This window comes from Eulemur rufifrons, chromosome 15 (genome assembly GCF_041146395.1).
Source record: "Eulemur rufifrons isolate Redbay chromosome 15, OSU_ERuf_1, whole genome shotgun sequence".
NCBI lineage: Eukaryota > Metazoa > Chordata > Mammalia > Primates > Lemuridae > Eulemur > Eulemur rufifrons.
The window spans coordinates 108373719-108443693 of NC_090997.1; the positions used below are offsets into that span (position 1 = coordinate 108373719).

Here is a 69975-nt window from a genome sequence, read left to right on the forward strand (position 1 = left end):
ACCCCACACCCCACACCCCAGCTCCCCCCAGCTCCCCCTCCCCTTGAGCTCCTTCCCGGGAAAGGCCTGGACGGTTGGTCCCCGTCTGAGGGGACTGGGGGGAAATCGCCTTTTGCTGCCCGCGGAAGGTGCCAGTGTGCGGCGTATGCTGCCCAGTGTCTCCTTTGATTTCATTTTTATTTTTTTAAGAAGAAAATCAAAATCTCACGCATGAAGTTCTCATACTGTAATTCCTGGAAATCGCCCTCAGTCAAATACTTTTGTCTGTTTTTTAAGAAAAAAAAAGTAGCGATTTCCTGCCGCTCCGGGAGCGTGTCCAGCAGACGGGGCTTCAGCCTCCTCCTGCCAGGACGGCTGGGGACGTGGCAGCTGGGGAGCCGTGCGGTGCAGAGAGAGGCGCCAGGCGGGCGCGGTGCCGGTGCACCCTGGGCCCCCGCGCGGTGCAGCCCGGGCAGGCCGAGCGTGGGAGGGGGGAGGGTTCAGCCATGACCCGCGGGACACACGTGTGTTTGCAGCGTCCCAAGCCCAGCAGCTCTCCGGCCGACAGCCGGGGTTTCCTTTGTGGCAGGTCCTGGGGGTGACAGATGGCTCAGCAAGGTCACGGTTTTGGGCGTGTGTAGGAAGTTCAGCCACCAGCGCAGATGGGGCTGGGACTCCTGGGTCTCCCCGGAGCTGGCGGCTGCACCTGGAAGGGCCACGGAGCCGCTGCACGTCCAGCTCACCTGGGCCAGCGGCGCCTCGAAACTGTCAACAGCCTCAGTCGCGCCCCTGAGGGGTCGGTCACGTCCCCAAGCTCCGGGACGGGAGCTGCCTCCCCCAGGAACGGGCCCCCCACCTGCCGCGGTGAGACAGGCCCCGTGGGCTGCGGGGGGCCGCCTACCGCGTGCTCCCAGCGCTCCTGGGCACGAGAGCTGGATCAGGCTGCGGAAGTCCGGGAGTTGTTTAGAAATTAACCTTAATTATTTTCACAAATAGTAATTCCAGCAATGCTGATTGGTTTCACAGACGTCCACAAAACTCCTCGATCGTAACGTCACTAAAACGTGAGGCACTGGACATGAGCAGCCACCTCCTTCCGCATTTCCCGTCTCTGTGCCTGGCGAGGACAGCGTCTTTCTTCTTTGCAAGGCGACTTGTCAGATGGCAGCAGGAGCGGACCCCTGTCCAGATCACCGTCCCGCAGGACAGCGAGTCTGAGCCTCGCTCCGGGACCAGCGTCCCACAAGAACTGCTCTGTGTGCTCGGTGAGCCGCCCCGTGAAGCCAGGGTGGGGAACGGCGGGAGTGTGACCAGGCAGGCACCACCCTGCCTTGGAAACGGCCGTCACAGGACACAGCGATGACCAGTTAGTGACCGACCCCCCAGGCAGGACAGCGGGGTGTCAGGGACACCGCCTGAGAGCTGCCACGGCAACTGTGCGCGTGGACCCTCCCGTCTCCTCGTAGAGACACGTGTGCCCTGGCACTGTCACCAGCCCGCGCCCCCCGATGGCGGAACCGGAGCGTGGGGTGGAGTCACTCGCCCAAGGCCACACCTGACCCAGGGCAGAGCCGACGCCAGCCCTGTCCACCGACACCCCAGACACCCCCATGGCCGCAGGGCGAGTCCCTGGGACCCTCCCGCTGTGCCTGGCACCTGGTCCCAACCGGGACGTGGCCCCGGCCTGCAGCAGCCGAGGGACCCCAGCACCTGCCGTGACCGGGGTGACCGTGGCCCTGGCGTTAGGAGGGCGCCGGCCCAGTGGCTCCTGCTGTGCGTTCCTCTTTCCTTCCGACGGCGGGAAGATGGATCCGTTTTCATCACTTTCCAGCCCCAGGGCCAGCGTCTCCTCATCTGACCCCCACGCTGGGAAGAGGCTCCTGGCAGAGCCCACGGACGCCCCAGGAAGGTCCCCACCTTCCCCGGCAGCAGTGTCTGCAGACCCAGCCTCAGTGGCCGCGCTGTCCCCTCCCCGGGCAGCCCCGGTCCCCGCAGCCCGGCCACAGCCTCAGAACACTCTCGTCACCTCCACAAGCGTTTGAACAGGCTGGAACTCCTAGGTGGTAACTAATGACACGTTGCCACAGGCAAATAGGAAACTGAAAGTTTCAGCAGAAAGTGAGTCCAAAGCGGCAGCCCAGACCGAGGCCGGGCGCCCACCACGAAACTGCCGCGCGGCAGCCACGGCGGCCGGAAGGCGCCACGGAGGCGCCGCGAGCCCACGGCCCTGCTGACCCTTGGCAGGAGGAACGTCTGCTCATCAGGAGAATATTTGAAAAGCCATGTATCAAAAGGAATGTTTAAATGAGTTATAAGAGTCTGAGAAAGGAAATGGAATTGGGATGTCTACTTGGTTTCAGCACTGTGATTAGCCAGGCACGTTGGCTTTCCCGGCCACCGAGGGTGTAAGAGACACTGCCAGAGTGTGGCTGGAACATGCCAGGACGTTGCCATAATCCGGCCTGCAGGAGCTGAAGGGTAAGACAGGAGGCTAAAGAAACAGGCAGAGAGGAGGTGGCCCGTCCTCACAGGATGTCCCAGCCGAGCCGAGTGGCCGTGCAGACCCGAATCCGCGACATGCGGGCGGTTTCCCCCGGTGACCCCAGAGCTCTCGCAACACGCTGGCGCCTCTCGGGCCAGACAGCGCCTCCCGGCCCCTGGGCCCTGCAGATCCAGGACGGGGACGCTGGCTGCAGACCTCACCCAACCCCAACCCCACCCCCACCCCCAGGGCACGGCAGGGGGCCCCCCAAACGCCAGGTAATGTAGCTTTTTCTTTCCCTTGAGAAAAATAAAATGTTTGATAATTTTATTTTTAAATTGAAAAGCTGCCTTTTCAAACTTTGTTGAAAACTGCAGCATATTCCAACATTCCTCATCCGCGTCCAGGGCGGGCAACGAGGGAGCAGAGGGAAGGGCGGGACGTGTGAAGTGGGAGGGGCAGGAGGACAGCGGGCAGCAAGGCGGGGGAGGGGCAGAGGGGGACGTGGGGAGGGAGGACCCCGACAGGGGACGGGGAGGGCGGGGCGTCTGTCACCCAGGGGGACCCCACAGCCCTGGGCGGCGTCCTCCCCACCGCGCCCCTGCAGACGCTCTCACGCCCTCCCCGTGGCACCCGGCCCAACGCGCCGGGGCAGTGTGGTCTCCAGGCAGTGACACTCCGAGGGCCAGAAGAAAAGTGTGCCCCGAGTGCTCTGCTGCTGGTGACGGGGACAGCGCTGAGCGGCGGGTCCCCCTCGCTCGCTCAGGGAGCAGGACGTGGGCTCCACAGGGCTTTAAAGGCGGCCTGAATGCAGACGGCATCTCAGTGCCGCAGGCTGCAGGGGCTGGTGTGACGTGGACAGGAGCCAAGCGCTGGGGACGGACACGCGGAGGGGCGGGGCCCGTGGGAGGACGTGCCCATGGCACACGTATGTGGGCACCGGTGTCTGCGGCGCGGCCCCTCCCCGTGCCCCCCGCACACGCTCGGAGCCGCGGCCGTGCCCAGCACAGGAAGGCCCTGGACAGACGCGGCCGGGGCCAGAGCCGGGGCTGTGGCCCGCAGACCCCGCGGTGAGGCCTGGGCGCGCGTGACGTCCGAGGACGGACCCTGCCGTCTCCAGCCCGGTGCAGCGGCACTAAGAGCTGCTCTGCGAGGCCACGTGTGAGCCCAGCCGCCAGGGCCGCAGGGTCACCCAGAAGCACCTGGGCTGGGGACCGCAGCGGGACGGGAAAGGTGCCCCTGCGTGAGGTTAATGCCGCCGAGCACTTTGCGTCCGACAAGGTTTCCAGTGACGTGTTCTTGCTCTGAGAGCACAGTGAGGCCGAAATCTCCATTTCCGTGTTCACGTAGCAGCTGCTGCCCCTGAGACAGACGCACAGAGCCGCGGCCGCGGCAGAACCGTGAGCTGGCGAAACCTCCCGGGCACCGTCCTCGCACGGGGACGGAGGGGGCACGTCCCGCCCAGCGAGCGCCTGAGTCCAGCACAGGGAGGGGCTGGCCTGAGACGCGGGCACACGGAGAGGGAGGGGACATTCCCCCCGAGCGGTGCCGAGCGTGAGGGGCCGACACCTGCCGGATCCAGGCGTCTCGCGGCAGCCCGAGACGAGCTACAGAGAGGGACGGAGGTCTGTCCGGGAGGTGACGTCCGTGGACAGCGGCTGACGCCTTCTGTGCGGATGTTGCTGTCAGTGACCGAGAACGAGCGTTCAGGGGCAGGAGGTCAACACTCAACAGCGGCGCGTGGGCACCGTCTGCGGCACGGCAGCCACAGAGGACAGGAACCAGGACAGCTGCCACGTGCCAGGAGGGGACAGTGCAGGGAAGCCGGAGTCACCGCAGTGCCACCTCGGCAGGTGACTCAGGACGAGGCGGCTTGAGAAACGTCAGTGCGTTTGATCTCTGAGAGGTCACTGGTGTTCTTGGACAATTCTTTTCAGATTTTAGTGTACATTTGTTAATGAACAAAATAAACTTTGTGAAATAATTTGAAGAGGTTTATTCCGCGCTCAGCGTGTGGCTGACAGTGGGCACGAGCCCCCAAGATGCCCTGAGAGGTGCCATGGCAACCGGGTCACAGCTCAGCTTCACACATTCGCGGAGACAGAACTGCAGGTGAAGCCACAAGTCGGGACATGGAAGGGGACAGCGGCTTGGCCCCAGGGACAGGACCCCTGGGAGCAGGGTACTGCGGGCCCTCGGTGAGCTAACGGCCCTTTGGTTTGCGGGTGGTTGGGGGTTGAAGGCTTGTCGAACGGCGCGGACGGGCCTGCGCTGAGACAAGGACATCTGTCGGTCTGAGACAAGCCAGGGACGGCACCGGCTGGCGTGATCTGTGGAGTGACTGGTGGCCTGCAGGCGTGGCCTAACCTGTGTCCTGTGTGGCCTCAGGCCTGTGGATGACCCTGCATCTAGTTAGACAGAGTGACCCCAAAAGCGAGGCGGATGACGAGGCCTGTCTGGCCTCCCTCCTCCTCAAGGCAGCTTAAGGCGTTTCTGGGGTCCCCTTGGCCAAGAGGGGTCCGTTCACTCAGCTGGGGGGCAGGATTCTGCTTTTGTTCCCGTATCGTGTACAAGTCACGGGAAGATCCTGACTGCGGATTCGGGCCTTGGATGCACCTGGTTTCTCCCCTCTCGCAGCCGCCACGTGGAGCCCCGAGGAGCGAAGTTGCAGAGACCAGATTTCGTAGGAACACGGGTGGACGTGGGTCACATGCAGAGGTCAGGCGTCGCAGGTGGTGGGGACGCAGGGACACGACACGCAGCCCAGCTGCCAGGCGTTGGAGAGCGAGGGTCAGGAGAACGAAAGGTCGAGGCACTGTGAGGTTGAAGGTCGTATTTCCAAGCCAAGGTCTTGCTTTGTGGGGATCTGGGTGGAAGAGTCCAGGAGCAAGAGCTGTTCGGAACGGGAGCACCTGACGTCGGCCGTGTGGCCAGACACCGGACTAGGGTGTCCTGAGCTGCCCGCAGGGCTGGCGCTGCGAGTCCCGGCCCCCATGGGAGCTCCCAGGCCCACGGGAAGCCCCAGGGGCGCGACCTCCCGCGGGGTCAGCCCGGGCAAGCCGCCGTGGCCGCCTCACCACCCTCCCGCCTTAAGGGAGGGCAGGGAAAGTGGAAAGAGAAGCTGGTTTTATGTTGCAAAATGAGTTCAGAATAGGCAAAACCCCCAGCAATTTTGTCTGGCCAAATTATACTCTTAGGCTCACGCCTGTACTTTTTATTTTAAAAGCTCAAATTATTTTATAATCTCCTGAAAATACATCATCTTGCCATTTGTTTTCCAGACCACATCTGTGACCTTTCCTGATACTTAAAAAACATTTCTCCCTTTGGATAAAAAAATAAGTATTCAGTGAAGACTAATGACTGCATTATTTTTATGCACCTTCTTTAAAAGCAGTTGTGATTAGTGCGCGGATTTAGCTGTCGCTCGGCCACGTGAGGTCAGCAAACACTTCCGTGCGGCGGCCTCACTGGGCGCTGCCACCTCTGCGGGAGGACAACTCGCGCCACGCGGTGGACGAGGGGACCCGGGTGCCGGGGAGGTCGCAAGTCTCTGAGGACGGTTTACACGTGGGCGGCTGCGTCCACCCCAGACTCAAATCTCCTCACCCTGAGCACCACGGCTGCCTCCCTGAAGACAGACAGGCTCTTCCCAAGTATCTACCTCGGCAGTTTCTGAAAATAAAGGCGCGGACCACGGAAAGTGCAGCCCCAAGCCGGGGGCCCTGGTTCCCCGTCTGCAGTCCCTGCCCGTGGCCACGCGGCAGGTCCGTGGGAGCCCAGGGCGCAGGCGCCGGAGGGTCTCCCCTTCTGGCTCCAGTTCTCCTCAGCGCTCTGTGTCTCTCGAAACTTCACATTTTATTCATGATGGACAATAAACATAGATTATTTACTTTTCTTTTATGAGAATCACCTGTATGTTTGGTCTTTGGAGCTGGCCTAGCACAGCGGGAGGGTCACCGGCCCTGGAGAGCTCCTGAGGTCGAGTCCAGGCCCCGCGAGTCACCAGCAGGGGGACCCTCACACACTCATCACCCACTTGGCGCCTCGGTTTACCCATCTGTGAACCTGACGTGGCGGTCACGCCGGGAGCCACACGAGCGCAGTGCTCCGAATTCTGGCCCACGCTGCGTCTGTCGCGTCAGACGTGCTCCGAGAAGGGATTTGATGATGCGGGACCCAAATTCTCTCGCTCTGTCCGTCAGCTGACTCTGCACAGTGAATTTCCCAAGCTCCCTGCCCTGTCCCTGCCCCTCTTTTCGGTGACAAACATGCCTGTCCCTACCCCTGCGCACCGCCCACCCCACACCCATCCTCCCTGCCCTCCACCACTCCGGTTCCTGCTCTGCCGCCCGGGGGGTCCCAGGGCCTCGCTGCCCAAACCCCCCCTGCATGTCAGACCCCCCGAAGCCCCAGAGAAGAGGAGCCAGCAGCAACACAGAGGGGAACACTCAGCAACACGGTGTGCAGGGTGACCTCCTGCTGGCAGATGCGCCCGAAATGCAGACACTCCGTGGAAACAGCGGGGTCGAGTGAAATGCAGCCCCCAAAGCCGTTCTGGAGAAATTGCACAGGTGGTTTTCAAGCCCTCACCATTAATGCTCTGGGATGTCGTTCAGGAGAAACAGCTTCGGATGCAGGACGGGGCGCGCAGCCCACGCCCGCAGCTGGAGCCTTCGGACGGGTCCTCCAAGGACTTCCGGCCACGCGATGGGGAAAGCAGCCAGTGGATGCTTCCGGCCAAGGCCTGACCAGGCAGGAGACGGCATTTTTCCTTCCTTCCCTTCTCCGGGTATCAGGGTTCCCGATCCACCGGGAGTGCCACCGCGCCTCTGTGGGGCCATGCCCACATGTTTGCTCCTGCCACAGGCAGTTCCCACCAATTCTCTGTCGCCAAAGCAAACGGTGCCGAGATGCTGGCCCAGCCGAGCGTGCCGTGGCCGGGCCCCAGACCACCGTCCCTCACTCCCGAAGCTCCACCAAGGAGGCTGCACCAGTCGCTGTGCCTGCTGGGCGGCGGGGGGACCCCTGGACTTCACGGGGGGGCTGCTGGTGGCCCAGGATCAACCTCTGGTCGTCCATCAGGGCCGGCTCCCCGCGCGGCATCTGCCAGCGACTGTGGCCACGGCCCGGAAGGCGGGAGGGCCGGCCACTCGGGCAGGCGGAGACTCAGCCCCAGCAGGGCCAGCGGCGCCCACACTGGCTCCCGGGCGCAGCACAGCTGGCGGTGACAGTGGCCCGGCCCAGGTCCCTCTTTCACCAAGGCCGGTGCTCAGCCACGACGTCAGGGCTGGGCCTGTGCAAACCACATCTGCTTTGCCAGAAAACTTCACTCAAAATTAGGCTTTTTAGGCTAAAACTTCTTTTATTTCTTAGTATAATTACTAAAAAAGCCCCCAATACTAACGTGGCACTTACAACGTAGCTATTTTTCCTCAAGAGGAAACTCTCCAAGTGCAACTTGACGTAGTTTAATTTGCAAAGCAAGACGCTGCAAAGGCCAGGAAGAGTCCGTGCGACCCCAGCTTGTCATTAGCTCTCGTCAGAGTCCCCACAAGAGAGTCCCCTTCCCGTCAGTCTCACAGGTCAACGGAAGACCCGCAGGCCGGGCGTCCAGCGCACCGATCAGCCCTCGCGGCGCCCTGCTCAGCCCTGTGCCGGGGAGACAGCGGTGACACGGGGTCGGCAGTGAGTGGAGTCTCCCTGAGCTCTGGGTTTTCCGTGGCCTCAGTAACCGCAGTCATGCGTTTAACACGGATCAATAAAACCCAGCGCAGAGTGGGCTTAAGATTATGTACAAATACAGTTAAACCTTAACTGAGCCATAAACTGCTACAGCGAAAATAAAAACAAACCACGACAGTGGCTGTAACATGTTCTCAGCACACACAGCCCTGGGGTGACACGCTCCTCTCGGCCCCGCCGCAGACGTTCATCAGTAAATGGACAGCTGCCTGCCAGAGTGTCGCCAACAAGAGCGTAAAACCCGCAGGACGTGGTGGGCCTGGCACCTTCTAGAGCAGCCTCTCCTGTGCCGAGGACCCGGCCTGACCCGTGACCCACCGGGCGCCGCCGTCCCCAGCCAGCCCGGGCAGGGCCAGACCTGAGCCACACAGCAGGCCGAGAGCAGCGTGAGATGGAAAGAAACCGGCTGCAGTTTCTAACTAAAGACCATTCTGCCCAAATACCCCTGCGAGATTGAGGAGGATTAGTAGTAAATGAAGAACAGAGAGCTCAGTTGAACACGACCACGGAGCGCACACCAGGGCCCCCTCCTCAGGCGTCTCAACAGACCCAGATCTATAACTCACGGGACTTTACCCGTGAGCGCGGACCAGCCGTGACAAGGCGTGTGCACTATAAACTGTGCCGGGGAAACCGGCACAGCCTGACCCAAAGCGCCCGGGTCACACCGGAAGATTTCATGCTGATTTGACCTCTCTGAGACAAAAATAGCCCCAAATCTGCAAAACTTAACCATTTTCCTTCTTTAGACCCAAACATTTATTCACAACAAGAAGTAGGAGACTGAGACTTATCCGGGCATTACAGCAAAGGCACCGGAGGGAAAGACGAAAGAATGATTTAAAGTACAAAAAAGCAAAGCTGACCCCCATCCCTTTTGCATAAAGAATTTACTGGAACAATTCCACAAAGACAACTTTAGCTGAAAACCCTGAGACCAGACGAGCTGCTCAAGGACAGTTGCGAGAACAAACCCATCCGTGTGCGGAATACAGGACCCAGCGGTGCAGGCGGAAGGCCGGCCGGGCGTGGTGGCCGCTGGCTGTCCAGAGTGGACTTCCGGTCCACCTGCAGAAGTGCCAGTCTTGACACGAATGCCATGCTAATCCCAAGAGGGTTTGCTCTTCAGACACAGGAAACAGCCTTTTATCGAGAGGCTCTTGGCAATTTATTAATGTTTGCAGTTGCCTTAAAAGCCGCCCCAAACTACAAGTGCGCAAGCTCCACAACCGAAACGCCTTAATCCCCGCTGTTCCGAAACGCCTGGCGTCTCACTGGATTGATCTACGTATAAATAGGAGCAAATTCTCCTTGCACAGGCTTGCGCCAGATCAGGCATCCACGGATAGTTGGCAACCAGATAAAACCAAACTAATTAATTGCCTGTTTGCTCAAACGAGCATTAACCATCACAGTCAGGCTCTTAAGGGAAGATTGAAGGAAGTAAAAGGAGCCTACAAACGCGAACCCCGCGAATGACCACCCTGCGCGGGCTGCTGTCCCCCTGCCGCGTCCTGGGAGGAACGTCCAGCAGCCTTGGCCAGCCCGAGGCCAGTCGCTCCCGCGGCTTCGTGACACGGATGCGGAGAGGAAGGCCTGGGGGACGGGGACCCCCGAGCACCAGCGCAGACAGCACAGGAGGGAGCAGAGCAGACGTCTCTGGACCCCCAGAGCCGAGAGGAGACCATCTGCTCAGGCCGCCTCCGGCACCCACGGAGGGCAAGCTGGCCAGGGGTCAGAGGTCAGAGGCTGCTCTCAGGGCTCTGAGGGCCAGGGAGGTTTGCAGGGTTTTCGGGAAGTGAGACGCGTAACCGGTAGCTTGTGTTGGGGACGTGGCCCCAGCTCCCAGGTGCGCGCACTTGGAGTAGGGGGTCCGCAGGCTCTTCCTACCCCGGTGCTGCTCGGGGCCGGGGGGAAGGAAACCGCCGGCTCTGACCAGACTTGGCAACCGGCTGGCGTGGGGGCCGTGGGTGGGGGATGGGCTGGGGAGGCCGACAGTTTTCCCCTTGGGGTTTTGGGGGCGTCGGGCCCCTTGGGCTGGGAAACAGTGGAGGGTGGGTTTGTAGGAGGTCACCTCACTGTCCCAAATGACAACAAGCATGGCACCAAGGAAGATCACCTTTGAGACATTTACTCAAAAAGTTCAATGTCACATGGAGTTGGCAATGGCAGAATTCACGATAAACCTTGACTTTTAAACAAGAGGCTCCCACGGTTAAATGCAGGTCGCTCCCATGTGGCAGCTATGCAGGACACGGCGCAAACTCACTTTTATGAGGCTCCTACCCGCAAGTCCTTTCCCAGAGGTTCCCTCTCACAACAGGACGCAATCCCTGCCCGTGGCCAGACCGATGGAAGTTCCACGTTTCCCAGAGTTCTCCGGCCGTCGGAAAGGTCGCTCTACACACACACACGGCACGAGTAAGGTGACAGAACAAACTCTGCAGCCTCTGGGACAATGAGCCTCCCTCCGTCCAGGTGACCAGAAATGGACGTGTGGGGGCCTGTGCACCTACCTGTGTGCGTCGGCTCAGCCTGCGCAGGTGCGGACAGGAGTGGCTGAGACGTGCCGCCAGCCAGGTGGGCTGTGGGGGGCAGCAGAGGCCTCAGCCCTGGGCCCCCGAGCCGCAGCAGCCTGGTCCCGGCCCTGAGTCCCGCGAGGGGCTCCGGCTCGTGAGCGCGAGGTGCCGCTCTGGCTCGGCAGCTCCTGGCTCTGCTTTACGGCTGTGGCTGCCGTGGTCCTCCCACGTGACTGCCGCGGTGGGGCCGCGCCCACCCTGCCAGGGGCTCAAGTTCACGTCACGGCGTGAGCCACGCCACACTATCAGGTGTCCTGGCTTCCCTGCACCGCCGGCCTCGTGTCCTCCAGGTGTGGGATGAGAGCAGGTGAGGCTCTGCAGCCCCCCAGCACCTGCAGCGCCTCCGACATCTGAGCCCCGGGTACGAGGCGGTGGAGTTGGGTGTGTTCATTGCCAGGCACTTCGCCTCATCCAGCACGTGTCTGCGTCGCGACATTGCCGGGGACACGTCGGCACAGGGACACAGGACACGTCCCTGCACACGCCTGCAAGGGCCGGGGCCTTCTTCCCGCCCACTGCAGCTTCTCCGAGCAGCTTCCCGACGGGAGGCAGCAGGACAGGCCTGCGCACCCCTCTGTCCCCGCGGCCAAGGCTCGCTGCGCCAGGCAAGGGGCATCGGCGCTGGAGGGCGAACCGCAGGCTCCCACCTCCCTCCCCCTCCAGCAGCTCATGTCTGGGAAACGTGGGAGCCGCCAGCGTGTGGCGCAGCAGTTCCCAGCCTGCTCCCGGCACCAGCTCAGAGACCACTGGTGACGCTGGTCTTTGCGTTTGCTTTATGGAGACGATGGGATGCTTGGCACAGTGACACCCTTCTAGCGCCTCCTTCAGGACAGATGTCCCAGCTTTGGGACTCTGAAGTCAAGTAGGTCACAGCATCCTGTTTGTGGTGGGCGGGGGGGGGGCCCCAAAGGCCAGGACCCCCCAAGGACCCCCCAGGACCTCTGCTGTGGCTCAGGCCCTGGCACCCAGGGACACGGGTGTCCTCACAGCCGCAGTGGCTTCCTTAGGGCGAGGGGAGCGGTTGTCACTCCTGCCACTGTGCATACGCATGCGTGTGAGATGGGGTCCCTGTCCTTGGTGAAGTTCTGTCTAGGGAGGGACAGACCCACACACAGGCCTTCAGTGCCGTGGACGAGTATCTGAGCATCTGAGTGCGTTTGTCAAAGCAAAATAGCCTTGAAATTACAAGATGAATTTTGCTTGTAGAAAACTAAGCTGAAAAATGCAAGTCTTCTCCCTGGTCCCCAGTAATGAGACGGTTCGTGTTAGTGACGGCCTTTTTGCTCCGTTCTGGAGATGAAATGGTCAGTGACATGTATGTATGAATTATACACATGATTTGCCTATCAATGATATCTGTTCCTGCTTCATTGTTATAAAAACAGGAAAAGACGACACATAAATGCAGGTGCATAGCGTGTGCTTATCGCCTTTCCTGAGGATTGTTTTTGCACAATCAACTCTTCCCCCGTTCTTTGCTCTGTGTCTTGTACTTTGTGCAATTTACCTATACGAGAAATTGCAGAGGAAATGGGGAAGCAATTTTTCAATTTATCAAAATCTGAACATCATTGTACAAGAGCAAGTCCATACCTGAATATGTGCAGATCAGGAACTCCTCTCTGCAACGCGTCCTAGGTCCTTGCTCAAGTCTGGAAAACCTCCGAGGACCAAAGAAGCTATTAAGTTTATTGCCGCTTGCTTCCAACAGCTGGGACTTATAACCCCTTTCCACATATTAGTTAGCATTTCTGTACTCTTGGAAATGCAAGCCTCATTTTCCCTTCCCACCTACTCATGTGATTTGGGTCTTTCAAAATGTAAAGATATTTTAGTGTATTCACAGATAGGCATCTAGTTTCTAAACTTGTGTAGGGGATTTCATAAATTCCGTGCTGATGCTGTGTTCTGCTAGTGTGTGTGTGAATGTGTGTGTGTTTGCACGTGTTTACAGTGGGTGAGGAAACAGCGTATATCAGCAAATGCCGCTCCCTTATCCAGAAAATACGTTAGCCTGCAAATATTTTATAGGCACTCTTTTATTCCAAAGCGTAACATATTTGAAATAAAAACAACACTTAATTAAATCTCAGATGACTTGTAAAACATTTATATACGGCATTTAATCTACTGCTATCTGGAAGAAAGTACAGCATATGCGAGATCAAAAGCAGACAAAAGTATTTTGCTGCCTTAGTTCGTTTTCAGGAAAGTAGAAATGAAGACAGTATAATGTCATAGAGAATTTGCACCTATTTAGACAATGTAATGTATATAAAAAAACCAAAAATTCATTTTATTTTATTTTTGAGCCAGGGCCTCGCTCTGTTGCCCCAGTAGAGTGCAGTGGTGTGATCACAGCTCACTGCAGCCTCCAACTCCTGGGCTCGGGGGATCCTCTCACCTCAGCCTCCTGAGCAGCTGGGACCACAGGTGCCACCACGCCCGGCTGATTTTTCTATTTTTTGTAGAGACGGGTCTCGCTCTTGTTCAGGCTGGTCTCAAACTCCTGAGCTCAAGTGATCCTCCTGCGTCGGCCTCCCCGAGTGCTGGGACTGCAGGCGTGAGCCACCACACCCAGCCAGAAACAGTAATTTAGAGAAAGACTGGGTAGTTAAAACATGAAGAAATAAGGATTCAAGCATTTTAGACTTTTGTCTGATACCTGTTTTACGTTGTGCACTTACGTTTGTCTGTTTTAGCGGAAGGATTTCCGTCTCACACTTTTGTTGTGGCAGAAAGAGCACTAGGAGCCGGAAGATGTGGTTTCCAGTCCCAGCTCTGCACCCAGGACCTCTGGTCCCGCAGAGAGGCCCCCACGCCCTCTGACCTTCAGCCCCTGCAACTGGAGATGCAGGGAAGAGACCTGGCCTTCCTGTGACTCTGGCACCAGCACTCGGCAACATCCGGGTGGTGACTGCATCGCGGTCTTAATGGGGCAGCCTAGGGTCTGGGACTCGGGAGGGACACCACCGTGTGACAGGCAGAGGGCCGGGCTCCAGGCTGCAGCTGACACGTGGGACAGGGCCACCCTTTCCACCGGAAAACTGGGAGGGAAGCAGGCCACCGGCCTGTTGGCTGTCAGGGGTCTCCCTAGGTGCTGCGTTGCGGGGAGCCTGTGCCTCCCGGCCAGGGACACCTGCCGCCCCCAGAGTGGGGCCCCTGGGGCGCCAGCTCTGGGGAGGCTGGGCCGGGCGGTGGGGACGGCGGTTGGGCCAGAGCCGGCAGCTCCGCTGGCCCCGGTGGAGGAGGGTGGGCCCAGGGGCAGACGGGGGGCCACACGGCTTCACGGACTCGCTTTGTAAACCGGAAAGTTGTAATGTTTTGCGAGGTGGAATCAATTTACCTTTTACATGCTGTGTGTTCGCATCCCAAGTATTGTTTAAAAGGATCTAATATGTTAACAAGTTTCACTCCCAGCACGTCGGACCACGCTCTGCTTTCCACGGACAACACGGACGCACGCACGCGTCCCCGGGCAGCAGCAGTGGCTCCGTGGGACACGCTGCGCCCGGCAAGGCCCTCAGATGCCACCGCACGGCTCTTCCCGGTGCGCCGTGAGCCGGTCCCCAGAGAAGTGCGGGTCCCGGGATCCCGACGCCGCCTCTGCCCCTTCCGGCCTCTTCTCCCCGCAGGACCCCGCGGGCGGCGGCCGGGCCTGCGTCCCCACGGCCACACGCCGGGCGCCCGGACAGGGCCCGGAACGCGCAGGCGGACGGTCGGGCTGCTGCGTGGTCCCGCGTCGCTGTTTCGGTCCCTTATCTGCGGCGAGGAGGTTTCCGCAGCCGCGCGGGGCCGTTCCCTGCTGCGGGGTCATTTGCCTTCGTGCGACCTGCGCCCGCCCGCTCGCGCACGAAGGCGGGTCCCTCGGGGCGTGGAGCACACGCTGGGGTCGCCCACGCTGGGGTCGCCCGTCTCCAGCCTGCCCGGCCCTGGAGCCCAGCCGGTCTGTCGCCTCCGCCCGAAGCCCCTGGGCCCCCGGTGTGCGCGGGTCCCGGCCACAGCCCCGCGTCGGCCGCCCCGCGGTGACGTCCCCCCAGGCCGGGCGCAGACGCGGGGTGTCCGGGGTTTGAGCGTAGCCACAGGCTCGGCCCCGGAATCCGAGTTTTTCCCATCCTGGATCAGCACTGAGCTTTTCTGGGAAACTTGGAATCTTGGTGTCTGACAACATTCACGTTACTTATTTAAAGTAAATGTTGAAACTTTCCATTTCATAATCAAGTAAAAGCTAGATATAGTCTTACTAGCCATTAAGAGAACCACAAATGATTTGCTAATTTTTTTCAAAGAAATATTTTTATGTCATGTTTTGGCAAGAAATGTAATAGCTATTTCTGGGTTTGGAGCTTTTCTTGAGTAAGAATTCTGTATTTAAAATGTTGAAGATTGCTTCAATTTAAAAACCTAAGAAAGTATAGAAAACATTATGGGAAAAAAAAACCCTTCATAACTTAGCATCATTAAAATGTGTAAAACTTGTAGCTTATTAAACTGTAAGGGAAATCAAAATTCAAAATGAGCTACACAAAAGTGGCCACAACTGAAATGGATCTAAAAACAAACAAAAAATATTTTCCATTTTGGCCGTAGAAAAAGCAGGTAGGCTCTCTAAACCCGGTATGGCGCCGATAATAGTTGGTGGGAAGTTCTGAGTGTGGCACGAGGAGTCCAGTGCGGGGCTGGAGAGGGAAGTATCAGGAATCGCGGCCACCGTGGCCCGTGGGCAGCCCCCGAGGTCGCCCCCACGCAGGAGAGAAAACTGAGCCTCCCGAGAGCGGGGTCAGCCAGGGTCGCTCGGCCAGGGGAGGACAGCCCCGGAGTCTGTGTCCCAGTGCTGAGCTTCTCAGGCAAAACTCAGCTTTCCTCTTACAAAAGGTAACCTTTGTTCATGCATGGAAGTTGTTTTTAAGGAAAAAAGTTGTAAAACAGCAGCCTGAGAGGAAGGAGGTGGGAACAAGGCCACCCCCAGCCCAGCGCCTTTGTCCCTGAATTAAATGCGAAAATGGGCGCTGAGGTAGTTTTTCTTCTCTTAACTGAATCGTGTGTCAAACGCAATCGCATTTCACCCGGAAGGTGTCAGAGAGCATGTTCCTCGTCATGTCACTGTCAGACGCAGCGAGCAGGGGACCAGAGCGTGAAGGAGAGAGAAGGTTCCAGCCCCGTCACCCCGACGCCTCCAATGGCCGTTTCTGTTCCCTCCGAGCGTCACCCTCCGCTCATGCCAGCCCGTTTCAGCCAAATATGCTGGTTCTGTCTCCAATTTCTCTCTCTCTCACTGTCTCTCTTTGTCTCTGTCTCTCACGTGACTCTCCTGTGTTCGACTCCACCATAACACTCAGACATCCCACAAAAGCGGGGAACCTGCTGCAGAAGTCCAGAAGCTTCCGTCCTGCCGCCCTCCCCTCCTGTGACAAGCGGTGCGTGTTTCGGGCGAGGCCGAGGCTGTGGGTCACACGCGCCCTTCCTCGGCTCCGACGCGGCCTGCGGGTGGCGGGGAGAGCGCCCGGCTCCGACCAGCAGCTGAGTCACTTCAGGCGTGTTTGCCAAATCCCTGGAAAGTCTGTCCCCGTCCGCCAGCGGGAAGGGCAGAGGGGTGTGCAGGGCCGTGTCACACACGGCACCGGCGCTGGGTGGGACAGCGACTCTCTCCACGAGGGCACGAGCCACCTCTGCCCGCGGCTGCAGGGGGACGCGGCCAGCGACAGGCACCGGCACAGCCCGGGCAAACGCACCGGCTCTCCCGACTGGGTTTCTCTCCCGTCCCCCCACAGAAACCCCGCTAACTCTTTTTTAAAAAAGGGAGAGAGATTCATTTATAGAAAAGCTCTTTACAATTTATTTCCTGTTATTAACCTTTAAAGTATAAAAATGAGGCTGTAGCTAAATGCAGGGTTTCAGTGGTGAAATTTTGACCATGTGAACAAATAAATAAATATTTACAGTTTTTGGCAAAACAAATGAAGTTTCATTAACCTATACGAGAAATTTGTTTTAAAAACATAAATAATTTACAAGAAATATCTTACATTCTAAATATTCACATCAGCATTCCCACACCGTCACGTGGTTTGACCCAACACACCGAGGCAGAAACCCACACGCTCTTCGCAGCTGTGACGTGTGATGGCGTCACCCAGCCTCTGCTGGTCTTCGGAACACAGTTCCACACAAAAAATTTAAGAAGTGCAACAAAACAAAACCAAAAAGAAAAAGTAATTTTATCAAAGTGAAATGTGTAAATTAAGACAAAGCTATGTGTTCTTCCTATCTGACATAGAAATGTGATCACTATTAACAGGAAGGGGATAAGCGTCTGTCCCCGTCAGACAAACTCCCCTCCTGAAACCCCGTATGCGGAGTGGGACGAACTACTTCTTCCTGCAGAAAGATCGTGCAACTGAAAGCAAAGAGTGAATCAAACTGTGTATGTTGCTGTGTCACTGATTACTGGGTATGTCTGGCAAGACCAAATGCTGATTTTCTTCAGCATTTAAATAAAAATAATTCTATACACAGCAGATAGATAACAGTAAATATATTGACTCAAACTCACTGGCAGCATTATATATTAAGGTTCCATTATCAACTCTTTGCTATTATTTATTCTATTGCATTTTACAGGATGCTTTACATGACAATGTAATATTTATTATAAAGCCTTATAGTTTGATAGGCAGATAGTTTACCGTAACTGTATCTTTATATTGTGCTGTACTTGGTATATGTTTACTTCTAAAATTATACTACATATGTGTTACTTGGCATATTGAAAATAACTTATTGGCGAATGAAGATGCATTCTATATTCATTTAATAAATATTAACAAAACATTTATAACTGGAACCTTAATGAAACGTGTTACCAAAGTAGGTAAAAGCAACTTTTCCATAATTTCCAAAGCCTAGAATAGGAGTTAGATGCCAAAGTGCACTCTCTGTTCGGGTTGCCTGCTGGTCTGCCGTCTGGTAGCAGAGATTGGAAAGGACGCGCCTCCAAGTCCCAGAGATCTGAACGCAACGCCGGGTGACAACGGGCCAGCAGTTCTCTGGATGCCACAGAGATCTGAACGAGAAACCAAACGCCGACAGGCCAGGCACCCTCCCAGGGCCGCGGCCGCACAAGCAGCCAACTTGCACAGCAAAGCCAAGGCGCGAAACCAAGCAAGCACTTTGCTCTGCTAAACTGCGACTTAAACAAAGTTTTGCCACGTCCGTAGGGAGCCACGTGACACCCGTTCTGCAAGGGTGATCATTCTGTCACAGAGCTGCCTCTGCCGAATGCCGGACGAGAGAGTGGGGGAGGGGCACTCGTTTAACTTGCAATTGTTTCCTATGTTCTAACTAGTTGCTTGATATCTTACACCATTTGATATCGGGCCACCATCTCACATGACTATTCTCTCTAACCTCTTCCTCAGTACGGCATTTCCTCACATTCGAGTTGATGCTTCTTTGTAATTGATCTGACAGGATCATTTGTTATCGAAGAACAGCCCTAATCCAAGAACAGTGACAACTTTAAGCACTGAAAATAGCTTAGCAATATTTTTCATGCTTAATTTATGACAATGGCTTATGCACAAGATTCCCTTCAACTCCATATACACATAAATATAAGTAATTACATTTTGTATGTAAACGTCATTCTTTTTAAACAAACAAGGAAAAGCAATGCAATGGCATGCCCAGCTTTCACTCCACAGTCTCGTGCATCAGAGTGGTCTCCCTGGGGGGCTAGAGGTCCATCTCTGGGTCTGTCGGTGTGTGTCCTCTGCAGGCACGTGGGCTTGGGTTGGCGGCAGGAGCGCAGAACCAGCAGAGCTAAGGCAGGGGCAGGAGGGGCTGCTAACGAGAGGGGAGCTGCAGGGACCACGGCGACCGGCAGGGTCCAGGTCCCACAGCACGTGCAGGGCTTCACTGAAATCCAGCAAATCTTGTTTAGACGTCTAAAAAACAACAACAAACAGGATTAGGATGACTACACCATGGGTTTTGTTTTATTTTGCTTTACCTTTAACCTAAAATTTCACTATTTGAATTAAAAATGACATTTATAACATAGATAGATCATGGACAGATGCATGGAAGGATGGCTGCCTGCATGGAAGGAAGGATGGTTGGATGGTTGGAAGGAAGGAAGGATGGTTGGGAGGAAGGAAGGATGGATGGTTGGATGGTTGGAAGGAAGGAAGGAGGGATGGGTGGATGGTTGGAAGGAAGGAAGGAAGGAAGGAAGGATGGTTGGATGGCTGGAAGGAAGGAAGGAAGGATGGTTGGATGGTTGGAAGGAAGGAAGGAGGGATGGTTGGATGGCTGGAAGGAAGGAAGGAAGGATGGTTGGATGGTTGGAAGGAAGGAAGGAGGGATGGTTGGATGGCTGGAAGGAAGGAAGGAGGGATGGTTGGGAGGAAGGAAGGAAGGATGGTTGGAAGGAAGGATGGTTGGATGGTTGGATAACTGGAAGGAAGGATGGATGGCTGGAAGGAAGGAAGGATGGTTGGATGGTTGGAAGGAAGGAAGGATGGTTGGATGGTTGGAAGGAAGGAAGGATGGTTGGATGGTTGGATAACTGGAAGGAAGGATGGTTGGATAGTTGGAAGGAAGGATGGATGGTTGGAAGAAAGGAAGGAAGGAAGGAGGGATGGATGGTTGGATAACTGGAAGGAAGGATGGATGGTTGGAAGGAAGGAAGGATGGATGGTTGGATGGTTGGAAGGAAGGAAGGAGGGATGGGTGGACGGATGGAAGGATGGATGGATGGAAGGAAGGAAGGAAGGATGGATGGTTGGAAGGAAGGAAGGATGGATGGATGGAAGGAAGGAAGGAAGGAAGGATGCATGGATGGGTGGATGGTTGGATGGTTCGATAACTGGAAGGAAGGAAGGAGGGATGGTTGGATGGTTGGAAGGAAGGAAGGAGGGATGGGTGGACGGATGGAAGGACGGATTGTGGAAGGAAGAATGAATGGATGGGTAAGATGGATGAGTGGACAGACGGATGTCTGCATGAATAGACAGGTGGACAGAAAGGTAGAAGGACAGGTGGATGGATGGATGGAAACATGCAGTGTCTCCAAAGCCAACCTAACACAGGGAAAAGAAACTTCACCAGAAGCCAGCAAGGTTCGTGTCCTCCTTTCATCTCTTTACCTTATGTGTGATTTTTGAGAAGCATCTCTGAGCGTTACTCACCTCATCTACAGAAAGGAAATGTGTTCATGTCCACGTGAAGGCATGCGATTAGACCAGAGGGGATGCAAGTTCCCTTCTAGGTCTACAATGTTTTGATTCAAATATACTCCTAGAGAAATAACTAAAGAGGATCCTTTTCCTCCTTCCTTCCCTCCCTGTCTTCCTTTCCTTTCTTCCTTTCCTTTTTTCCTTCCTCCAATTTTTAGCAAGGGTAGCAATCTGAAATGCCTTGAGGAGCCCAGGAGGTACAGACAACACAGGAAGGTACAGTGTGCAGGACAGAGGGGATTCAGGGAGCCTCTGAACAATCGGAAAGTTCTGTCCCACCAAAGGCATCCAAATACAATTTAAAACAAAGAAAAAACAACCCAAACTGACCCAACAAAGCATCCGCTAGGAACAAGCAGATGACCGACGTATATACCGCCCTGTAAGTCATGGCATGATGTACAGCTTCCGTGAAAGGAAAAGTGAAACACATGCCGTGCTCCCCTCCCGCCTGTGTGCCGAGGCTCCCACCCAAGCGCTGGGCTCACACTCACCTCTGCACTCGTACTTGAGGTCCGAGAAATAGACCATCTCCTGGGAGAAGACAAACAGACCCAGCCGCCCGCCGGCATAGGTCTGATCGTAGATTGGTCCTGAGTCCGCCATGACCTGCTTTCCCTCATGCACCAAGACCCTAAAAACGGTTTTCAAACAGGAGAGAGAAAGCAAACGTGAGCTCTGTGACATGGCTCCAGCTACCAGCCGTGAACGCAGGGGAGCTGGAGCCTCTGCCCAGGGGCAGCTGCTCCTCCTCACACGCTCTGGCCACCGGTCACACAGCACCCCCCGGTCCAAAGCATCCTCCTCGCAACTCACGCCACTGCCGCAACGTGTGACTTCACTTGCAGTCACCCAGGCAAGGGGTTCAGCGTAGTCTCCACTTTAGGAGCCAAAGAACCGCTTGGCAGGGTGAGGAGCATTTCCTAGTCACCCTCGGGGGGAGTCAGACGACCCTCCCACTTCCTGGGAACCAGCACCGAGTTCTCCCCACCACGGAAGCCGAGTCAGGGCCAGGACAGCTCTGTCCTCCACACCCTGGGCAGGAGCTCTGGACGCCCTGAAGTGTCTGTGAGTGGACAGACGAGTTCCGTGGGACATCACCTCCCGCCTCCAGCCTGCGCGGCGTCTGCACAGCGCTGCTCACTGCCCCCGGGGAAACATACACCCCCAGCGTCTGTACACACTCCAGACAGGTCTTGGCTCTTACTAACTTTGCAAAAAAAAAAATCCCTACTTGTTATGCCAAGGGCACATGATTCTGTTGGACTGTTAATTGTAAAAGTTTTATTCAAATATGAGTTTTAAATTTAGCCAATTACAACATCAAAAATAAATATAAATTCATTCTCCAAATGAAACACATGCCAATGTTGCAAAAATGCAGCTATTTCTCTCCCAGGCCCAGGGTGTTCATCAGGAGAAAAGATGTTCATCTTCCTCCAAGTTATTTTGACAAGATAAATTTAATTTTCTTCCTTTTGACTTTCTTTTTTTAAATAACTAATATACAGTAGAGATGTAGGATGGAAAACAGAAGGTATTTAAAGCTGGAGGACCCAGAGGAAAACACAGACATCAGAATTCACTGGGGCTCTTTGCCCGTCAGTGCTCAAACTCGCCACCGTGGCAGTCAGGAGGCAGAGCCGCGGCTGGCGTGGGCGACCTCACCTGATGTAGCCCGTCTTGGGCCTGTGGGTCAGGTGCCACCTGTAGGCGGTGTAGTCCTTCCAGCCAATGTTCTTGGGGTCGTGCCACAAGGTCCGCACCTGGGGAAACACACCGGCCTTGAGTACAGCTGGCACCTGAGCCCTCACCGCCGTTCACAGCACCAGGAGGCAAACAAACACGACTTTGCGAATCCTCCATAGGCTCCTGCTGCCGCATTTCGCTCTGACGCACGTGCAGTGGAAACCTCTGGCGTGGACCAGAACCCACGTGAGGAGCAGTGTGGTCACAGGGCCCCGCAGTCCCCCCGAGACCCCCAGATGCACTCCTGGGACTTCTGCTTCCTGGACACAGCACCTTGAGTAAAACACTCAACCTCCTGACACTCGGAACTCCCTGTCTCCGGAAGGGGTGGAAATACTTTAAATTTGCAAGAGGATTAACAACTGTGTGTGTGAAAGTGCCAGGCAGGGCATCTGTAATAAAGTAGACACTCATGGCAAGTATATTAAGGTGACTGTGACTTGAGTTAAAACTACGACACGAGAGCAGGGGGTCTCTGGAGCAGGCCGGGCCTGAGCCCTGAAACACCCGGTAAGCGCAGAGCGTGTCTGAGAACACAGCGCCCTCACCTGCCCCTCCGTGTTGCCCGTGTGCCACAGCGCGTTCCTCAGGTGCTCGCCGGTCCCCGTGGTGGAGTTCACCACCTTGAGGGACACGCCGGAGTAGCCGTACGCCCGCGTGGGCTGGTCCTCCCAGTAGGTCTGCGTGACCTGTTTCCACATTACCACGTAGAAGCGGCTGCTGGACTGGTAGCCGAAGACGAAGCCCGCGTAGTCGTCGTCCCGGTCCGTGTTGACGTAGAAGGTGCCGCTGAAGTCCACAGACCCAAATTCATCGAAGCCTGGGTGCAGAGTCACAGCTCTGCGTCAGGAACACCCTTTGGGGGTCCCAGCTGGCTGCTCCCCCGACAGCAGGTGTGAGGGCTGGCGGGCTCTCCCCCTGCACCCAGCCCCGGCCTTTCCCGGAGAGCAGTGAAATTTGAGGGATTGTTTAGAGCCAGCTTAGAGTTACGACCAAGTTTTCACTGCATGATGTGACATTTTACAGAACAATTCCATGAAATAAAATTATTGACTGAAAGTTCAGACTTAGGAGAGACAGACTCGTGCTCCCCACGGTGCACCTGTCGAGATGAGCTAGACAGTTTCGCACGGGTGATAGGATGGGGCTGCCAGAAAGGTCACACCACACCCCGCCACCCACCACCTGACTTCCCAGAGCAGCCTGTGTCCTCCGCGGGCCTCCCACCCCCACCGAGCAGCGCCGTGGTGTCGCAGATGCTCACCTACAGCGATGCCGGGGTCCGAGTTGGCCGTCTGAACCAGCTCCTTGCCTTGGTGACGAATGACCCAGTTAGGATCGATCTGGGTGGTCCCCTTGGGGTCCAGGGGAACCATCTGGAAGTTTCTGAAGTCCGTCTCACTGATGGCGCTGTTCTCAGGGCACACGTCGTCGATGTCCGGGACGTTGTCATTGTCAAAGTCGTCTTTGCAAATATCGCCCCTCCCGTCCCCTGTTTACAAAGAACAGACATCTAAACAAGAAAGCAAACACGGCGGTTTGCCACTTGCTTTTCTGTGTTTGAGAAAAGTGAACACACAGGTCCCTGAAACCCCGAAGACGAAGTGCTGTGTAGACGGATGCGGAGGACGCTCGGGTCCCTGAAACGCGGAGCTGGAAAGCGCCGACCGCGACCTTCGACCTCCCCAGGAGAAACGCTGCAGCCAAGGCCAGACCCGCAACTTCCCGCGGACCCGCCCCGCCACCCCGCGGCGTTCTGCTGCCAAACGGAGGACTCCGAGCGCCTGTCGGCAAGGTCAGGCTGCTCCTCTGGCTTCCCTCCGGCAGCTCTGGGCACGTCGGCTGCCACGGTCCTCCCGCACTTCAGCACAACTCTGACGCCCGAGTGGCTTTTCGCGGGGACACGTGGGCCCCATCGTTCGGGGGCTGCCCAGGGGTTTCTTGGGGAGGTCGAGGCAGGGGCGTGGGGAGAGGGGGCCACGGCCGGCCGGTCGGGGGACGCACTGTGGCCCTCGCGGGTGCCGCTGCCCGGCGGGTGCTGACACTCACAGGCGGACGACAGTTTGCCAAACTAGCCTATTCTGTGGCCTCGCGTCTTAGGAGAAAAGGCAGCAGTTCTGCTGAACATCCCATCGCTCTTCAACCGGTTCTCAGTCCTCTTCTGCAGCCCCCCCCCCCCCCCCCCCCCCCCGCGGCAGGCACCTGGGCAGCGCCAGGGCCTTTGGAAATTGCCAGAATACCTCCTGCAGGTCGGCGCCTCCCCCACCCCCGCCCTGCCTGGGCCCAGCGAGCCCACCCCCCGTCCTCGTGTCCCGGTAAAGCTCCCTGTTTTCTGCGAGACCCTCCGTGCCGCGCTTCGGACCCAGGGCGACTTCCCGCCCGCACGACTCCTCATCTCCGCGCGCTCGGGACGTCTCCCCAGGGCGCCCGCGGTCCCCTCCGCACGCGCCGCCGCGCACCCCAGCGTCACGCGGAGAGTGACGCTGCGTGCTGGCGGTCGCCCCTCCGGACCGCGCTGCTGCGGACGCTGACGCCGCAGCCGCTGGCAGAGCAACCCTTCCCCCGCACATCAGCTCCCAGCGGGCGATGCCCATCCCCTCCCTGGCGTCACCCGCCGCGTCCCCGTTCACCACGTGTGTAACGGCCGTTTCTGCCCGGATCACGGAAAGTCGGGCGCCAAGGGCTCCCCACCCCCCTCCCACGCACAGATGCGCATGCGCGGGCGCCGAGGGCTCTCCACCCCTCCTCCCCCCCCCCCCCACGCACAGAAGCGCATGCGCAGTCGAAGGTATCCTGAGCAGCCGGGAAGAAACTTCCTCCCCGGGACCCGACCCCGCGAGACCCAGCGCCAGGGCCGGGTCCCACCGGGAGGATGAGGTGACGTCCTCGCACGGCCAGACGGGGACCTACCGTCCGAGTCCTCCTGGTCCGGGTTGAAGACGAGCCGGCAGTTGTCCCTGTCGTCGGGGACGCCGTCGTTGTCGTCGTCCGGGTCACAGGCGTCGCCCTTGCCGTCCCCATCGTGGTCGGCCTGGTTGGCGTTGGAGATGTAGGGACAGTTGTCCTGGTTGTTCTGGTGGCCATCGTCGTCGATGTCTTCGTTGTTGTCACACTGGTCTCCCACGAGGTCGTTGTCCACGTCGGTCTGGGGTCAGGCATGAGGCAGACAGCTTAGGACGCGGGTTTGACCGGGTGGCGAGGACCCTGGGACGCGGGGCTGGAGCCAACGGCCCCGCGCACGGCCAGGCTGCTGCGGGGGGAGGGGGGAAAGGGAGGGACGGGTGGGAGGGGACCGTGGTCCCCCCAGGGCCCGGACTGGGATGGGGACCTCTCCTGGTGGCGCCACCTCTCCGCAGGGTTCACTTCACTGGGAAGAGTCAACGACCTCATCGTTAAGTCCCTTTCTACGCCATTTGCTACAACATGCTTCACGGACCACATCACCCGTGTCCCGCTCTCGTCTCCCCCAAAGGCAGCCTGGCAGGGGAGGCGGTCCCTGTCCCCCTCGGGGAGACGTGGAGAGAGTCCGCGACACAGACCTTTGTCAGCACCTGCCCGTTCGGCCTGTCTCCACCGAGACACAGGACTGTGCCGGGCCCTGAGCTCAGTGACTGTTTGCAGCTGAACCATCCGGAAGCCCCGGCTGCCGTGCGGGCAGAGCTCGCAGGGCCCCGCGGGCGCGTAGCCGCTCAGGACAGCAGCGGCACTGCTCACCTGGTCGGGGTTGTGCACCAGGGGGCAGTTGTCGCAATGGTCCCCCACACCGTCACCATCCGTGTCCCTCTGGTCCGTGTTGTAGACGTAGGGGCAGTTGTCCCGCTCGTTGAAGACGTCTGCCGGTATCCAGGGGAAAGACCAGGGTCGCGTTGAGTTTCAGGGAAGCGTCACCCTCCCTACACATCCACAGCCTACGGCCAAACTCGCACACAAAAATAATCTTAAAAACCCAAGAATATGGTAAGATGTAAAGATGACTGGATTCATGGAAGAATAAATGACATATTTCCCATCAAAATTCAGGTTCCCTTAGATTAAAATAGAACCGGCCCTTGGAGATTTCCGGCAGTGCCGCGCAGTGCGTGGCCCTCACACGCGCCCGCCCAGAGCTGCCAGACCAGCTGCGCCCCCGGGTCCAGCCAGAAAACAGGCGCTGAGCGCCGGGAGCTCACTGGCTTCAGTTACGGGCGCGTCACCTACGCGCATTAGCAGGAAAACAGCAGTGGCTGAGACTGATGGGGTTTTAAGTGCAGTATCTTATTTCAAGAAATCTGAAAACAAAACATGAATTCCTTTGATATTGGAGTTATAAGGAAACTCGCATTAGCGGTGGCCTAAATAATGCCATTGGTGACAGGCCCTGGTGACAGAGCAGAGCGTCACCCGTCAGGACACGGCCTTGCCTTGGCCAGTGGAGGCTGGGAGGGGGGTCACACACGGGTTCTAGGTGAGAGGAAGGCCCTAAAAACACACGGTGTTGGGGCTGGAGACCGGCGTCTGCGTCTCGGCGCCGCCGCCCACGTCAGCCGCAAGGAGGAGCCTCCTGGCTGCCCTGAGCCGCAGCCCCGTCCAGACGCGCCCTGGAGCAGCATGGACTGAAACAGCCGCACCGAGAAACAGGCCACGGGGCAGAACCCAGGTCAGCGGGAGGCGGGAGGGACACTGAGCCAGGGCTGGGGACGGGGCCTGCCAGAGGGAGCCGGAGCCCAGACCTACAGAAATGCTCCCTGGTCCCCAGACACCCCGACGGAAGGAAGGACCCAGCAGTGATGGTGACACTGTGGGTGGCAGAGCTCGTTCGCTGAGGCCACCAGCATCTCCAGGTACGGGGCCAGCCCGGAGCAGTGTCTGCGGTCCCCACAGTGGGACTGCAGTGTCCTGGCTGACGGGACACGGCCCCTGTGAGGGTGCCTCGCGGACTGACTAGAGCGCAGAGTGATGTGCCCGCAGAGGCTCAGGGACAGACCTCTGGCTCTGAGAGGCAGCGTGACGGAGGCCTGGCTTCTCAGAGTCGGGTGAAGGGTGCGCATTGGAGAAAGTGCCAGGAGAAGCACCGGAAGGCGCGGGACTCCCAGGCTGGGGCAGAGACGGCTGTGCCAAGCGCACAGTGTCCCACGGGGCGGTCCCGAGGCCGGTGACCCGACAGGGGAACCACAGGGGCCGAGGACGAAGGACTCCCAGGGGAGCAGCTCAACGAATCGCTTCCTCTCGCGTGGGCATGAGATGAAACTGAGCTCAGCAAAGAAATCCGGACAGAACACGGCGTCCGCGGGCCCCGGCGGGACTGACCGTCGCCGTCGATGTCCACGGAGCAGGCGTCGCCCTCGCCGTTGCTGTCGGTGTCGATCTGGGCGGGGTTGTGCACGTAGGGGCAGTTGTCGCAGCGGTCCCCGACCTCGTCCTTGTCGTAGTCGGACTGGCGGGGGTTGAAGAGCAGCTGGCAGTTGTCCTGGGACAAAGGGGGGAGGTTCAGAGGGACGCAGGGTGGCAGCGCCGACAGCCGCCCCCAAACCAGACCGGAACAAGGCAGAGATTTGGAAGCAGCCCAAGCTTTTTCCACGTCGCCCTAGCCGAGCACCGTCTCAGCCTCAAACGTTTGTGCCCTGTAGTCTGCACTGCCCATGGCAGAGGTGCGTCCCACACGCCCCGGCCCGCAGACGTGTGACTGTCAGACAAGCGCGGGGATCAGCGAGGGGGTCGGCGAAGGGTGAGGTCGGGGTAAGGAGTGAACGGAACTGGGTGACCTATTGTCACAGCGGTGTTCTCTCCACCACCACGTTGAACCATCTGTGTGTGAGCAACTGTCTCAGGAAAGCGTATGTTTCCAGTATCGCGACAAAGGCAGGAACGTGGCTCACTGTGGAGTGAGCTTCACCTGGTCTGGTCACTGCTCCCCCCGGGTGAGGGGGTGGATAAGCCCCTTTCTGCGGGGAAGGAGCAAATGAAACTACGGAAAGTTTGTCCCCGGAGCAGGCGGTGCGCCTGGTCCCCCTGCCTGTGCCGACGGCCGACCCTGCACACGGGAACCCGCCAGGCCGCGGCCGCACATCTGCCGACCGCGGGGGACGGCGCCGTGTTCCCCTCCCAGCCTCTCCTGTCCTGGAACCCGGGGCAGGCGCCGGCGCGCTAGCCCGTCCTACCTTCTCGTCAGTCACGCCATCATTGTCATCGTCGTCGTCACAAGCGTCCCCAATTCCGTCCTTGTCGAAATCTTCCTGCCCAGAATTTGGCAGGTGGGGGCAGTTGTCCTGAGATCAGAGAGCATGATAATTACATCATTCTGAAAAGGCCTCTTCTTTCAGAAACGTCGGAGCAGCACAGCGGCGAGCGCAGCGTGAGGTCGCGGGCGCCGACCTCTGCCCTGGTCGGGGACGTCACAGGGCCGGCCAGGCGGCCAGAGGCTCACGTCCCACCCTGGAAGTGACGTCACCACGTCTGGTGGGCGAGACACAGAAACTTGTGTTCCAGCCCAGAGCCCGGGGAGGCTGCAAACCACTGCGTGGACCCCGGCTCCGTGCAAGGTCCCTTCCTCCCATGGACACCGACTCCTAAACCACATGGCCAAAGCCCGTGGACTTCTGACCCTCACTGGCCAAAATGCTCCCAGAGAGGCGTCCTCTGAGGGCATCGGTGATCTGTTCAGACACCAGGGCTGAGCTGCACATCATCTGCTAACCCTGGGCTCCACGGGAAGCCGCAACAGGAGCTACTTTGTTTCCACCCAGCTGCGCCGTGACTCAGGCTGCGCTGTGCACTGACGACAGTGGGGACCGCAGGACGGGGCCACGGTCACACACACACAGCAGCTCCACGCGGGCCACGCGTCCCATCAGAGCCTGCACGTGGGCCTGTCCCCGGGAGGCCGGTTGCGGCAGTGACTACGGGACACGGGAAGCCAGGGGACACCCAGCCGGGGGAGGTCTCAGCTCCCAGGCACCGCTCACCCCACGAACGTGGCACAGTGACACCCGCAGCCCTGTTTCCTGACCGCGGCGCCCGCACCTTGACGCAGTGGTAGGTGGCGTTGGTGGCGCAGCCCAGGTTGAGGTTGGGCCAGCCGTCCAGGTCCGAGTCCTCCCCGCAGATGAGCCCGTCGCCCGCGTAGCCCGTCTGACACTCGCACTTGTACATGGGGTCGCTGAAGTGGCCCAGGTAGATGCACTCGGCGTGCCTGTGGCAGCTGTGCGTCCGGTCCTTGCACGGGTTCTCGGGCTCACACACCTGGGGACAGACGATGACGACAGGCGTCAGGCACCCACAGCGGGTAGCCGAGCGTCTGGGGACATGGGAGGGTGGCCTGACCGAGAGTCCAGGAACTGGGAATTCTGCTCTTTCTGGACGACATTCCGAGGCCTGTTCCATGAGCAACGCAAGCATCCTCTTTGAGCCCCCGCGGCTCACAGGGTGAGGACACGGACACATCATAAAGCCGCTGGCCGTGACACTCATGGATCAAGCTCCCCACCCAGAGGGCCAGCGCGAGGCTGGGCGTGGGGCCCCCAGCTTCCCCGCGGCGAGGCCCCTTCCTTCCTCTGACCTTTTCCCCTTTCCTGCACTCGCCTGACCTTCTCAAAGCCTCTGACGACCCCCAGGAAGGTCGGCTCACGCACCTGCTTCTCCGTCTGGGCCGCGTCCAGGCCGACCCCGGCGGGCTGGCTGCCGCGGTAGCGCGGGGGGCAGGGCAGGCAGTGGAAGCCGGGCTGGGAGTTGACGCAGCGGGGCGCCTTACCGGTGGAGAAGCAGACGTCGGGGACCAGGGCGCACTGCAGGGACACGCACATATGAGCCGCCACTCCCGGTCTCCATGTGGCCCCGCCGCCCGGGGCAGGGGACACCCACCTCGTCCAGGTCCTCGCAGTGGGTGCCGTTGCCCAGGAAGCCCAGCGGGCAGGAGCCGCAGGACCAGGACCCGTCGGGGAAGCTGCTGCACTCGGCGCCCGGGAAGCAGGGGTTGGACAGACACCCGTCTGGGCCGGGGGAGGCAGCGTCAGCCCCACGGTCCAGACACCACCCACCCAGCGAGACACACGCGGCCCCCATGCCCCCCTGGCTGTCCTAAGCTGTGCAGCTCGGAGCATCCTTGTGATGTCACGCGGGTGATGGGGGACGGTCATCGCGACACCGTCCCCGAGGGCGTGTGGGGTCACGACGGCACGAGCCGTGACTCCTGCAATACTGGGCACCCTCACCGCCCTGCCTGTCCCGGCCTCACGTGGAAACACGCGGACACAGAACACGGTTGCTAAGGCACTGCCTGTACGCGGTGCAGGTATGACCGATTTCTCTCGTCTGTGTTTTCTGCGTATTCCCCGAAGACGTCGGCACTTTTCCCCAGAGCAAAGCCCGGGGTCTCCCGACGCCGCCCTGGCGGCGCGGGCCGCGCACCCACCTACGGGGCAGCTCCGCTTGCTGCACATCTGGCGCTCGGTCACGCCGCCCACGCAGGCCTTGCCGCCGTGCCGCGGCTCGGGGCTGTTGCAGACCCGCGCGCGCTCCCGGATGCCTCCGGCGCAGGTGACGGTGCAGGCCGACCACGGGGACCAGGGGCTCCAGCGGCCGTCGACTGCGGGGAGAGCCAGGCGGGGCTCAGGGGAGGGTCGAGCAGGCGGAAACGCGACCACACAGGCTCGAGAGGGGACGGCAGAGCCGTGCTGCTCCCTACGTGGCAAAAATGTGGCCCCTTTCTGCCGGGACTGAACTGTGGCCAGAGCGTGTCGGCGCCGAGCCCCTCATGCCGGGTGCAGGGGGTCCCTGAGGCTGTGCTTTGCTCCCGGGAGAGGATCACACCCCCCGTGTACCTGGAAGCCCAGAACCTCTCCCCAGGTGCCAGGGAGGGGAGGGCCCCAGCTCTGAGCGTTGCGTGAAACTGGATTGTGCCGTGAACGATTTGTGCAAATCGTGGGGAGAGCTCGGCAGCGAGGGCAATCGCCCCGCCTTCACCGTGGACGGCCTCCCTGGCAAGTCCCTGGGCTTTGCACCGTGTGCGCCCGGCCACCTCTGCCGCCAGCCTGCCCAGACCCAGGGAAGCAGCTCCTGGCCCCACTCCCGAGACGGCTGCGCAGCTCTTGGTGCCCCTGACGGAAGATGCGCAGTACCTGCGTGCAGTCTGTGCTGAACACGCATGAAGTCGGGACAGCTGGCACGAGGTCAGTGCTGAGCACAGGTGAGTGGTGTTAACCCCAAAAGGGGCTTCCAGGAAGAGCCAGGCCCGGGGACGGCAGCCCGTGTGCCACCGGGCGGGGCAGGAGCAGGCCTGGCGCCCCGGCCGTTCTCGCTGCAGCTGCTCACGCGGAGCTTCCCGTGTGCCCGCCCGGGTCCCGTTCCACCCACTTACTCGGACACGGGACGCCCTGGCAGGCCTTGGTCTCCCGGCCGCTCCCTTTGCAGCTCTTGCCCCCCATCTGGGGGACGGGGGAGTTGCAGAGACGGATGCGCGTGATGTTGCCGGTCCCACAGGTCACGGAGCACGAAGACCACGGCGACCAGTGGCTCCAGCCGCCGTCCTGCCGGACTGACAGCGGGAAGCAGAGGGTCGGTGTCTCGGGCCGAGCCCTGCCAGGTGTGGGCCCTCCCAGGGAGCAGAGCCTCGCAGCTGGAGAGGACCCTGTCCTGGCGGGGTCCTGGCACAAGGTCGAGTGTCCCCCAGGAACACCCCAAATGGCCGAGAGCTGCCCGCCCCGCCCCGCCCCCGCCCCCCGCCCCCGCCCGGAGGCCCAGGGCCCGGCACTCACTGCGGGTGTCGCACTTGCCCAGGCTGCAAGCCCGCGTCTGGATGGAGGGTCCCAAGCAGGTGTTGCTGGTGACATCGCAGGACCGGCCTCTCTGCTGGGTCCCGGAGCCGCATGTGACGGAGCACTCGGTCCACTCTGCCCACGGAGACCAGCCCTCCTCGCTGTCCAGCGCTGGCCAGAGGAAGCAGACCCGGCGCCGTGAGGCCCCCGCACGGACGTGCCGCCAACAGCAGACACGTGGCAAAGCAGCCAAGGTCAGGACTCGGCCGCGGCTCGGGGCAGCTGCTTCCCAGCGTCTGGCACCAAAAGTCTGTTACCCCAGGGGGTGCCCGGGGGGGGGGGGGCTGCCCTCCAGGGAGAGCGGAACCCACGGCAGTGTCTGCCGTCCGAGTGCCAGGACAGTTTAACCACGTGCGTCCAGAGCACTCATTTCATAGCCTGTTAAAATTAGCGCACAGAAGAGAGCGCCGAATCACGCCTCCATGAGGTTCATTAAAGTTGTTAAGATTTTATTTCCATTTTAGCCTGTTTGCTGAGTTACATAAAATAATGAAACATTTCAATTATTACCCTTAATGTTTTCCCAAATAACTTAAATTGAGACAAGTTAGATTGCAAGGCAAATCCCTGTGAAGAAACTTCCCAGACAACGGCAGCCCCTAACGAGAGAGTGGAGCTCTCCCAGCAAACAGTAAAGGTTCACCCCGTGAATGTGCGTGACCACATCTTCCGGAAAGCAGGAGAAAGGACCTCAGGAGGCCTTTTCCACACGCTTTGCTCCCTGTAACGCTAAACACCTTCCTCGGGTCTGACACGGGCCTCTGGTCCTCAGAACTGTGTCTTTGTGTCGTGCAGTGAGCAAGACACCCTGGGAACACCCAGCAGGACTTGCACACATACTGAACAGACGACTTTAATCACGACACTAGCCTTGTGGATTGGGGATAATTTTTCTGCATTTTACAGATAATGTAACAGAAACTCAGAAAAAATCACATTTTGTTCAAAATCACAGAGTGGCTCTGCCCGGGCTCATCGGCAAACCACTCTCTGTCCACCTGCACCCAGGTCCCGGGGCCAGGGGACGCCCAGGGAAGTTTGGGGGATGGTGCCCGGCTTACGTGGGGACGAGGGCCGCACGGTCAGTGCCATGGAGACCTGGGGCCGGCATCTGGCCAGCAGCCTTGGCTCCGGGGGGCGCTCGGAGTGAGGAGCACCAGGCAGGGCCCGCAGGCCAGCTGGGGGGCCGAGGGGCGCAGGCCTGGGGGCAGCACGAGACCCAGCGGCTTCTGCGCCAGCTCAGTCCTTCAAAGTGCACTGAGTCCCCGCACGTGCCGGGAGCTCCGGCGATGTTGGCGTGTGGCTCCTCCCTGAACCCCGGTTCTGCTCCCTGGGACGAATGTCCATTGCTCAGGGTGCACCCTTGGGAGTGGCCTTTGGCTCTCAGTCACTTCCTGACACCGTTTCACACGAGGTGTGACTGCGACCACCCTGTCTCGACACAGCCACACGTGAGCGTGTTCAGACCCGTGGTTGTGGTTGGTATTTACGCCCGGGGCTGCCTCTGGGCAGGAGCGTCGGGCTCTTCCCTAACGGGCCCGGTCCCTGCGCTGGGCTTCCTCTCTGAGAGCTACTCAGCAGGACGGGGCTCCGGCCCCCGAATTCCCAGGACTTTCAAAGTCTGCTCTGGCCACTGGTCAGGGGAACAAGTAGACAAACAGGCAGCAAAGCCCTGAGCAGGCAGAGACGGCGGCGGCCGGCGGTACTCACCGTGGAAACAGGACGGACAGCATTCGCCCTCCACGAAGGAGGGGTTGGCGCAGGTCGCTGGGGGGCAGGAGATTTGGTGGCAGATGGTTTTAAATTTCTATAAGAAAAGAAAGGCACTCAGAGAACACTTGTTCACAGGTAACAGACACTGGGGCAAGGGCTGCCGTGGACTGGCCTGTCCCACAGGCGGGACGCGGTCAGACGGGGGTGTAAAGGCATCCCCTCCTCTCACTGGGGCTCAGAGATGGCTCTTGAACCCATTTTGCCCCCTTCTTCCCCACTGAGCCAGGGGGACACAGCAGCAGCCACCCACATATTGTGGCAGTACAGAAGGAAGGGTGTGACGAGGAGAAGACACTAAGCTGTCTATCCGTCACGTGTCTGACAGTGACCTGCACGTCCCAGCTGTTTCTGCGGAGCCCCCACTGCGTCAGATCCAGGGGAATCAGAGACCAGCGAGAGCCAGGCTGACTCTCCATCCTGGCTCTGTCCCCAGCCGCCCGGCGACACAACACTGGCCCGTCCCTGCCCTCTGGATCTGGTTCCTCTTCGTGCAAAGAGGTGGACTCAAGTCACGCTTACGGTTACCTGCACTTCCCGGCCTTACTCGCGGGTTTCCTCCCCATCTGGGCACGGCTTTACACGCAGCCACTGAACATCGCCACGTGTTAAATGGCGCCTTAGGGAACCGCACGGCGCTTTCTTGCTCCTGGGAAAACAGACTTTCCGGGCTCTCACCTTGCAGGTGCACGTGGTGCAGCTGTCCACCACCCAGGTTTCGTTTTCCGCAAAGAAGCGGCCATCCTGCCAGCAGGCTGACACGTTCCTGGTCTTAGGAGGGCCTCCGACGAGCTCCCAGAGAAACTGGTTGTCGTTCGACTGGAAGAGCAAGTTCGACATGTGAGTGCAGACAAGAGCAGGCCGTGCTCAGCCGTCGCTTGTGGATGAAACACGATGTTCCTCCTCAGTTCAAGAGCGCTAAAGTCAAGCAGAGAAACCACCAGGTGTGCAGTAAGCCCTGCGTGAGGACAGCAGAGCCTCGCAAAGGTAGACAGTATTCAGACCCGTGTAAGACCTGCCCTCTGCCGTGACTGCCTCAGGTGTCCCTGGGCGTTGGCCGGGCTGCGACTGAGGGGCAGGGGGAGGCCCAGCCCACCGCCGCTAAGGACGCGTGTCGCCTCACCGATGCACCCACCCTGCCTTCGTCCAGCAAGCGCGGCAAGTGCTGCTCTGCCGAGGCAACGGCCAGGACACCGGCAGGTGCGGCTCTGGCCATCTCGAGGGTTACAGACCGGGCCAGAACATGCAAAGTTTAAGAAAAATCAAATAAATGGAAACTGCACCCAATCTCCCTAAATACATCTTCCCTCCTGCGTTCTAAGCAATCCTCTTGGGACAATATCACCTGTGCACCTTCCCCCCTCAAGTGGCAGTTGCTGACTTGGAGGTTTGGAGCCTTTGAGAATCCGCAGAATGACAGGGACCTTCTCTTGCACAAATGCACAGAGACAAACCCATTCTCACTTTTGGTGCAATTTAGGGAGTTCACAAATTTAACCCCTGACCCAAGTTTAGTAACTTGGTCCTGCGAGTCCATCCCAGTTTGAGGGTGAACTCAGGGAGGGCTCCACCCCGAGCTCTGTTCCCAGGTCAGCTGCGCTGTGCCTGCGCCACCCGCGCTCCACGGAAGTGGAAGCGCCCTGCGTTCCGGCCGCACGGTGGGATGACAGTGACGTGTCTAACGGGGCCCACGAGGAAGCACCGCAGGCACTCGCAGAGCAGGGGGGCTCCTGCCACCGGGGCCGCCCACAGCAGGGCACTCTAGTGACAGACCCCGTGCCCGTAATTCCTCCCCCAGCAAACGGCGGGCTCTCCACAGAAGTCTGGCGGGGGGGACGACGGGGAGAGCCGCTGTCACCTGCGCCTCCCAGAACGGCCCCGCGCCAAGGCCCTGGTGGGCAGCTCTGGAAGCTGCACCACGTCCCTTGGCTGACTCCTGAGCCAGCGCCATGGCCTCTGCCCTGCCTCTGGGGGGCCCACTCCATCTGCCCCCAAAGGAGAGGGGACTGTGCTGGTCCTGTCACATCTGCACCAGGATCAGAACAACGCCCGGGCCTTCCACCTGGGGACAGAGGGCGGAGGGATGAGGTCCCGGCAGGGCTTCTCAGCACCCTCTGCGGGGAAACGCCCCCCGCAGCGGCCCCAGGACAGGAAAAGGCTGAACTGGGCCCCCCACTGTCCCCCCACTCCCCACGCTGCCCTCTCCTGGCTTCATTTACTAGATGTCTGCTAGTCAGCACCACCGCACCTGGGCTCGGGCACCGACACTGCAGGACGCCGTGACCGCGAGAACCTGACACCTTCAGTCCATTTTCCTACTTTACATCACCCTTTCCGAGGCACCTTGGGCACCTTCCCCGCCCCCCAACAGGCTGTGCAGGTGCAAGCGGCCGTGACTCAGCCTCATCGTGACATCCCCGTCTCTAAGGACGGGCCGTGCTCCTCAAACCTCGGAGGCCGCTCCGCCAATACCAATCCTTTCAATAAAAGCACCTCCTATATGTACCTTTTGGCTGAGAAAATAAATTTCTCAAAATGAAGAATTCGTTTTGAAGGCTGCATATCTGAGGCCCGAGTCTGCATTCGAACACTTGCTAACGTCTGTCCAGCGACCCGTGGCTGCAGACCCCGAGGTAACCCTCCCCTGCAGCGCGTCCCCAGACCGCCGCCCGCCGGTCACCCCACGGCCCGCTCCGGGAGGCCGGCGCGCGCTCGGGCACCCACCACTCTCTTCAGGTTCTCGTGGAGCTGGTTGACGATGACGTGGAGGCCGGAGAGCTCGCTGACCATGTTCCCCAGCTCCTCGCAGGAGCGCTCGCACACGGGCGGCCTCTGCCCCGCGCCCGCGCCCGCGAACTCGGTGGCGACGTGGGGGCTCAGGCGCAGCGTGTCCGTGTTCTCGCTGATGGCGTTGAGCTCCGCTGGGGACAAGCACAGCACAGACATGAGAGACCCGCCACGCCGACCCCTGCCCGGGGGCGCACGGCCGCGGCGACCCCTGGGTGGCCTCGTGCTAAGTGACACCCAAGGACAACACGACAGCTGCAGGCGACCGTTTCCAACTAAGACCCAGGCGTTCAGAGAGGGGCGGGGCGGGGGGGTTGGCTCAGGAACCGGAAATGCGGCGGCGTGCGAGAGCGCGTGCCTGCGTCAGGGCGTACGCGGGGTCACGTACCACGCATCTCACCCGCGCTGGGGTGGCGACGCTCCCTGGTGTCCAACCCGGCCCTTCCTGCCGCCGCGTCCGAGTCTGTGTCTCCAAGGGCACGCCCCGCATTTGCAGCTCCTCCTGCTCCCCTTTCCCGCGGCCCCGTGTTCTCCGTCAGAGCCAGTCCAGTCTCCTCTCGCCCCAGGGGACCAGGCCCTGGACACCCCGCGTCCCGCCGCCTCCACCCGGGGCTCCGCCAGCCCGGGCCCCTTCCCGGCGGCGGGGCAGACACCACCAATGCCACCCCCGGGCTGGCGGGGAGGCCGCCTTTCGTGGGCCAGAAGCCCACGGGCCGCCTGACGCCCCAGGTCACGGACACGTGGGGACGGTCCACAGGTCACGGACACGTGGGGACAGTCCACGGTTCACGGACACGTGGGGACGGTCTACAGTTCACGGACTGACACGGGAGCCGCCCCAGCCCCGCGGGCCACTGCGGCGTGGCTGGGCAGGGGCTCCCGGCAGGCTCATCACAGCTGTTTTCATCCACGGTCCGGCTTCCTCTCCAGGTGATTATCACATATTCTATTTTATTTTATTTTATTATGAGAGAGAGTCTCGCTCTGTTGCCTGGGCTAGAGTGCTGTGGCATCAGCCTAGCTCACAGCAACCTCAAACTCCTGGGCTCAAGCGATCCTCCTGCCTCAGCCTCCCGAGTAGCTGGGACTACAGGCATGCGCCACCATGTCCCACTAATTTTTTCTATTTTAGTAGAGACGGGGTCTCGCTCTTGCTCAGGCTGGTCTCGAACTCCTGCGCTCAAACGATCCTCCTGCCTCGGCCTCCCAGAGAGCTAGGATGACAGGCGTGAGCCACTGCGCCTGGCCTATCACATATTTTAAATGCTGTATTTTTTTTCTCAGACATTCCATTGCTGCTGAATTATTACTTGTAAATCTCACAGTTCTTCCAGGCATTCTTTTATTGAGCTTTTGTCACTTGGTTAAAAGCCGTGTTGCAATTCACACTAAGCTTAAAAGCTTCCTCAAATCCGTTATGTCTCTGACCATGTGCAGCCACGTAAATATCAACATGCTAACAGCTGCGTATATGTGTGTGTGTGTATATGGGGAGGGCTCCCGTAAATGGATTCTAAGTGGATTTTACTCGCTGTATTTACTTTCATTTGTTCCAAAAGAATCTTTAACTTACCCAGGATATTTATTTTTCATTCCTTTACTAGTTAAGCAAAAACTGGTACACATATTTGTTTACTTCCCTGCCGCTGCCGTGAGTCTAGTTTGGCCCGACAGGAGCCTTCCCCATCCTGCAAGTCCCGGCTTCCACCAACACTCTCCGTGTGCAGCGGTAACGCCAGGCCCTCCGCGAGGTTGCTCTCGTCTTTAACAAACAGTGACAAAGGTCATGCCATTCCCAAGCGCCAGTTCACGCACCAGCTGCCCCTGTGAGACCCACCGTCTCTGAGGCTGGCGTAGCCAATGCAGGAGCACAACGGAAATTAACCGCCTTCAGATGGGCCCCGGCGACCCCAGTGCTCTGAGGGGCCGACTCCCGGCCGACCGTGAGATGTTCCCGGAGAGATAAATGTGCAGATCCTACTTACTCCACACCCAGAGGGAACACTAAGATTTCTGTGTCAATCTGCTTTTTCAGAAGGTCTGGGAGCTTCCTATAACGTTTAAACATTTGCTCTCAGCAGTTGCAGGCATCACTGGCGAGCGTTGGAGGAAGTGGAACTTGCTAGGACGGGGCGCTGGTAAAACACACACGCACCACGGGTCTGCTCACAGAGCTGTGGCCCGTGTCTGCCACGGCCGGCTGCTGCACCCACCACGAGTTACGACAGCCCACCCAACAGGCCGTCGGCCGCCCCGGTCTAGTGTAACTCGGCCCGAGTCTAATGACAATACAAATTTGTGATTAGGGACATTGCTAAGAGTATAGTTTCTCTTTATAAAAGCAATATTTATATATATTTAGTGGAAGTACACACATATGCATATGTATCTAAAATATAGCAAATTTAAAAATTACTGCAACAATAAAGTGTGCCCAGAAGTCCCACCGCCACGAACCCCGTGAACCTTGGGGCTGAACTGCCTTGTTCAGAATTCGAGCCCTTTCCTGAGCCAGACTGCCTCCCTGTGGGCCGGTCACCCCTCAGACAGCTCAGCCCGTTAGGCAGTGTTAGGGTTGAGGTTGGAGCCGGGATTAGGATTGGAGCTGAACTTCCGTCCCCCTTTCATGGATAACAAAATGTGTCCCTTCCCTCTTCTCCGTCACGAGGTTTTAACTGCCGCCCTGGCAGAGCGGACTCTCGGATTGATGCGCAGCTTCATGATGTAAATAAAACCAGGTCCTCCTCGCACTGGGGCACCCCCACACCCCTTCCTCTCCATGCTGTCCCCACAGGCTTGGCCTCTGACGTCACACGGCCATCCCACCTCTTCAGCTTCAGAACACTTTGCTTTTTTAGTGACTGTGGCCCAAAAGGCAGGGACATGATGCTAAGGGACTGTCAGGTGGCATTTCAGCAGCAACTGGAAGACAGGGATGAGATTTGGTCCTGAGCTACAGCCGCTGTGGCCAGTGAAGGCTGGGGGTTGAGCGTATCCGAGATGGGACGTGTCTGTCCTCGAGCCACAGCCCTCCCCAAACCACGGCCTCGGTGCCGTCCCCACCTGCACTGCACTGACGACAGGCTGGACGGCAGCAGCCTCAGAGCGAGGCGCCCGCGCAGTGGGCGAATCCTGCCCGGGCGGAGCCTGGCGGCACTGGGAGAAACTCGCGCAGCTCACGGGTGCGCACGGTGACCCAGAGGCTCCCTGTGACTGACGAGGGATGTGCACAGTGACTGGGACATGCACAGTGACACTTCCGAAGCTCCCTGCTGGATCTCATAGTAATTCTGCATCAAAGACACCAAATCCTGCACATCCTGCATGTTGACCCATAAAAGAAGTTTGTCGTCGTCATAATTTAGAATTGAAATGAAGTGGCCTTAATGAAAAGAGACACACGCTGGGCTGTGTGGGACACCGGAGACTCAGGGGAGGAGCCGCTCACGGCTCGCAGGGCGCAAACTGGGCACCTCACCCCCTCCTCGGGCCTCAGTTTCTGTCTTCGTAAAATGAAGATAAAAGTGCCCATCTCTAAGCTATCCTGAAGATTAAATGACATACTGCATTGTAAGGGCCTTCGGAAACTAAATGCTAGCCAAGTATGGTTGGAAATATAATTCACATGTAACCAGCAGACAATGTGACATTATCCATCAATAGTTTAAGTAGTATAGATTTTCATAATATGATGAAATCAACAACTCTGAATAGTATAAGAAAACGTCTACAAATCAAGTTTGACAAATACCTATGATGCTTTCTTATGCTGAAATTAATATACTGAAAAACTCGCCCATATTTAAAATCATGTTAAAGTGCCAGCTATTTATTTTTGGCTTGTGTAATGAAATTTTTTGGATTATTAAAATGTAGTCAAAATTAATCCTTCAAGAAATTTATCATTTTCACATTTCAACATGTCTAGGTTGATAGACATGTCTAGACAATAATGGTACTTTATTCAGATGTTTTTACTTATATCCTCACTAGCACACACACACACCGCCCCCCCACCCCCCCACGCCAAAAAGAAACCCTAAGACAGGAAGTAAAGCACAAAACCCATTGTCCAAAGCGCACCTACCTCCGTGGCCTTGCTGACAGCCTTTCTTGCTCAGAACATCTTCCACAGAATTTTCAAAAACTAAGTGGACATTCTGAAGCAAACCCTGTGAATATATACAAGAAGAAAACTAGAGCAACAGGCAAATATCCAATATTTGATGCCAAGATAAACGACATTTGAAAAATACAAGATGGAATCTTCAAACAGTGAGAATATTTTCTTCTGTGTGGCAGGTTTGAAACCTCTTTATGGCCTGTTTTTCTGTATATGTTACTTTTGAAATTTATTTTCACGCATGACAGAAGAAGTGGGAGTTTAACGTAAGACATTTACCAACTGGCAGAAGAAAGAGTTCCCTGCAGGAGGAGCACAGCCCGAGGAGGACGCGGCCAGTTTTGCCTTCTGAACGTGCTCACGGGGACACGGGCCGTTCCCATTTAACAGTGTGCGGAGCAGTCATGGCCACCTTGCTCTCGCGTTCAGCTAAAAGGCTCAGAACTATCCGCCGGCCCCATCCAAGACGAGGACACGGGGTCCGGAAGGCCGCCCTCCACCTCGTGAGGGGTCAGCCACTCTACGTGGGCCGGGCCAGTCACAGACACGGCGGGGCTCCCTGCCCCCACTGGCGATGAGTCCAATAACAAGCTATCCATCTCTGCGCCTGTCACTCAAGGGACTGGGTTTAAACGTGTTTATTTCCAAGAATATGCACACATCTGGAAAGGGGCAATGCACCACTGTAGATTCTAAATGCTTGTGTTTTTAGAAAGATTTTGTTCCCAGCGTATTTTACCTAAGACGGACATGAAACTCTGCCCTCATAAATGGATAGCGCTTTCCTCAGGAAGGGGCCGTGGTAATCTGGTCTCCCGTCACTTCACTACTCAGCGAGTTTAGGAGTGGTCACAGCTACGACAAAATGAGTCCGGGGTTGCCAGAAACATGAGTGGGGTTGATGCCTCGACCGCCAGACCAGCCTCCATCTCAGTTGATGACCGGCAGGGCAGGTGGGAGAGCACACCTGTGAGAACTTTCTCTGCTTATTCACAGCTTAGAAGTGTGCGTGTGTTGTGTGTGGCACGTTAGTATGTGCATGTGAAAATGTCACTGTATGTGCAAAAGTGTGTGTGACAGTGCATCTGTATGCATGTATCTGTGTGCATGTGTGCCAGTGTGTGCATGTATGTACTATGTGTGGTGGATGCGTGTATGCATGTATATGAGTGAATTGTGTGTGTGCATCTGTGCAAGTGTATGCACGAGTGTGCATGTGTGGTTTGGTGCATGTATCTGTATGAGGGGTTGTGTGCATGTGTGTGCACACAGGTGTGTGCATGTGTGTGCATGCACAAGTGTGCACGTGTATGTGTGTGTGCGTGTGGTCTGCTGTACCTGTCTGGGGGCTGTGTGTGAGTACGCAACATGCCTCCCCGCGCAGACCCCAGACCCCGCGCAGCACCGCGTCCCGCGCCACATACCCGGAAGTGGCTGTCGCGGGCAGCGCCCTTGGCCACGTACATCCTGCTCCGCTCGGGCTCCAGGTGCTCGTAGAAGGGCTCGTCCAGGGTGAAGCTGTCGATGAGGTCGCAGCCCACGTACAGGCTGTAGGTCTCGCCGGCCACCTGCACCGTGACGTTCTTCCAGCGGGAGTCGGCGAGGCCCACGTCCTCCAGGGACAGCACGTGCCGGGCGCCGTCGGCCCAGTAGGTGAGGTCCAGGGTGTCGGCCGGGCCGTTGGAGACGATCTCGAACTGCCGCTGGGCCTCGCCGGGGCCGAGCAGCGCCAGCAGCGTGCCGCGGGTCTTGCGGTCCTGCCGGAGCTGCGCCGAGAGGAAGAAGCCGTCGCGCCGCCGCGACAGCGCCGCGATCCTGCGCAGCGCGTCCGCGCCCACGGGCGGCAGGTGGTCGAAGCGCACGAAGCGGTAGGCGGGCGCGGCGGGGTCGGGGCCGCGGAACTGCTTGGCGCCGATGGTCTTGCGGTTGATGTTGCTGAGGCTGAGCAGGTCGAAGGCGCCGTCCTCGTCCTGGCCGGCGGCTGCGCGACAACAACGGGTTAGACGCGGGACCCGCCGTGGGACCCGCCGTGGGTCCGCGCCTCTCCCTGCGCCGCAAGAGCGCCGCGCTGCGCGGGTGCGAGGCCACCTGCTCCCCGCGCCCAGGAGCACCTTCACCGCGTGCACCCCGGCCCGGAGGCGTCCTCAGCGCGGGCGCAGGCGGCTCCCACCGCCCCAGGAGCCCTCCCGGTGGGGAGGCCGCGCACGGACACACGTTCCCGCACAAGCGCCAGGTCGTGACTGGAGGCTGCTCTCCCCAGCTCTTCCATCCCCGACCTGGAGCTGAGCGCAACCGCTCTCTCCTCTCTCTGCCGTTTGAGTGATCAGGGGAAAAAATGGGGGTAAAAAAAAATTAGAAAAGAAATGGACCTCTAGCCTTTCTATTGATGGAGTTCCAGAAGGCAACTGAACTTGACATTGTTTTCTTATTGCAATCACCTATCTTCAACAAATTATGTTAGTATCTTGTTATTTTGTAAAAATGTGTTTTCCACCTCATGTTCATGCTGCGGGAGAGGCTCCCAGACAAGGACTGGTCTCCAGTCTATAATGAATGGTTTTAAGTCACCGTACAAACTATTGGCAAGAGAGTTATCGGACTTCACCAAAATTATAACAGTTTAAATAACTCTAAACAATATACTGACCAGAAGGTTTAAACAAAGCTTACTTGCCATCCAATACTTGGCAAATTAAAACCACCTGGGTGGGGCAAGGCCAATGTATGTAGCCTAGACATTTGTACCCCCATAATATGCTGAAATAAAAAAGAAAAAAAACATTATAATAAAGTGTGGCTGATGGAAGTGTGACTCGTACCACTCTCAGTGGAGCTGTTTGGCAATAATAAAGAGAATTAAAATCTCTGACTCAGCAATTCCATCTTTATAGTTTATTCAGGGTGTGATCACAAATGCTAGCAAAAGCTTATCCACAGCAATATCCCTGTGTCCTCATTTATACCAGTGAAAACAGAGTATCAATCTCACAGGAACTGGTCTGAACACATTGGGGCCTGTGGTGGAATACTATGCCGCTGTTAAAAATCACACTGTAGGAAGATAAACACATGGGCAACATTTACGACATGTGTTTAAAGTAGAAAGAAAGGGGGAAAATAATTTATAAAACACAAAATGCATGCAGTGCTGTAAATATAATATATGGGGAGAGAAAGCTAAACTTTGCACAGCAAAATGTCACATCTCTAAGTGGGTGGGTCCTGTTTTCCAAGGCCTGAATTACCCAAAGATAAATTATTTCCTGTCATATTGATTCAAATGTAAGCAAATATTTTATTTACAAAGGAGTTGAGAAGGTTCAAGCAGGTTAGATTCTCCAACCACACATTTTATTACACTGTCTCTCATCTGTGGCTAAGCCACCTTCCACAAGCCCAGGGCACCCCCAGCTTTGTTGACACTCACCTTGAGCACCGGGCCACGCCCACAGAGCCATCAGCACCAGCCCCCAGAGCATCCTGCCTCCTGCAGCTTGGTCCCTGGGAATAAAAGAAACCCTCGTCAGTTACAAACACTCAGCTGCAACTCTGATCCTTGCCTGGAATGTTTATTCATGTGACTGTATAAAAACAATTTGCTTGTAAAAGTTAGCAATAAATGGATTCATGGGAAGCTAAAAGCTAGATAAGAAATTTGCTTTCCAAATAGGATTCTTCCAACTATAGCTAATATGTATCAGGCTGGTATACACTGACAGCACTGTGCTAATCACGTTTTAAATATTCATAGTATTTAACCCTCATAATGACCCCGGAGGAGAGTGCCGCTGCTACTGTGCCCGTTCTGCAGACGAGCAAGTGCAAGACAGGAAGGGCTGTGCTCACCCAGAGCAATTCTGTTAAGAAGCGTCGCCAGGACTCAGCTCCAGGAAGCTTGAATCTATAAAAATACCCAGCCTGGCAAGGATACTCTGTGAAGGCATTTTGTGCACATATCCAAGAGAAAAAACAGTTATGCATAACTTAATTAAGTAGAATAAGTATTAACCGTATATGAAAGAAACAAACTTAATTTGGTGCACCCCCCCATACTTACAAAGAACGGGACGTTTTACTTAGCAATCGTCTTCACCCTGCTTCTCTATTTTCCTTAAGGCCTATTTTTCCATCTTGAGGATTCTGACTTGGCTTGGCTCAAAGGGGCTGGACCAGAAGTCAGGAGACCTGGACGGAAGCCCAGGCCCCTGTTAACCCCTGCGGGTCGCAGCTGCTGCATCTCCCGACCAGCCGGCGGGGCCGTGGCTCCGAGGCCCCTTGCCCCCTGTGTTCACGTCCTGCTCCATGTTGAAGCTAATACCGAGACCCTAACTCCTCTCATGTCTAATATATCAAAGCTCATTAGCTTCTCATTGTTAAAGAAATGCAAGGAAGCTCCCTGTCCAGAAACATGTGGTAAACTGGACACAGTCACCTTCCAGGAATGGAGCATCACTCCCCAGAGGAGGAGGAATGTCTGGCAGCGCCCCAGGCCCCTCTGGAAGCTGGAGCCTGCTCTGCGCAGGGCTGTACACGGTCAGCACGATCGCTGCCAGGCCTCGGGGCGCAGGAGGCAGCAGGCGGCGGGGCAGCCCCAGGGCGCCTGCACCCACGCTGAGCTGTCTGGCCTCGGCTGAGCAACCCCAGGCAAATTATCTGACCTCTCTGCCTCAGTTTCCTCATCTGTACAATGAAGAAAATAGTCGTTTAAAATATCTATGAAATAAAATAGTGGTTATGAGAACTGAATTAAGCAAATGAGTATTCACATGGCTGTGATCTAGCACAGTGCTTGGGGTGCGCTGTGCATCTGGAATGTTCCCCACTCCAGCCGTCCAGGGCAGTCACGGCGATAACAATGGTGCTGTCACCGGGGCCTCTCCACAGGGCTCTTGAGAAGACAAAATTACCCGAGCAAACCCTGGCCCGGGAGCACCGCAGAGTGGTTGTGGCATGCCCAGCAGGTCGGCAGCCCAGGGCCCTCCCCGCCTCCTCCCCGCCCGGCCAGGTGTGAGGAAGGCTGTCCCCCACCTCCCTGCAGGTGGCATGTCCTGCAGACCGTAGGTGACACTCTGCAAGGACAGGACAGCACAGGCCACAGCTCTGACATCCGGCTTCATACGCACAGGCTTAAACAGTAAATTAAACTCCACGGTGACAGGATCAAAACCTACTCTGTCCTCGACTCGACGTGGGACCTTAACACGGCAGGAGCGTGACAAAGGTGTCAGCAGAAATGTCACACACTGCCAGGTGTCAAACGGGCCAGCGCAAGGTGCCCATCTCACCTCATGGAACGGTGACAAGAAAAACTGAAAATAAATGGGTCGGGGATGGAGGGTCTCCACACGGCAGCCTCGTCGCACCAGGGCCGTTCGACAAGGAAACCGAGGCACAGCCGCATGGACGCCCGTCAAGCCTGTAATGACCTGTCAGTTTCCCGTCATTTATACCCGCGTTTACGGTCAGGTTTTCCAAAAGAAAGACTTCCAGCGCTGTTCTGCAACAGATTGTAATTTGAATTTTTAAAAGTCTTTTGAAATTCTTTTTCCACATGAGCGACCAAAAGAAAAGGTAACTTTGCTGAGACAGTTATTTCTCCATCAAGAGTGAAACGCTGGGCACCCAGAACCGTCCCAGTGTCCCTGGGCTGGCGCTAAACCCGCTTTGCTTTGGTGGGGCAATGCGAACCTCCACTGGCTTTTCATATGCAAACTACCCCAGAACTTGTTAAAATAGCTGTCGCCTGGCTGTCCTAGTGCTTGTCATAGGCTTACTATAAACTACTCGCTAGTAACGTTCAACAACACTTTTTCAACTATTAGTAATGTTTAGAATCAGAGTTTCTCTAATCTCTGCTTATTTTTCTCATTCTCAGGAAATGGTTGCTCAGTCTTCTCTCAGGATCCCTCCTCAAGAGCAAACCCTCAATGTGGGAGCTGTTTATTCTGAAGATGAAAACAGGAGCATCTGCCCGGCGTTCCCGGGCGGGACGTGCACTGAAGCGGCAGCGGTCACTGAGGTGGCACAAGTGCCAGGGAAGCAGGTGGTGTGAGCCCCGAAGATAAAAGCTTCACCCGGCTCGCTTGCCTCCGTTGTTCCAGTAAGTGGTAAAAATGCCACGTGAAGAACGTCTGCTGTTGGTGTTTACATGTAAGTCACCCACCGTCAATTAGGAATCTATGTTGTACTTTTTTCCTTTCCCCTCTTAGAAACCAAGAACTTTTTCTGAGAATTACAGCACAATGAAATGATTTGGTAAATTTAGAAACAGTCTTACCTGCTATGTAAAAGGATGCGGTGATGACTGGCCGGAGCGTCCAGGCGGGTCCGGAGAGGGCGAGGGTTTGCTGGCGGAGGAGAAGCCCGGCCCCTCCGTGCAGGGCGCCAGCGGACGTGGCCTGGCCGGCTCCGCTGCAGCCGGCTGCTTTATATGCACTTTCTCCCGCAGAGAGCTGTCAATCAGACTGGCCAGGAAGCCCGTTTAATTCATTCCTTCGGAGCAGTGACACAGTTCCTCCTTCTGATCTCACCATTCGCCGGGCACCTGGTGCCGGGGTCCAAGCCCAGCCCCCTGAGCTGGACGCCACCTCCCCGCACACCCGGACCCTGCCAGACCGGGCGGGAAGGAGACAGGCGGAGAGAGGGTAGGCAGGGACGCACTTTTCCTATCTTCTTTCAGGAAATAAAGTGCTATAAATAAAACTAGCAAGATTGGCTAGAACTCCCCATTTTGCTTAAGAGGAAAAAATGCAAGTTTTGTGCTGTAAACATGTTTCAAATTACCCAATCTGATACTCGTCTTTCTAAACCAAGTAAGTGACAATCAGTAAGACATAAAATAAATCAGTGGGTATAAATGATTAGTCTGTGTATTCATGAAGTTATTATATTGAATGCATTAATTTTATCTTGTGGAAAATATAATATTTAATCTAAAAGGAAACACCTCAGGCAGTTAGAAGACTGACAAGGGGTACTGCAGCTTCAGGAGAATGGATTTTAATTCCAAACCTACTTCCTCTGCTCACTGGGGTCCCCTAGAAGGACATCCCTGCAGTTGGCCACTACCTGGCCAAGGCCACGTGGCACACACTTTCCCAGTGGCGTGAAGCAGCCACGATCAGATTCTTTAAGTCTCAATCATAGGGACGACCTCCTGCCAGGGCGGCTCGGAATGAGGACGCAGAGAGGTGAAGGGAGTGGCAGCAGCCCCCGGCTCCCCTGGCGCCAAAGTCAAAGCCAGAGTGGACGGTGGACGGGGGAGGGGCTGTGTGTCCCCAGGTCGGGGTGGACGGTGGACGGGGGAGGGGCTGTGTGTCCCCAGGTCGGGGTGGACGGTGGACGGGGGAGGGGCAGTGTGTCCCCAGGTCGGGGTGGACGGTGGACGGGGGGAGGGGCAGTGTGTCCCCAGGTCGGGGTGGACGGTGGACGGGGGGAGGGGCAGTGTGTCCCCAGGTCAGGGTGGACGGTGGACGGGGGAGGGGCTGTGTGTCCCCAGGTCAGGGTGGGGGGCAGGGGGGGGGCGAATGTACCCAGACCCTCAGTCTTGCTAAAGAACATTAACAAGAACAGGTGTGGAGACAGCTCTCAGCCACCGTGGGTCTTTGGCAGGGAACCATCCTGGAGGGTCCCAGCCGCCCCTGTGCCTGGGTCCAAGTTCGATGGGGTCACGGTCAGGTTCGATGGAGGCTGCTGCCTCCAGCCCCTGGGTCTTCCGCATGGACATGTGGGGGGCAGGGACAGGTGCAGGTTTGGACACTGATGCTTTTTCTTGTGGCCACGGTTCCTGTGTCACTTGGTAAACAACATTGATTTTGTGACATATGGAGAGAGGAGACTACACTCAGTGTATGTGACATGTTTAAGGTAAGGTATCTGGCTTTTGGTCAGCTAGTTGGTGACAAAGTCATCATTTGAATTTAAAAGTCTGGAGTCATGTTTATATAAATAGATTGATGTTTATGTAGATTGATGTTTTCTCAATTTCAAAAGTAAAATGACATATCACCCAGTTTCCCTTAAAGAATTTTAAGTGGATAATTACCAGGTCACAGCTACCTTTCCTTGCCGTGGGTTGGGTCTTCTGTGGTTGGACAGGAAGGTTTGGGTCTGGTGCTCCGCAGGGATCTGAAACGTGCCTGTGGGCACGTCTGTGTCCTTAGCTCCCTCAACACGCGGCTGCCGCGCAGGGCTGTAGACCCAGGGCGCCGCCACTGCCGAGCATTTCGGGACTGTGCGGGGGGAGGAGGCGGGGACGCTGCCTCACAGTTGGGAGGAGAAGGAGCCCTGAGTGTGGACCCTCCGTGTGTCTCGGCCAAGAGAAACTCAGCACGGGTCACGGTGCAGAGAAGAAGAAAATTCTCCCTTAATATCGTCCAGCAGGGCGGATCAGGGAAGGCTTCCCGGGGGAGGCAGAGGTGAGCTGCCTGGAACACGGCCTGTGGATAGAGCCCCCTACGTGGAGAAAGCGTCTTGGGCAAAGACATCGAGTGGGAAGTAATGAAGTATAAGAGAAAAAAGAGCTGCCAGAGCACAGGCTGCTCAGAGAGATGGAACCGTGTCCGCCCAGGCTGGGAGCGTGTCCCGCAGGCAGGAGGAGCCGTGAGAGATGTTCCTGGTGGGATGAAGCTGGACTTCACGGCCCCACTGCAGACCGGCGGGCAGGGAGCGAGGCCAAGGCCCCTGGCCAGCCTCCCCCTCGGGTGCCCAGCAAGCAAGGACAGAGGGGACACGGCGATGGAACCACCAAGCAAGCTGGTGGCCAAGGCGGGAAAGCTGAGAGACACTTGAGTGAAGCGGGGGAAGCTCCGGGTCTGCAGGGGAGGGAAGAGAAGGTGGCGCAGACGCTGAAGGCTGAGCCAGGCACCCCCAGACTCACGTCCCCCCAGAGCCTGGCAATGTGAACGCCTTGGAAACGCTGATGTCTTCGCAGATGAGATCAAGCTGGGATGGCGTCTCCGGGGCTGGGTGGGTGTCCTCACGAGAAGAGGGACATCTGGACACAGCCACACCGTCGCGGAGGGGCAGAGACGGGAGTGACGCCCAGAGTATCCCAGGGTGGCCAGTGACCCCGGCGGCTGCAGGAGACAGGGCAGTGTCCCCCCAGCACCTTTGGAGGGAGTGTGGCCTGGCCAACACCTTCGTTTAAGACTGCTGGTCCCCAGAGCCGTGGGACAGTAAGTTTCTGTTTTAAGCCACCTGGGCTGAGGCACTCATTGTAGCAGCCTAGGAAGCTGCAACAGGCACCTCAGAGACATTGCGGGGTCAGAGTGCGGCCACCGCAGAGCACACAGTTGCGATGAAGTGACTCACACAAAGCGCTTGGTTTCCCGGTGCACACGAAAGCTACGTTTCACCATACTAAAGGCTGTAATAGCATTAAGTCTAAAAAACAACGTGCATTGCCTAATTTCAAAAATGCTTTATTGCTAAAAGAAAATGCTAAGGACCATCTGAGCCTTCAGTGGGCTGTGATCTTTCTGCTGGGGGAGGGTCCGGCCTCGATGCCCACGGTGCTGACTGATCAGGGGGGCGCTTGCTGGAGGTGAGGGTGGCTGTGCTGATTTCTTAAAATGAGACAAAAATGAAATTTGCCCCATCAATTGATTTTTCCTTTCATGAAAGATTTCTCGGTAGCATTCGATGCTGTTTGATAGCATTGGACCCACAGGAGAACTTCCTTCGCAACTGGAGTTGGTCCTCTGACACGCTCTCGCTTCTTTAACTAAGTTTACGGAACATTCCAAACCCTTTGCTGTCATCTTCACCAGGAGTAGGTTCCATCTCAAGAAACCACTCCACGGCTCATCCATAGGAAGCAGCTCCTCACCTGTTCAAGTTCTGTCCTGAGACCCCAGCAATTCAGGCCCATCCTCAGGCTCCACGTCTAACTCTAGTTCTCTTGCCGTTTCCACCCCATCCGCAGTGACGTCCTCCACTGAGGTCTTGAACCCTCCCAGGTCCTCCACGAGGGCTGGAATGAACTTCTTCTCAAACTCCTGTGAATGTTGCTATTTGGACCACCTCCCATGAATCACAAATGTTCTTTATGGCGTCTAGAATGGCGAGTCCTTTCCAGAAAGTTTCCAGTTTATTTTGCCCAAATCCATCAGAGGAATCACTATCTGGACAGCTGTAGCCTAATAAAACGCATTTCTTACGTAATCAGACTTGAAAGTAAGAAGTGCTCCTTTACCCATGTGCTGCAGTGTGGATGTTGTGTTAACAGGCATGAAAACAACACTCGTCTCCTTGGACATCTCCATCAGAGCTCTTGGGTGACCAGGTGCAATGTGAATGAGCAGTAATATTTTGAAAGGAATCTTTTTCTGAGCAGTAGGTCTCAACTGTGGGCTTAAAATATTCAGCAAACCATGCTGTCAGCAGATGTGCTGTCACCCAGGCTTTGCTGCTCCATGTCTAGAGCACACGCAGAGGAGACTTGGCCTGACTCTGCAGGGCCCAGGATTCTCAGGATGGCAAATGAGCACTGGCTTCAACATAAGGTCGCCAGCTGCATTGGCCCCTAACAAGAGAGTCAGCCTGTCCTTTGCAGCTTTGGCTTCTCCTCTGCAGCTCTGAAGGTCCTAGACGGGGTCTCTTCCAGTGGAAGCCTGTTTCGTCTCCATGGAAAACCTGGGTTTAGTGTGGTCACCTTCATCAGTGATCTTAGCCAGGTTTTGTGGATAACCCGCGGCAGCTTCTACACCACGCTTGCTGCTTCACCGTGCACTTTTGTTACAGAGACGGCTTCTTTCCTTAAGCCTCATGAACCAACCTCCACTAGCTTCCAGCTTCTCTTGTGCAGCTTCCTCACCTCTCTTAGCCTTCATAGAATTGATGAGAGTTGGGGCCTCGCTCTGGATTAGGCTTGGGCTTAAGGGAATGTTGTAGCTGGTTTGTTCTCTTAAAACCAGACCACTGAAACTTTCTTCTTATCAGCAATAAGGCTGTTTTTATCATTTATGTGTTCCTGGGGTAGCACTTTTGATTTCTCTTAAGAACTTTTCCTTTGCACTCACAGCTTGGCTATTTGGACAGAAAGCCTAGCTTTTGGCCCGTCTCAGCTTCTGACGCCTTCCTCACTAAGTTTACTCATTTCTAGCTTTTGAGTTAGAGTGAGAGATTTGAGACTCTTCCTTTCACTTGAACTCTTAGAGGCCACTGTAGGGCTTGTTGGCCTAATTTCAATATTACTGTGTCTCAGGGAGGAGGGAGGCCCAGGGAGAGACAGAGAGGTGGGAGCGGCTGGCCGAGTGGAGCAGTCAGAACGCACTTGCTGATAAGTCCCCATCTGACATGGGCAGGGTTCGCGGGGCCCACCCAATAGTGCTCCAGTCACAACAGTAACGCCAGAGACGCTCGTCACAGATCACCGTAAGAGACGTGCCAATGATGACAAAGTTTGAGCTATTACCAGAATTGCCTACCTGTGGCACAGAGACGCCGGGTGCACCTGCTGTTGGAAAATGGTGCGGGCAGACTTGCTGGAGCAGGGCTGCCCCCAACCTTCAAGTGGTGAAAAATTCAGCGTCTGCAAAACACGACAAAGCAAAGTGCAACAAGATGAACACGATGTGTCCACACAGATGCATCCCCCGAAACTCCCTCCATCACAGATGTTGTTTATAAAGTAACCGCGCGTCCCACAGCCGCCCCTGACAAGGCAAATTCCGAGAGAGGCGACGTCCTGGTTCCTGCGCAGACTCCCGCTGGAGCCGAGGAGCCGGCAGGGGATGCTGGGAAGGTGGCGGAGGACGGCGCCATGGGGATGGCGTGAGGGGAGGGAGTGGGCCCTGTGCTCCCACGGAGCAGCCACCAGCACACCACCCCCGCCAGCGCAGCCGCCCCGGGGCGCAGTCGGTTAATCCCAGTTGTAACCAGGCAGAGCGGACTTTGGCACCAGCCTGCCCAGAGCAGAGTTTCTAGAGCCTGGAAACCGCATGCCAGACCAGGAGGGCCGGTGAGGCGCAGGGAGCCCCAGGCAGAGCTCAGCGTCTGGGGACAGCGGCCCCCCAAATCCCGCAGAGGGACAGGAGGACGGAGACACAGGCAGGGGGGCAGCGAGGGAGCGGCACTGCCATCAGGTGAGGACTCGGCCAAGCAGCCCGTAAGAGGCAGGGCCGCCAGGACAGACGGCGTCAAGACGAGCGGGCCCTGTCCCGGCAAAGAAGCGCAGGGGAGGCAGCTCGGCCAGGCCCCGGGCCCAGGCAGCAGGGTGCTGTGACTCACCGAGGTCTTTCTGACACACCAGGGCCCCGACGCTCCCAGAGCAGGGCCCGTGCCAGGAGCGAGGTGTGACAGCGGCCGGCATCTGTTTCCTCTTAGCCCCTCCTTGGCGGTGAGTAAGCAGCCCTCTCTCCCCTCCTCGGGGCGGGACGGTTACGGGAACTGGCTCTGCCACAACCAACGACAGAGGACAAGAGTGTGCGCGTCCTGAGCGCTGGGGCCGGTAGCAAGAGGAAGAAAATTCCTTTAAAAAAAAGAAAGAAAAGAAAAAAACATCTCATGGGGCAGAGGCCAGGGGGTTGGGGTTGGGGCTATTTCATCTTTGACGTGGACTAAGCAGCCACCCCAAAATGCCAATGTGGCATCGGGGGAGTGGCTGAGGCCCCAGCAGAGGGACAGGGAGGTGGAGGGGGCCCCTTTCCTGCGGCCGTGAGCAGAGCTGCACAGCTGTGGCCGCCCGTGGCTCTCTCCCCTGTGACACCAGCGAGAGGACAGAGCCGGGACAGAAGTGCCCCGGGCTGCTCAGGCGTGATCTTCGAGTAGGGGAACTTGTCCAAACGCACCCTCTCACCCTCACCCCAAAACTGCGAGTCAGAACCTGCTTCTGGGCCAGGCCGGGTGGTCTGTGTGCAGGGAAACCGTCCGTCCGCTCCTCCGATAATTCCAGCAAGCTCAGAGCAGCACCCACCACTCAGGTATCCCGGATCAGCCGGGGCGCTGGGGTGTGTAGGCAGCAGGTTCAGAGAGCAGAGGAGGACAAGTGGCTCATGGGTCCCAGAGTCGGGGGCGTGGCCAAGAGCCAGGCCTGTCACTGGCTGTCCCCAGCCGGGGTTCTCATGCACCATGGCCTGAGGCACCTGATGTGTGCCGTGGAAGGGTCAAAGCCCCGCGCCAGTGTCTGCCGGTTCTCTGACGTGGTCTGAACACCGGACCCTGGAATCTGCCACCCATGGCCGGGTGCTCTGGGGGTGTGGGACCCGTGGCGTTTGGTCAGGTGGCCGGGCCAGGCACTGGGGCTCTCGAGACCTGCAGCTCAGCTCAGCTCCACAGCCAACACCCAGGGCTCTGCCCCCACTCTGCCCACCCGGCTCACCTGCTGTGGTTTGAACAGCACCTAGAGGACCACCCTGGCCTTGGACTCATCTATCCAACTCCTGCTCAAATGCTCCCTCGGTGCACGACTCCCCAGCCACAGCAGCCTGTCCCCTCCAGGAGCGGAAAGACCGCCCCGTAGAGCTCCTCGAGCCAAGACCTCTGAGTTGCCCTTGTCTCTCCCTCCGCAGGCCCGTGGGCGCCGCCCGCCAGTGCTCCCACTGCAGACCCAGCCTCCGCGAGGCTTCGCCCTCAGGGTCGCTGCCGTGGGAGCAGCGGCCACTCATGACGCCCAGGAGGTCACTGAACCCTCTCTGTGCTGCCACAGTCACCCTGAGACGGAGACAGTGTCAGGGCTCCCCCGGCAGCGACAGTGCCCAGCGCCTGGTGAGCAGTGAGTGGAGACACCCGCAGAGCGTCCACCAGCCCTCCCACGTGGCGGCCAGGGGACGATGCACCCCTGCCGGAAACCCTGGGGACCCCAGTGCTCTCAGCACAGAACCGACTACACGGTGCGTCTACCCTGCCTGCCGCGCCCTGGGCTTCCTTCTGGGCCTTGGACGCTGCTCCGGGCGACCTTGAACTTGCTGCCTCTCTGCCTCCAGTCCTTGGATGGCGGAGTCCCCTGGGAACTGTCACCCATGTCGCAGCCCGGGCCCCACCCAGGGCTCTTCCCCGATCGCCCGGCCCAGCCCCTCCCACGGCTTCCGGTCTCCTCCCCTGGGACGAACAGGTCCCTCACCCCGCTGCGTCCCCGGCCCGAGCAAGTGCTCGGTGAGAGCCGCTGACCAGGGACGGACGGAGCGTCTCTGCCACGGGCCTGGCCCGGGTGAGCAGGGGGACGGGGACAGCCGGGAGGGTGGGAGTGGCCAAGTCGTCCTCCCAGCGTCCGATTCATCCTTGACACGTGTGATCAGCGGAAAAGGAATCTGATTACCACACAGAAATGCATCAATTAATATGCCTGTTCATCTCTTGAGTTAATCATTCTAAATTTAGTAAGAGCCGTGTGCCCGGGACTGCGCAGCCCACGCGTGTGCCCGGTGAACAGCGCGCCGCCGCCTGCCTTCGCGGAGCTGAGCGCCCGGCGGGACGGGCCACCCTGGATAGAATTTCTTACTTGCGAGTGGATGCAGCTCTGAAGGGCAGTTTCAGCTGCGGTTCTGCAGACGCAGGTGCAAAGCCACGGAAGGGCCGCGTTTGCCGCGGGACACCCGCCGCCAGCGCCGCGTCTGTGCCGGCGTCCACAGCGGCAGGTGCAGTCACCGCACCTGGCCGAGAGCAGGAGCGGAGTCCAGGCTCCCGGCTGGAGGCAGGGACGGGCGCCGGGGACCCGGTGTGCCCGGACGCGCCTGGGGCGGTGCTCGGAGGAGCGGGAGGCGAGCAGAGTCGGTCCCCAAGTCACACGCGGGGACTGAGGAGCGATCCGAGCTGGGACAGCGCCCCGGGCCTGTCACTGGCAGAGGAGGCGGGGCCGGGACCCGGCGCATGCGCACGGACAGCACGGGCGCCGCTTACCAGGCCTCGGTGTCCGTCCCTCGTCAGCCACTTGACGCGCCATCTCCGACTCACAGAGGGCAGGTGGGCAGGTGACAGCTGAGCTGCGGGCAGAGCTGGACACATCGGTCGTCCCGCTGGGTCACGGGGGACACGGCTCTCGGGAATGCAGTGGACCCTTCGGGGGTGTCCCCCGCGCCACGGAAAACGTGCCAGTGGACTTGGCAGAAGTGTTAGGGCCGGAAATAAGCGTTAAAATCGTTTCCAAGATAACCCTCCGGGGCCCCGAGGGTAAAGGTCAGACTTCCCGCCGGCCGCCTCCAGGATCTGGCACAAAAGCACTTGGGACTATTTTGCAAAATCAGCAAACTGACTAACAGAAACGTGCACGGAAGCAAAAGCCACGCGCGTCTGCAGCGTCTGCAGGGAGAGAATCAGCAGAGTGGAGAGAAAAATCCGAGGCTGGAAACCCGGGAGCCCCGTTGGTGAAGGGGCAGGAGCCAGAGGCCCCTCGGCGTCTGCGGACCCTACCCCGAGCCTCCGTCCGAGGGCCGGGCCTGCGCTCCTGGGCTTCGCGCTGGAATCCGGGCCAGAGCGGACGCACGGGAGGGAGAGTCGCGAAACCCAAGCAGGAGCCTCTGGTCCATCGCAACTGCCCGGCGGTCGGTTAAGAGCCACGTCCTGACTCGGTGGGACAAGGAGCGAGTCCCAAGGCCACGGTCCTCCACAGGGGGAGGGAGCAGTGGTGGCCGCGGTGAGGACTCAGTTCTTACAGGTGCTGGACGCAGTCTCTCCACCCACCCATCTCCGAGTCACCGTCACTCTGCGGTGTCCTATCAGACAGAGTGGGCTCAGGGGACCACATGCTTGAGCAAGAACAGGCCATGGGGCAGGGGGCGGAGGAGAAGGAGGAGGAGGAGGAAGAACTAAACATGTGAGGCTGGAGAAACTGTCCGGGTTGCAGAGGCAGAGGGTCGCTGCCCCACACCCCACCGCGGGCAGTTCCGATGCACCTGGGCTTCCTTTAAGGGACAGCTGGCGCCAGGGTTTTCAGTCCGGCAAGTTCTGAGCAGCTGGGACCACAGGCCTGTGCCCCACCGGGTCAGGACCGACCCAAGCACAAGGAAGGCTGAGCTTCAGGAGGCTCCCATCTCTAGAAGGTTCTTGGAGTTGGACGGAAGCAGGGAACACAGATGTAGGACTAAGATAGAGCACAAGACAGATTTTGGACACCTCCTGGGATTGGATCTTACTTCCATAGTTAGGGCGAGAGCATCCTCTTCCTTTTATGAACGGAGCTGATGAATTTCTCTCCGGCTCGGGAGCCCATATGTCCCATGTGTCCTGAGGCCCCAGGGCTGTGCAGCTCACTGCACACGGGCATCTGCCGAGGGACCCTCCGGAAGGTGGCTGCGGCCACCTCTGCTCCACACAGAGCCTGAGCAGGAGCCGTGGCTGGACACGCTTGCAGGGTCTGCCTGGCCGAGCCTGAGAGCACAGCCGCACCCAGTGGGACCGCGGGAGCATGGTCTGCCTGGTGCCTTCAGCAGGGTCTGCTCACGCGTGTGTCCTTTGACTTTGTGGAGGTTCCCGGTGCTTCACTATCTGCAAGCCCTACAGACTGTCGTCCCGCTGTGCGTTGTGCAGAGAAACCAGGGCACCCACAGCAGCCAAGCTGCAAACCGGGACGGCTCTGTGGACACACCTGGCCTGTTCCTGTGGTTGTTCATGACTAAAGCAGCTGACACAAGCCTGGTGGCTCGGAGGGTCCTGCCCTCATCTGCTCAACTCCAGGAGGGCTTGCTCGGTGCTGTCCTGAAGGGCAACAGCTCGGTGCTGAGTCACACTCCCTGTGCAGTGTCCTGGGAGCACACATGGACACGGGTTTTCAAGACACACGCATGTGACCAACACTGACACGATGCTGTTGTAATTAGGGAGGAATCTGAGCGTGGAGACCAAACGGGGATTCTCAGCTGCCGTCCCTGCGCCCGCTGCTCACTGACTGGGTCAAGGAATCCACTATCTAGTCAGAAAGGGCAGGAGATTCCAGTGACTACAAAAACCCCACTGGCGTGACAGATACAAATGTGATTCCCAACGTTGAGCAAGCTTAATTAACCTTTTGCAAAATGCAGTCATGGAAAAGAGTTGCGAACTGTGTTCTTGCTTTTCAACGTCCTTGCAAACTAATAACAAGGCCAAGTTCTGCAGGACGCCCCAGAATGCATGAGCTCAGCAGGAGGTCTCAGGCCCTTCATGCTCCACACAAGTTTGGCTTGTTGTTGGAAGTGCTTGGCAAACCTTGTGTATTAGTCAGGGTTCTCTGATTGGATGAGTTTGTATATATAGAAAGACATTTATCACAAAGCATTGGGTCACGTGATTAAGGCGGCTGACAGGTTCCAAGATCTGCACTTGGCTAGGTCAGGCGGTGACACCGCTGCTCTCATCCCCAGGAAGAGCCGGTGTCACAGTTCCGTCCAGAGGGGAAAAGCAAACGTCCCAGCCCAGGTGGGCAGGTAGGAGGAGCTCGCTCCCACGCGGGGGTCAGCCTGTCTGCTCTGCTCTGCTCCGGCCTCACGTGACTGAGGACGCCCCCACCACACACACAGTGGGCAGGGCACCTGCTCTACTCAGCCCCGCAGGTCAAACGTTCATCTCACCCAAACACCCCCGAGACGGCCCAGAAATGATGCTCAACCCGGTCCAGGCAAGTTGACACTCAAAATCAACCTCACACCTCATGTGGGCAGAAATGAAAGACCAGAAGAAGAGACAGTGGAGGTTTGCTCCGCTGAGAGGGCTTCTTCATGGGCACAGGTCAGTACTGAGCCGTAGGAGTGAGCCTCCCAGCTGGCCCGGATGCAAACGGGCACCTCGGAGCTTCAGCGACTGGCAGGGACCCAAACCGGCTACGGCATCCAGGGGTTAACAGGAGCCCTCTTAATTTGAGTCTTCGATCCGGAGGGTGTTTCTTACCATGAGCATTTGGTTCTCCTCCTTTCTGAAGCTATTGGAGAATGGAAGAAGTAGGAATCTGCCCCGACTGCAGTTTTATGAACTAGTTGACTTCCTTCTTTCGGAAGAGCAGTGAGAGATGTGAGAGGCTCAGTGCAGACTCGGTGTTGGAATCGCTCGGATCAGACGAAAATGCGAGTGTGGCCACGTGCGTGTCCCTCGGGGGAGGCGGCCTGTGGATTCCTATCACAGGCAGAGCGGCCTCGGGCTCTAATTGCATTGGATGTCACCGCCTGAAAATTACGCAGGACTTTGGAGTTTGTGTAGAACTTCTCCACCAGAATGAAAGCTCCGTGAGAACAGAGATGTTTGTCTCTTTGTCCTTAGGGTTAGAACCGTGCCTGGCACGTCACAGGTGCCGGCAGGGGGTTTTCCTTTCCAACCTTCACGCCTGCCCTTGAGACACATCCTTAGCCCCATCATAAAAATCACAGAAGCCGGGAATTTGAGCGGCCTGCCCACAGCAAGCCTGGAAGGCCAGGGCCCTGCGGCCTTTCCTCCTGGGAGTCCAGGCCCAACTCCCCAGCCCGAGGGCCGAGAACTGTCGGTGTGGAGACCAAGGTGGGAGAGCTGGGCCCCCAGATCACAGACCCTGGGACGCCCCGACACCTGCCCCTCCAGTAACCGCGGCTACGACCCTCATTTCCCTGCCTGCCAAGGAAGTGAAGACAAAATGTAACAGGACAAGCAAATTCCCTAATTCGATGGATGATTTGTGATTTACAACGACAGACAAAGGCAGGTGGGCTCTAGTCCATATTCGCTGCTGTGAGAAGAGCAGCCCAGCCGGAGACGAGCTTGGAAGGCAGCGCGTCTGCTCATGCCTTGGGAGTCCCAGAGCAAGCAGCTGAAGTTAGAAAAGAAGCTAAAATTTGGAGACTGCTGAGGCTATAAGAGCTATGCAACTGGAAGGAAAAACTATGAGTCAACTCCTCATTCAGACGACGGACCCTGTGCCCTCAGACCAGGGGTGTGACGTCCCTGAACCCAGTTCCCTGACTGGGCTGTCCCAGGAGCCAGCCAGAGTCTCTTTCTCAGGATTATGGGCCAAAATCTCGTATGAAATTACATGGTTGTGCAAGTGGCTGTGTAAATCAAAACACACATGTCATAACACGGTGTGTAGTAGAAAGAACCACTATTGGATGCTCATCTCAACTCTGTGCAAAATTCTGCCCCATGTTCCCAGGCTGGGGTGACACCAGCCCCACTAGGCCGTCCCGAGAGCAAGAGCAGAGTGAAGCCACCAGCTGTGGGGTGAGATTCCTCTGCATGGACAGCAAACCAGGAAAAAAGTACCGAAAACCACATGCACTTTTATTCTTGTTTGTTGGAGATATTTCTTCTTCTCCCACAAAACATCGAGAGTGATACCTGAGAAGGAGTCATTCTTCTGCCGAGGCCAAGCGCAGCTATGAAGGATGAACAGGTCTGTTCCATGCCCAGGGGAGATTAAGTAGCCGTGACCAGACTCATCCTCCCACCAGAAGCAACCAGAGAAAGACAGTGAGACGTATGGGAACACCCAGCGCCCGGGAAACCGCAGTTTTCAGACACAGCACACCAACATCAGAGGATAGAGGCGGGAAGGAAACACGCCGGGCCCCGCGGTCACCCGCCGACCCCTGTGCTGTGCTGACGCGGGTGAGACCCGAGGAGAGGAGAAGGTGGGACTCACAGGACGGAGGTCTGGGACCTGCCGAGGTCCCTCGAGCGTTTGGCGGGACGCTCAGTTCACGCGTGGAAACTACCCACTGCAGGCAAAGTTGTCACCAGCCACAGAGCGCCGGGAGACACGCCTGCCCCCACCGGCCTGGCCGGAAACTTCATGTCTCAGGTGCTGAATTGAGCACTCGGAAGCTCCTGCCTCCGTCTCCAGGAATAATCGGCCTGAACTACAGAATATGATAATATTTATAGGACTGAAAAATCCTGCATTCCACAATGTAAAACTCAACGGTCCTGTTATCTACTGAAAGATCACCCCGGGTGCAGTCATGTAGGTCCCTAAAATACATGATGAGAAGAAAATTCAGTCCAGCGAAACTGACCCACGATTGATGCGGATGTTAGAATTGGCAGATAATGACATTACGAGTTTTATAACTGTATTCCTCTGTGTGAAAACTTAAGTAGGCACATGGGAAATACGGCGTACGCCCAACAGAACTTGTAAAGACGGAACCTACAATGTGTGGGTGGAGAACATGCGTGTGCAGAGCAGATGCTGCAGAAGGAGAGGTCAGTGAACTTGAAACCTAGCAATGGCCACTCTCCACAAGAAAACACACAGAGAGAAACGTAATTTAAAAAGTGCCCAGCATCAGTGAGCTACGGGACTTCAGGCAACACATGTACCTGTAGCTGGAGTTTCCAAGACAAGGGAGAAAACAGCAGTAACACCAGAAGGTCCCAGATCTGTTCAGCACCACGATGAGACGGACTGAAGAAGCCAAATGAACCTCAATTATAAGTAAATTAAGAAATCTGTGCCAAGGTACCTAATTATCAGATTGACTGAGTGATAAAAAGAAAATCCTAAAAGGAATCAGAGAAAAAAGCTACATTGTGCACAGGACAAAGCTGAGGAGACAGGAGTTTTCTCTAAGAAATGTTCGAGGTACCTGAGAAGACAGTGGAGCCCCCTCGTTAAACAGTGAAAAGCCAGCCAAGAATTCCACCCCTCTGGGGGCTTCACTCCTTTCTCGCTCCCCACCGAGATGGAGGAGGTGGTTCCCGGGGCGGCCTGGGACTGGGGGGTCTGCCCCGCTGAGCGGAGAGGCCCGCGGTGCCTGTGACCTTCAGTTCCTGCCACGCCCCGGCATTCACTTTCTCTGTCACCCTCCACCCTGCTCCTCCGTGTTACCGCTTTGGTCTCCAGTGACGCAGCCCCTGGAGGTGGTAGATCGAGTGTTACGTGTCCCCTGTGGGGTGCAGGCTCCAGGGAGGACCACCAGGCTGTGCACCAGGAGCACACTGTGGCGCTGTGCTGGTGGCGGCACTGGCCTGGTGATGGCGTGACGCTTCCCCAGCCTTTGCGCCGGTGGCCCCCATGTCGTGCTGCAGGGCGGGGGAGGGTCCGCAGCGCAGGGTCGAGCCCCCAGAGCAGGCTCTGCCCACCCCCCGCCATCCGGGCATGGTGGCTCGAGGACGAGCACCTGTTGATTATCCCGACTGACAGGTGTAATTTTTCCTTAAATTCTCACATTTGTACTGTCTTGTCCCACTTAGCTCATCTACTCCTTCATTCAGGCATACAGAGTTGAGCACCTCCTGTATTCTGAGATCTCGGGTTGGCGTCCCAGCTGGCACAGACCACTATTTTTTCCCCGATTTATTAGACGAGAATGTGCCACACCTTGATGGATACTGTTCTTTTCTATTTAAAATTAAAAAGCAAGTCTCAGGACCCTCGCAAAGAAAACACAAGCACTTGATGTATTTAAAATTGGAAATTATATGTATTATTTTTGACCAGGTGTCCTTTCAAATGATGTGAAGCCACACTGTGGGCGTCTCGCAGGTGTGACATGATGCCAGAGAGTTTCCCATCATGCTCTTGGGCCGCCGTCCAGGCTTCAGTGCAGAACACACTCTGGAAGCACTTTGGTGTCATTTCCATCAATGACTCCGTGCACAGTGGGGGATCATTTGCTAGTACTGTGGCTCTCTAGGTCTCCGTGTGAGTCCCCACCTCCGCTCCAGAGCCCTGCAGGCCTGTGCAGTCGCCGCCGCCTGGAGAGACCACTGCCCGCGAGACCAGCTCCACCTGCTGCAGCAGCGGCTAGATCTTCACTGACCCAGGCACCCACGGCCACGAATGTGGTAACAGCATTTCCAACAGCAAAGAGCTCTTTTTGCCACTGATACAAAAACTTCTAGATGACTCCACAAAATAGGCCCTTCCAACAAGCAGCGCACAGTGGCCTAGTGGGCAAGACGGGCAGGGATGAGGCTCAGGGGAGGACAAGGGGTGCTGAGTAGCCCCCAGCAGTGCCCCCACACCCCACCCAGCTCAGGCCCGAGTGGGGAGCAGCAGCTCCGAACCCCAAATCCATGACCCGTTTCACTCCACACACGCGCCAGCTGTTACGAGGCTTTTAAAGTCACGTGTCCCTTAACCTTTTGATGTTTGCAGTGAGAAGTCCCTTGTTCAGTGCTCTGCTTCGACACCCTGACTCCTCTTGGAAGAAACACGGTGTCCTGGGCCTCTCTGGGCCCAGCTCCTGGGTTCACGTAACAGGCCCGTGTGACACACTGCCAGCAGCAAACCTCATGCAACGTTAAAATACACATTTAGAATTTCTTTCAAAGATGAAAAAAATCTCACAGGAATAGTGTTAATTTTGGAAGCATAAATAACTTCAATCCACTGGAAATTCAAATAAGACCTTGATTAGAAAGCACTGACCCTCGTCGGTGCTCGGGTGACCCTGCTAACGGGAATGTTCTGTCGTGGAGGCTGAATACACGATGCTGTGAAGGGATAGAGACACAGTCATCCTGCAAGGCAGCCAGTAAGACCTGCTGAAACCAGTCTGCTGAAAAGGGTTCAAGTTCAAGCTTCCCTTCCAAGATCACGCTGAGCCCTTGTGTAATGCTGGACATCTTGGCCTTCTTTTTTCTTTCTTTTCTTAATAGCTATTCTCAATCTCCTCTCTCTGCACTTTTGGATTTTGGCTGAATCTAGAACTGAGGTTGCCAAGACGCTGAGAAAAGGCGAAAAGACATGTCTCTTCCTGGCCCTGGGGAAGACAGGAAGGCGCAGAGTCAGGCAGCCTAAACCGTTGCCGTGAGAGTCTCAACGTCCTCTGTCCAAGGTGGGAGGAGGAGCTGTCCGTCCGTACCCAAACGCCACTCTTACTCCTCATGACTCTCTCAGGAACTCTCCGTAGCCCCAACGTCCAAGGGCCGGCGTCCATCTGCTTCCGCTCTGAGCAAGGACCCTTGTTGGATGGCCAGGCCCGATGCCGGCATCTGTAACTCCCCTTCTGTTGGCCGCTCCGAGAAACAGTATTTGGAAACCGCCTCACAAAAGCAATTGAAAGCTTTGTTCCATAAACAGAAGGAAGAACAAGACTGAACGATGCTTAAACTTTATGAATCTCACTACTGTTGTATTTTCAAGGTGCCCTTCTGGAATTCCACAGAGAAGCAAGCAGCTCCGAAGAGCCAGTCTGAGAGTGCCAGGGTGAGACGCTGTCAGCCACCGTCGAGGCTTGAAGGTGGAGAGTGCACAGGGGCTGTGTCGCGATTTCTCCTCCACTGTTGTCCTAAAGCCCGAAACGCACCATCTGGGGGAGACGTCTGATTAAAAATGCTTTTATTCTCTGAGTGTAACCCATGAGAAGGTTACCAGTCAGCTACACCTTATTGTAAACGGATCCACTCGGGTTGTTTTGTCCCTGTGATCTATGTGTGGTTGACACTGTGCCAAAGGCTCAGTGAGCAGGAACTAGAGGCTTGTGCTAATCTCTGGGAGCCTCTGGGGAAGACAGGTGGGGACATGTACTGTCATCATGATGATGACTTCCCGTTAGCTGACAGGAAGGCCCAAGTAACCTTTGCTCAGATGGAACAGAATTTCTTTTGTCTTTGCGTAAATACTGGGTAGGCAGCCTGGGCCGGCACGGTCCCCCAGGGTGCGACCCCGGCTTGTTCTGCCACGTTGGTTCCCCGGTGTAGACTGGCCAAGAGGGTGGCCAGCACCCACGAGGACAAGCCAGCGTCCCGCCCCCAGGAAGGAGGCCAGGAGAAGGCAGGCTTCTCCTCACGGACACTTCCCAGAAGCTCATGCCACATTTTCACTGGTGTCTCAGGTCAGACCCTAGTGCAGGCTGAGTGTTCCAAATCCAAAAATGTTAGGTCCAAATTGCTCCAAAATTCAAAGCTTTTTGCGGGCTAATATCATTGGCGCATTTCAGATTTCAGATTTTCGGGTTAGGGACGCTCAACTGGTAAATACAATGCAAACATTCCCAAATCCAAAGGAAATCTGAAATCCAAACAGTTTTGGCCGCAAGCATTGCAGGTAAGCGACCCTCGGCCTGCAGCAAGGCCTCGTGCTCGGGCGACGGGCCGAGAATTGCCGACCGCGTGCGTGACAGACAACGTCCACCGAGTGAGCCTCTGTGGCTGCTGTGACAAGTACCACACACTTGCTGCTTAAGACAACGCACGTTTGTCTTCTCCGTTCTGGGGGTCAGAGTCGAAACTCTGTCCGCTCCCTCCAGAGCCTCCGGGAAAGCCCTGCGGTGCCTCTTCCACCTTCTCGGGCTCCTGGGCGTGGCCCTCCCGCCTTCGCGCCCACGTCATGTGTCAGCGTCCCTCTGCCTCCCCTTGCAAGGAAGCGGCCTGTCCTCACGAGGACGGTGGTCCCGTGGACAAGCCGGGAGAGTCGCCCCATCTCGAGACCCTCAATGCAATCCCGTCTGCAAATCTCCTTTTGCCACATGAGCTAACAGCCCCGGGTCGCAGGGTTGGGACCTGGTGTCTTTGGGGCTGTATTCAGCCTGTCATGGCCACGGAAAGTACGTGGGCACCGCACCCCGGGGGGCAGGAGAGCGTGGGCGGGGGCGGGGTGGGCGAGGCCTTTTCCCGCAGGAAGAGGAACCGGGTCCTCCGTGCCAGGCAGGAGAGGACAGGTGTGGACACCGAAGACACTCGTCTCTCAGCCCAGAGTGGCTGGCGTCCTCCCAGGGCGAGAGGCTGTGGGTGGGAGTGTGTCCCGTGCGTGGGGGACTGGACGTGCCAGGACAGACCTCTCAGGGCCACCGTGCCTTCTCCAGGGCAGGGCTGCCCCCCCCAACCACCATGTCTTCTCCAAAACGTCAAGTGACGAAGACGATGTTTCACGATGGCTCTGAAGCAGCCGGAATCCAAGATGACCCCGTGCCTGCCGGGCCTCCCTCTGACTCTCCGGCCCCAGCGCGGTGTCCTCCTCCCTCTTGTCTCCATGGGACGAGGAGCCACGTTCCCGCGAGGCCCTGCTCCGGCTGCTGGTGGGGGTCTCCGCCGTCCGGGCAGTCAGGGACTCCGAGCCGCCACCGCTCCTGCACGGAGCGTGAGCACCAAGGAGTGGACCCGAAAGGCAGAGCCAAGTGCAGTGGGACAGACGGCTGACGTTTCCTGCCACTGTCCTCTCACGGGGCAGAGAAGCGCCTCCCGGTCACACTGCGCTCTCGCAGCTGGGCGATTTGAAGGTGGCCCCCTTACGGGGTCCCACTGTACACAGAGGTGGGTCCTTTTCTTTCTTTCTTTTTTTTTTTTTTTTTTGGAGACAAAGTCTCGCTCTGTTGCCTGGGCTAGAGTGCCATGGTGTCAGCCCAGCTCACAGCAACCTCAAACTCCCGGGCTCAGGGGATCCTCCTGCCTCAGCCTCCCGAGTAGCTGGGACTACAGGCATGCGCCACCATGCCCGGCTAATTTTTTCTGTATATATTTTTAGTTGGCCAGATAATTTCTTACTATTTTTAGTAGAGACGGGGTCTCGCTCTTGCTCAGGCTGGTCTCGAACTCCTGAGCTCAAACGATCCACCTGCCTCGGCCTCCCAGAGTGCCAGGATTACAGGCGTGAGCCACCACGCCCAGCCAGGTCCCTTCCTGTTCCTTCATGAACGAGCACGGAAAGCAAGTCAACCCCGTGTTCAAACCAGCAGACTCTGAGGGTGAGACTCACCTGAAGTGCTTCGCTTTCTCGTTGTCTCCATGGGTTATTTCTGAGCGAAGCACACTAAGTCCTGGTGCAGCCATTGGAGCCGCACCTGCTTTGCAGGAGAGAAAGTTATCACCTGCTGGGTGTCCGCAGTCCTCAGCCCTGGGAGGGTCTGACGCAGAGTTTGCCACAAAAAATAACCAACCCTATTGTTCCGCGTGAGGTTCCAGATTGCCCCGAGCCCAGTGTTGCTGACAGGGCCCTGGCAGCCTGAACACACATGATCCAGGACCTTCTGGCTGGTTCCCCCCGTCCGCCGCCTCACGCCAGCCTGCAGCCCTGGTGTGTGCCGCAGCCGTGTGGAGGGTGGGGGCTGGACGGGGAGAGACCTCGTCCACACCTGTCGCTGCCGAGAGGGGACACGTCAGGCAAGTGACCGCAGGTGGAGTCGCTGTGGAGGGAGGTGTGAAGGGACATACGTTCAGACCCCGTGAAGCTGGTGACAGCAGCGTGTGCCCCCGGATCCCCAGAGCTCCGACACGTCCGTGGCTGCGGGCGCTGCGGGTGAGTGTGGGACAGAGCTGTCGTCCACTGAACAGGTGGCTTACGAGACTGATGCAGTTTCAACACGTTTCTCTTACGAAGGGAGAGCAGCCGGGCGCTGGCTCCCCCGAGGCGTCCGGTGCCCGACGGCCAGGGCATCTCGGGGCACGCAGCCCCCCGTCCACGCCCTCACCCCCTTGGTCAGGCCGCAGCCCACAGACCCCTGCACAGGGTCGTGTCCTTCAGCGAGCTCAGATCTCACACCTGCCGGGTGCTGCCCGTCACCCCGACAGAAAATTACTCGTCAAAAACCACCCTGCCTTTTCCGCATGTCAACTGCTGGAAACAGATATTCCTCTTCCCAGCAACCTGCTTAAGGCTCTGAGAAGACGTCCTGGCAGTTCAGCCGGCAGCTTAGCCCTGCCGGCCCCGCCGGAGCCACGTGAGCACCCCCTCGCCCGCCCGGCACAGCCGCACGGTCCGAGAGGTTTGTGAGAAGGGCTCTCCCGGTGCGCCGTCTCCACGGGCCGGAAACAGCGACTCTCTCCCGCGCAGCGCACCTGTGGGCCCTGCGTCCTCACGCGCAGGTGTGTGCCCTCACCTTGCCATAGGCTGCGCCGGCTCCTCCTCTGGTCACACCTGGCGTCCAGGTTTTCCCTCTGACGGAGCAGCCTCCATTTGCTCTGGGCCGTGTGCAAGTCGGCTGTGACGCGGGAAGACCCTTTTCTGCTCAAGACGGAAACTTACTGTGTCTGCTGAGACAGAAAACGTGCACGAGCATAAATCATCCTGCTTAATTGATAAAGCAATAGAGTAACAAAGCTACCGATTTTATCAAACTGGAAGCTGGAACATTTAATCCACATAATTACAACTATTTCTCAACTACCGAAAGCAGGAAACAGCACAACTAAACTATCGGTGCCATAATTGCTTTGGATATTTCAGGCAAAATAAGGGTGTGTTTTTAAGCAAAAAGTCTAATAGATGCTGCTGAAATCCAAAATGATCACAAGAAAATGAAATTTAGCAGAACCTGCTACGTCTTACATAATAATTAAGAGGGGCGCAGCTTAGCCAAGGCCAGCAGGGCGTCTTCTCCGCGCTGGGCTTCCTGACGGAGTCTCCGTCTCCAGGGGGCCCTGGGCATCCCCGGCTGCTCTTCCCACCCCGCGGGGCCCTCCCGGCGGGCAGCAGCAGCTGTGTGGACCCTGCGTCTGGGCATGGCTCTTCTCTCCCCAGCCTGCTGCGCAACCTCGGCCCTCCCGTGAGCCCTGCCTTCACTCGCTCGCTCCCTTCCTCTCCTGCGGCTTAGCTGTCGGCCTGTGCGAGCCCTGGGGCCTGCGAAGCCCCAGCCGGGGCAGGGGTCCCCCAGCCCTCGCCCCTCCGCAGGGGCCTCCCAGGTTCGGACGCTGCTTCCCAGGCCGGCAGCCCGGCTCCCGGCGCCTGCTCTGCAGCAGGCTCATCCTGTCCTCACTGCCTCCATCCCGCCGCTGCGCTGGGAGGGGACGGGGAGTTCGAAACGTGGATTCACGCACCGTCGTGATGGAAAGTCTCCCTTATTTTTCATAGCCTTTCACCTCCTCATTGAAACCACGTACCCAAGGGAAACCTGAGTGACAGTGGCAGCGCCCTCGGTGGCTCGGACGTCAGCACTGCCGGTGCCGCGGGCCACACGGCACGGTCTCCGGGACAGGGAACCGCACCCGCGAGCTCATTCCTGTGTGTCACATGTTTTAGGGTGTCGCTGTGCCCCTCGGCAGCAGGACTAGGGCCCCTGCGGGCCACTTCCGGGGGGCCGCCCCACGCAGGCCCCGCAGGCCGCTCCGCCCGGCCTGTGGACTGGGGACCGTGGGAGACTCGGTTGTGCAACCGGCCCGCGGCGCGACCTCCGCACCCGGGAAACGCCGTCAGCCCCTCCTGGTGACTCACTCGGAGGCTTTCATCTGCCTGACAGGCAGGGCTTTGTCTGTAGCGGCCTCAAAATATTCTTTCCATTTCATCATAGTTTGATATTTTATAGACTTGTGTTCTTCAGCAGATAATTGAAACCATCCGCAGCCCCCGGGGCGGGGGCCCATTGAGAAAAGCCGCGAGTCGGGCCTGGGCTGCGCGGCTGCTGCGCGGTGCTCCCCTGACGCCGCGCCTGACATCTGCGCTCCCAGAGAGGGGCTTCGGGGCCCAGCGACTGTGAAAGGAAACAAGACATTCACAGGAGTTGCTAATAAGAACATTTTACAAATATGACTAAATCAGATGGTTTTAATTCATCCCCCGCAGGGTAATAGAATCACGTGGATTGAAGTCAGAACCTCAGGACAAAGGGCATTTTTGCTCCCGCGGATTTCTTACAGTTTAGGTAATTTCTGCTCTCCGGTCAACACTGGTCTAAACTGAAGTTTCCTTATGTGAAAACAAAAAAGAAGAGTTCCGCAACTTCAAACATCTTGTACAAGTTTCTTCAGTGCAGAGATGTTTCATAACGGCCCAGAAATACTCAGTGTGATGATCCTTGAGTCCGAGACGGCAGGAACGCCATGCTCTCTCCGTGTGGCCATTTAAATCTACGTCTTCCCTAACAGTAACCCCACAAACCCACGCACAGGAACTAGACTTGATGCTGTGAATAAAACCTGCTGAAGTGCAGTGCGTGTGCTGTGCGACGCGGGCACCGTGCGTGTGCTGTGCGACGCGGCCACCGTGCGTGTGCTGTGCGACGCGGGCACCGTGCGTGTGCTGTGCGACGCGGCCACCGTGCGTGTGCTGTCGGAGTCTGGCGGACGCACGTGCGGAAATTGCCACCACCGCGATCCAGACGTAGAGCATCCCGCCGCCCAGACTCACACCTGCCTGTGCAGTCAGGCCCCTCAGGGCCTTGGCCCCGGAAAAGTACCCATCTGCTATTTGCCACTATAAATTAGTTTCTTCTTTGCCAGGATTTCGTATACATTGCATTATATAATATGTTACCTTTTGTTTGTTTTTAATTTTAAAACTATCAAGGATGTATAACTAAAATAAAGTGAGCATATTTAAAGTGAGCAGTGTGATAAAGTGTGACGTGTGTGCGCCTGTGGAACCGCCGCCGCAGTCGAGGTAGCACCTGTCCCTCAATCCCAAGGAGGTTCCTCCTGCCCTTTGTGGCTGCTCTCGGGCCCCTCCCTGTGCCCCGTAGACCCTCCGGAAATCTCGGGTCCACTTCCTGTCACTGTGCAGTGGCCTGTGAGTGCTACAACTTTTCATAAATGGAGTGACACAGCAGCACTCTCTTCTGTCCGACTTCCTTCCCTGCAAATAATGATTTTGAGATTCATTCACGCTGTGTACGTCCCGTCATCCATACTGTTTTATTGCTGAATAGTATTTTATTCCATAGATATCCCACAATCCAGTTACCATTCACCTTCTTAAAATTTTAAATCAGTTTTTATTATTGTTATTTTTTAAATTTTATTTTATTGTGATAAGGACACTTAACGAGATCTACCCTCTTAACAAACTTTTAAGTGATTTTGATACATTTTTGAGTTGCTTACAGTTTTTGACTCTAACAAATAAAGCTTCTGTGAACATTCATGCACAAGTCTCTGTTTAGGCCCGTGCTTGCATTTCTCTTGGGCAAATACTAAGGAGTGGAAAGTCCAGATCATATGGGGAATTTGCGTTTAACTTTTTAAGAAACTGCCAAACTGCTTTGCA

General features: G+C 57.3%; 1 protein-coding gene across 2 annotated transcripts; it reads right to left on the reverse strand.

Annotated features, from left to right (window-relative positions):
* Positions 1-16647: 16647 nt before the first annotated feature.
* On the reverse strand, positions 16648-46837 carry THBS2 (thrombospondin 2). Of its 2 annotated transcripts, none has more exons than XM_069487886.1 (22): positions 46519-46837; positions 43669-43742; positions 41666-42222; positions 40206-40290; positions 36056-36252; positions 34010-34150; positions 33272-33368; positions 31502-31672; positions 31105-31281; positions 30160-30333; positions 29610-29737; positions 29381-29533; positions 28773-28991; positions 27911-28018; positions 27060-27219; positions 25488-25606; positions 24684-24918; positions 23038-23265; positions 22322-22593; positions 21693-21790; positions 20519-20658; positions 16648-18731 (listed from the first exon to the last, which is right to left on the reverse strand). In XM_069487886.1, exons 2-22 carry the CDS (start codon positions 43718-43720, stop codon positions 18724-18726), a joined length of 3519 nt encoding a protein of 1172 aa, XP_069343987.1. In that variant the 5' UTR covers positions 43721-43742; positions 46519-46837; the 3' UTR covers positions 16648-18723. The 2 variants fall into 2 exon arrangements, with proteins under 2 accessions (XP_069343987.1, XP_069343986.1); XM_069487885.1 differs by having other exon boundaries at positions 18713-18763.
* Between the last annotated feature and the right edge of the window lie 23138 nt (positions 46838-69975).

Bases quoted from the DNA above. Each gene is read 5' to 3' on its own strand.
- THBS2 (XM_069487885.1), bottom strand. From the start codon at position 43,720: ATGCTCTGGGGGCTGGTGCTGATGGCTCTGTGGGCGTGGCCCGGTGCT. The intron at 40,291-41,665 runs GTATGTGGCGCG...ATATATTCACAG, and splicing joins CCCGCGACAGCCACTTCCGG to GGTTTGCTTCAGAATGTCCA. The intron at 31,282-31,501 runs GTGAGTGCCGGG...TCCCGCTGTCAG, and splicing joins GGGCAAGTGCGACACCCGCA to TCCGGCAGGACGGCGGCTGG.